This window comes from Schistocerca cancellata, unplaced genomic scaffold (assembly GCF_023864275.1).
Source record: "Schistocerca cancellata isolate TAMUIC-IGC-003103 unplaced genomic scaffold, iqSchCanc2.1 HiC_scaffold_1114, whole genome shotgun sequence".
NCBI lineage: Eukaryota > Metazoa > Arthropoda > Insecta > Orthoptera > Acrididae > Schistocerca > Schistocerca cancellata.
The window spans coordinates 3,555,412-3,627,500 of NW_026047113.1; positions in this window are offsets into that span (position 1 = coordinate 3,555,412).

The following is a 72,089-nucleotide window of genomic DNA, read 5'->3' on the forward strand; positions in this document are numbered from 1 at the left end:
GTATTGAATCGGGACGCAATTTGAGTGATCCATCGTCATTAGGTGGCCCTGAACGTTACAATTCACTATCAGTTTTTCATCCCATTCGATAATCTAGACTCACAGCAGAACGGCCATCAGGTGCCCGAGGCAGCAATAGTGCCATGGAGTCAACTCGGCTGGAGGACGATGTATTGAATCGGGACGCAATTTGCGTGGTCCATCGTCATTAGGTGGCCCTGAATGTTACAATTCAATATCAGTTTTTCGTCCGATTCGAAAGTGTTTGACTCACAGCAGAACGGCCATTAGGTGCCCGAGGCAGCAATAGACCAATGGAGACAAGTCCGCTGGAGGACGATGTATTGAATCGGGACGATATTTCAGTGTTCCATCGTCATTAGGAGGCCCTCAACGTTCCAATTTACTATCAGTTTTTCGTCCGATTCGAAATTCTTTGACTCACAGCAGAACGGCCATAAGGTGCCCGAGGCAGCAATAGACCCATGGAGACAAGTCGGCTGGAGGACGATGTATTGAATCGGGACGCAATTTGAGTGATCCATCGTCATTAGGTTGCCCTGAAAGTTACAATTCACTATCAGTTTTTCGTCCGATTCGAAAATCTTTGACTCACAGCAGCACGGCCATAAGGTGCCCGAGGCAACAATAGACCCATGGAAACAAGTCTGCTGGAGGACGATATATTGAATCGGGACGCAATTTGAGTGATCCATCGTCATTAGGTGGCCCTGAACGTTACAATTCACTATCAGTTTTTCGTCCCATTCGATAATCTAGACTCACAGCAGAACGGCCATAAGGTGCCCGAGGCAACAATAGACCCATGGAAACAAGTCTGCTGGAGGACGATATATTGAATCGGGACGCAATTTGAGTGATCCATCGTCATTAGGTGGCCCTGAACGTTACAATTCACTATCAGTTTTTCGTCCCATTCGATAATCTAGACTCACAGCAGAACGGCCATAATGTGCCCGAGGCAGCAATAGACCCATGGAGACAAGTCGGCTGGAGGACGATGTATTGAATCGGGACGCAATTTGAGTGATCCATCGTCATTAGGTTGCCCTGAAAGTTACAATTCACTATCAGTTTTTCGTCCGATTCGAAAATCTTTGACTCACAGCAGAACGGCCATAAGGTGCCCGAGGCAACACTAGACCCATGGAAACAAGTCTGCTGGAGGACGATATATTGAATCGGGACGCAATTTGAGTGATCCATCGTCATTAGGTGGACCTGAACGTTACAATTCACTATCAATTTTTCGTCCCATTCGATAATCTAGACTCACAGCAGAACGGCCATAAGGTGCCTGAGGCAGCAATAGACCCATGGAGTCAGGTCGGCTGGAGGACGATGTACTGAATCGGGACGCAATTTGTGTGGTCCATCGTCATTAGGTGGCCCTGAATGTTACAATTCACTATCAGTTTTTCGTCCGATTCGAAAATCTTTGACTCACAGCAGAACGGCCATAAGGTGCCCGAGGCAGCAATAGACCCATGGAGACAAGTCTGCTGGAGGACGATGTATTGAATCGGGACGCAATTTGAGTGTTCCATCGTCATTAGGAGGCCCTGAACGTTACAATTCACTATCAGTTTTTCGTCCGATTCGAAAATCTTTGGGTCACAGCAGGCCTGCCATAAGGTGCCCGAGGCAGCAATAGACCCATGGAGACAAGTCTGCTGGAAGACGATGTATTAAATCGGGACGCAATTTGAGTGATCCATCGTCATTAGGTGGCCCTGAACGTTACAATTCACTATCAGTTTTTCATCCCATTCTATAATCTAGACTCACAGCAGAACGGCCATAAGGTGCCCGAGGCAGCAATAGACCGATGGAATCAACTCGGCTGGAGGACGATGTATTGAATCGGGACGCAATTTGCGTGGTCCATCGTCATTAGGTGGCCCTGAATGTTACAATTCACTATCAGTTTTTCGTCCGATTCGAAAATCTTTGACTCACAGCAGAACGGCCATTAGGTGCCCGAGGCAGCATTCGACCCATGGAGTCAAGTCGGCTGGAGGACGATGTATTGAATCGGGACGCAATTTGAGTGATCCATCGTCATTAGGAGGCCCTGAACGTTACAATTCACTATCAGTTTTTTGTCCCATTCGATAATCTAGACTCACAGCAGAACGGCCATAAGGTGCCCGAGGCAGCAATAGACCCATGGAGTCAAGTCGGCTGGAGGACGATGTATTGAATCGGGACGCAATTTGAGTGATCCATCGTCATTAGGTGGCCCTGAACGTTACAATTCACTATCAGTTCTTCATCCCATTCGATAATCTAGACTCACAGCAGAACGGCCATAAGGTGCCCGAGGCAGCAATAGTCCCATGGAGTCAAGTCGGCTAGTGGACGATGTACTGATTCGGGACGCAATTTGTGTGGTCCATCGTCATTAGGTGGCCCTGAATGTTACAAATCACTATCAGGTTTTTCGTCCGATTCGAAAATCTTTGACTCACAGCAGAACGGCCAAAAGGTGCCCGAGGCTGCAATAGACCCATGGAGACAGTCTGCTGGAGGACAATGTATTGAATCGGGACGCAATTTGAGTGATCCATCGTCATTAGGTGGCCCTGAACGTTACAATTCACTACCAGTTTTTCGTCCCATTCGATAATCTAGATTCACAGCAGAACGGCCATAAGGTGCCCGAGGCAGCAATAGACCCATGGAGTCAACTCGGCTGGAGGACGATGTATTGAATCGGGACGCAATTTGCGTGGTCCATCGTCATTAGGTGGCCCTGAACGTTACAATTCACTATCAGTTTTTCATCCCATTCGATAATCTAGACTCACAGCAGAACGGCCATAAGGTGCCCGAGGCAGCAATAGTCCCATGGAGTCAAGTCGGCTAGTGGACGATGTACTGATTCGGGACGCAATTTGTGTGGTCCATCGTCATTAGGTGGCCCTGAATGTTACAAATCACTATCAGGTTTTTCGTCCGATTCGAAAATCTTTGACTCACAGCAGAACGGCCAAAAGGTGCCCGAGGCTGCAATAGACCCATGGAGACAGTCTGCTGGAGGACAATGTATTGAATTGGGACGCAATTTGAGTGATCCATCGTCATTAGGTGGCCCTGAACGCTACAATTCACTACCAGTTTTTCGTCCCATTCGATAATCTAGATTCACAGCAGAACGGCCATAAGGTGCCCGAGGCAGCAATAGACCCATGGAGTCAACTCGGCTGGAGGGCGATGTATTGAATCGGGACGCAATTTGCGTGGTCCATCGTCATTAGGTGGCCCTGAATGTTACAATTCACTATCAGTTTTTCGTCCGATTCGAAAGTGTTTGACTCACAGCAGAACGGCCATTAGGTGCCCGAGGCAGCAATAGACCAATGGAGACAAGTCCGCTGGAGGACGATGTATTGAATCGGGACGCAATTTGAGTGTTCCATCGTCATTAGGAGGCCCTCAACGTTCCAATTTACTATCAGTTTTTCGTCCGATTCGAAAATCTTTGACTCACAGCAGAACATCCATAAGGTGCCCGAGGCAGCAATAGACCCATGGAGACAAGTCGGCTGGAGGACGATGTATTGAATCGGGACGCAATTTGAGTGTTCCATCGTCATTAGGAGGCCCTGAACGTTACAATTCACTATCAGTTTTTCGTCCGATTCGAAAATCTTTGGGTCACAGCAGGCCTGCCATAAGGTGCCCGAGGCAGCAATAGACCCATGGAGACAAGTCTGCTGGGGACGATGTATTGAATCGGGACGCAATTTGAGTGATCCATCGTCATTAGGTGGCCCTGAACGTTACAATTCACTATCAGTTTTTCGTCCCATTCGATAATCTAGACTCACAGCAGAACGGCCATAAGGTGCCCGAGGCAGCAATAGACCCATGGAGACAAGTCGGCTGGGGACGATGTATTGAATCGGGACGCAATTTGAGTGATCCATCGTCATTAGGTGGCCCTGAACGTTACAAATCACTATCAGTTTTTTGTCCCATTTGATAATCTAGACTCACAGCAGAACGGCCATAAGGTGCCCGAGGCAGCAATAGACCCATGGAGTCAAGTCGGCTGGAGGACGATGTATTGAATCGGGACGCAATTTGAGTGATCCATCGTCATTAGGTGGCCCTGAACGTTACAATTCACTATCAGTTTTTCATCCCATTCGATAATCTAGACTCACAGCAGAACGGCCATAAGGTGCCCGAGGCAGCAATAGTCCCATGGAGTCAAGTCGGCTAGTGGACGATGTACTGATTCGGGACGCAATTTGTGTGGTCCATCGTCATTAGGTGGCCCTGAATGTTACAAATCACTATCAGGTTTTTCGTCCGATTCGAAAATCTTTGACTCACAGCAGAACGGCCAAAAGGTGCCCGAGGCTGCAATAGACCCATGGAGACAGTCTGCTGGAGGACAATGTATTAAATCGGGACGCAATTTGAGTGATCCATCGTCATTAGGAGGCCCTGAACGTTACAATTCACTATCAGGTTTTTGTCCCATTCGATAATCTAGACTCACAGCAGAACGGCCATAAGGTGCCCGAGGCAGCAATAGACCCATGGAGCCAAGTCTGCTGGAGGACGATGTATTGAATCGGGACGCAATTTGAGTGTTCCATCGTCATTAGGAGGCCCTGAACGCTACAATTCACTATCAGTTTTTCGTCCGATTCGAAAATCTTTGGGTCACAGCAGGCCTGCCATAAGGTGCCCGAGGCAGCAATAGACCCATGGAGACAAGTCTGCTGGAGGACGATGTATTGAATCGGGACGCAATTTGAGTGATCCATCGTCATTAGGTGGCCCTGAACGTTACAATTCACTATCAGTTTTTCATCCCATTCTATAATCTAGACTCACAGCAGAACGGCCATAAGGTGCCCGAGGCAGCAATAGACCGATGGAATCAACTCGGCTGGAGGACGATGTATTGAATCGGGACGCAATTTGCGTGGTCCATCGTCATTAGGTGGCCCTGAATGTTACAATTCACTATCAGTTTTCCGTCCGATTCGAAAATCTTTGACTCACAGCAGAACGGCCATTAGGTGCCCGAGGCAGCAATCGACCCATGGAGTCAAGTCTGCTGGAGGTGATGTATTGAATCGGGACGCAATTTGAGTGATCCATCGTCAATAGGAGGTTCTGAACGTTACACTTCACTATCAGTTTTTCGTCCCATTCGATAATCTAGACTCACAGCAGAACGGCCATAAGGTGCCCGAGGCAGCAATAGACCCATGGAGTCAAGTCGGCTGGAGGACGATGTATTTAATCGGGACGCAATTTGAGAGATCCATCGTCATTAGGTGGCCCTGAACGCTACAATTCACTATCAGTTTTTCGTCCCATTCGATAATCTAGACTCACAGCAGAACGGCCATAAGGTGCCCGAGGCAGCAATAGACCCATGGAGACAAGTCTGCTGGAGGACGATGTATTGAATCGGGACGCAATTAGAGTGATCCATCGTCATTAGGAGGCCCTGAACGTTACAATTCACTACCAGTTTTTTGTCCCATTTGATAATCTAGACTCACAGCAGAACGGCCATAAGGTGCCCGAGGCAGCAATAGACCCATGGAGTCAAGTCGGCTGGAGGACGATGTATTGAATCGGGACGCAATTTGAGTGATCCATCGTCATTAGGTGGCCCTGAACGTTACAATTCACTATCAGTTTTTCATCCCATTCGATAATCTAGACTCACAGCAGAACGGCCATAAGGTGCCCGAGGCAGCAATAGTCCCATGGAGTCAAGTCGGCTAGTGGACGATGTACTGATTCGGGACGCAATTTGTGTGGTCCATCGTCATTAGGTGGCCCTGAATGTTACAAATCACTATCAGGTTTTTCGTCCGATTCGAAAATCTTTGACCCACAGCAGAACGGCCAAAAGGTGCCCGAGGCTGCAATAGACCCATGGAGACAGTCTGCTGGAGGACAATGTATTAAATCGGGACGCAATTTGAGTGATCCATCGTCATTAGGAGGCCCTGAACGTTACAATTCACTATCAGGTTTTTGTCCCATTCGATAATCTAGACTCACAGCAGAACGGCCATAAGGTGCCCGAGGCAGCAATAGACCCATGGAGTCAAGTCGGCTGGAGGACGATGTATTGAATCGGGACGCAATTTGAGTGATCCATCGTCATTAGGTGGCCCTGAACGTTACAATTCACTATCAGTTTTTCATCCCATTCGATAATCTAGACTCACAGCAGAACGGCCATAAGGTGCCCGAGGCAGCAATAGTCCCATGGAGTCAAGTCGGCTAGTGGACGATGTACTGATTCGGGACGCAATTTGTGTGGTCCATCGTCATTAGGTGGCCCTGAATGTTACAAATCACTATCAGGTTTTTCGTCCGATTCGAAAATCTTTGACTCACAGCAGAACGGCCAAAAGGTGCCCGAGGCTGCAATAGACCCATGGAGACAGTCTGCTGGAGGACAATGTATTGAATTGGGACGCAATTTGAGTGATCCATCGTCATTAGGTGGCCCTGAACGTTACAATTCACTATCAGTTTTTCGTCCCATTCGATAATCTAGACTCACAGCAGAACGGCCATAAGGTGCCTGAGGCAGCAATAGACCCATGGAGTCAGGTCGGCTGGAGGACGATGTACTGAATCGGGACGCAATTTGTGTGGTCCATCATCATTAGGTGGCCCTGAATGTTACAATTCACTATCAGTTTTTCGTCCGATTCGAAAATCTTTGACTCACAGCAGAACGGCCATAAGGTGCCCGAGGCAATAATAGACCCATGGAGACAAGTCTGCTGGAGGACGATGTATTGAATCGGGACGCAATTTGAGTGTTCCATCGTCATTAGGAGGCCCTGAACGTTACAATTCACTATCAGTTTTTCGTCCGATTCGAAAATCTTTGGGTCACAGCAGGCCTGCCATAAGGTGCCCGAGGCAGCAATAGACCCATGGAGACAAGTCTGCTGGAAGACGATGTATTAAATCGGGACGCAATTTGAGTGATCCATCGTCATTAGGTGGCCCTGAACGTTACAATTCACTATCAGTTTTTCATCCCATTCTATAATCTAGACTCACAGCAGAACGGCCATAAGGTGCCCGAGGCAGCAATAGACCGATGGAATCAACTCGGCTGGAGGACGATGTATTGAATCGGGACGCAATTTGCGTGGTCCATCGTCATTAGGTGGCCCTGAATGTTACAATTCACTATCAGTTTTTCGTCCGATTCGAAAATCTTTGACTCACAGCAGAACGGCCATTAGGTGCCCGAGGCAGCATTCGACCCATGGAGTCAAGTCGGCTGGAGGACGATGTATTGAATCGGGACGCAATTTGAGTGATCCATCGTCATTAGGAGGCCCTGAACGTTACAATTCACTATCAGTTTTTTGTCCCATTCGATAATCTAGACTCACAGCAGAACGGCCATAAGGTGCCCGAGGCAGCAATAGACCCATGGAGTCAAGTCGGCTGGAGGACGATGTATTGAATCGGGACGCAATTTGAGTGATCCATCGTCATTAGGTGGCCCTGAACGTTACAATTCACTATCAGTTCTTCATCCCATTCGATAATCTAGACTCACAGCAGAACGGCCATAAGGTGCCCGAGGCAGCAATAGTCCCATGGAGTCAAGTCGGCTAGTGGACGATGTACTGATTCGGGACGCAATTTGTGTGGTCCATCGTCATTAGGTGGCCCTGAATGTTACAAATCACTATCAGGTTTTTCGTCCGATTCGAAAATCTTTGACTCACAGCAGAACGGCCAAAAGGTGCCCGAGGCTGCAATAGACCCATGGAGACAGTCTGCTGGAGGACAATGTATTGAATCGGGACGCAATTTGAGTGATCCATCGTCATTAGGTGGCCCTGAACGTTACAATTCACTACCAGTTTTTCGTCCCATTCGATAATCTAGATTCACAGCAGAACGGCCATAAGGTGCCCGAGGCAGCAATAGACCCATGGAGTCAACTCGGCTGGAGGACGATGTATTGAATCGGGACGCAATTTGCGTGGTCCATCGTCATTAGGTGGCCCTGAACGTTACAATTCACTATCAGTTTTTCATCCCATTCGATAATCTAGACTCACAGCAGAACGGCCATAAGGTGCCCGAGGCAGCAATAGTCCCATGGAGTCAAGTCGGCTAGTGGACGATGTACTGATTCGGGACGCAATTTGTGTGGTCCATCGTCATTAGGTGGCCCTGAATGTTACAAATCACTATCAGGTTTTTCGTCCGATTCGAAAATCTTTGACTCACAGCAGAACGGCCAAAAGGTGCCCGAGGCTGCAATAGACCCATGGAGACAGTCTGCTGGAGGACAATGTATTGAATTGGGACGCAATTTGAGTGATCCATCGTCATTAGGTGGCCCTGAACGTTACAATTCACTACCAGTTTTTCGTCCCATTCGATAATCTAGATTCACAGCAGAACGGCCATAAGGTGCCCGAGGCAGCAATAGACCCATGGAGTCAACTCGGCTGGAGGGCGATGTATTGAATCGGGACGCAATTTGCGTGGTCCATCGTCATTAGGTGGCCCTGAATGTTACAATTCACTATCAGTTTTTCGTCCGATTCGAAAGTGTTTGACTCACAGCAGAACGGCCATTAGGTGCCCGAGGCAGCAATAGACCAATGGAGACAAGTCCGCTGGAGGACGATGTATTGAATCGGGACGCAATTTGAGTGTTCCATCGTCATTAGGAGGCCCTCAACGTTCCAATTTACTATCAGTTTTTCGTCCGATTCGAAAATCTTTGACTCACAGCAGAACATCCATAAGGTGCCCGAGGCAGCAATAGACCCATGGAGACAAGTCGGCTGGAGGACGATGTATTGAATCGGGACGCAATTTGAGTGTTCCATCGTCATTAGGAGGCCCTGAACGTTACAATTCACTATCAGTTTTTCGTCCGATTCGAAAATCTTTGGGTCACAGCAGGCCTGCCATAAGGTGCCCGAGGCAGCAATAGACCCATGGAGACAAGTCTGCTGGGGACGATGTATTGAATCGGGACGCAATTTGAGTGATCCATCGTCATTAGGTGGCCCTGAACGTTACAATTCACTATCAGTTTTTCGTCCCATTCGATAATCTAGACTCACAGCAGAACGGCCATAAGGTGCCCGAGGCAGCAATAGACCCATGGAGACAAGTCGGCTGGGGACGATGTATTGAATCGGGACGCAATTTGAGTGATCCATCGTCATTAGGTGGCCCTGAACGTTACAAATCACTATCAGTTTTTCGTCCCATTCGATAATCTAGATTCACAGCAGAACGGCCATAAGGTGCCCGAGGCATCATTAGACCCATGGAGTCAACTCGGCTGGAGGACGATATATTGAATCGGGACGCAATTTGGGTGGTCCATCGTCATTAGGTGGCCCTGAATGTTACAATTCACTATGAGTTTTTCGTCCGATTCGAAAATCTTTGACTCACAGCAGAACGGCCATTAGGTGCCCGAGGCAGCAATAGACCCATGGAGACAAGTCTGCTGGAGGACGATGTATTGAATCGGGACGCAATTTGAGTGATCCATCGTCATTAGGAGGCCGTGAACGTTACAATTCACTATCGGTTTTTTGTCCCATTCGATAATCTAGACTCACAGCAGAACGGCCATAATGTGCCCGAGGCAGCAATAGACCCATGGAGTCAAGTCGGCTTGAGGACGATGTATTGAATCGGGACGCAATTTGAGTGATCCATCGTCATTAGGTGGCCCTGAACGTTACAATTCACTATCAGTTTTTCATCCCATTCGATAATCTAGACTCACAGCAGAACGGCCATCAGGTGCCCGAGGCAGCAATAGTGCCATGGAGTCAACTCGGCTGGAGGACGATGTATTGAATCGGGACGCAATTTGCGTGGTCCATCGTCATTAGGTGGCCCTGAATGTTACAATTCAATATCAGTTTTTCGTCCGATTCGAAAGTGTTTGACTCACAGCAGAACGGCCATTAGGTGCCCGAGGCAGCAATAGACCAATGGAGACAAGTCCGCTGGAGGACGATGTATTGAATCGGGACGATATTTCAGTGTTCCATCGTCATTAGGAGGCCCTGAACGTTCCAATTTACTATCAGTTTTTCGTCCGATTCGATAATCTAGACTCACAGCAGAACGGCCATAAGGTGCCCGAGGCAACAATAGACCCATGGAAACAAGTCTGCTGGAGGACGATATATTGAATCGGGACGCAATTTGAGTGATCCATCGTCATTAGGTGGCCCTGAACGTTACAATTCACTATCAGTTTTTCGTCCCATTCGATAATCTAGACTCACAGCAGAACGGCCATAATGTGCCCGAGGCAGCAATAGACCCATGGAGACAAGTCGGCTGGAGGACGATGTATTGAATCGGGACGCAATTTGAGTGATCCATCGTCATTAGGTTGCCCTGAAAGTTACAATTCACTATCAGTTTTTCGTCCGATTCGAAAATCTTTGACTCACAGCAGAACGGCCATAAGCTGCCCGAGGCAACACTAGACCCATGGAAACAAGTCTGCTGGAGGACGATATATTGAATCGGGACGCAATTTGAGTGATCCATCGTCATTAGGTGGCCCTGAACGTTACAATTCACTATCAGTTTTTCGTCCCATTCGATAATCTAGACTCACAGCAGAACGGCCATAAGGTGCCTGAGGCAGCAATAGACCCATGGAGTCAGGTCGGCTGGAGGACGATGTACTGAATCGGGACGCAATTTGTGTGGTCCATCGTCATTAGGTGGCCCTGAATGTTACAATTCACTATCAGTTTTTCGTCCGATTCGAAAATCTTTGACTCACAGCAGAACGGCCATAAGGTGCCCGAGGCAGCAATAGACCCATGGAGACAAGTCTGCTGGAGGACGATGTATTGAATCGGGACGCAATTTGAGTGTTCCATCGTCATTAGGAGGCCCTGAACGTTACAATTCACTATCAGTTTTTCGTCCGATTCGAAAATCTTTGGGTCACAGCAGGCCTGCCATAAGGTGCCCGAGGCAGCAATAGACCCATGGAGACAAGTCTGCTGGAAGACGATGTATTAAATCGGGACGCAATTTGAGTGATCCATCGTCATTAGGTGGCCCTGAACGTTACAATTCACTATCAGTTTTTCATCCCATTCTATAATCTAGACTCACAGCAGAACGGCCATAAGGTGCCCGAGGCAGCAATAGACCGATGGAATCAACTCGGCTGGAGGACGATGTATTGAATCGGGACGCAATTTGCGTGGTCCATCGTCATTAGGTGGCCCTGAATGTTACAATTCACTATCAGTTTTTCGTCCGATTCGAAAATCTTTGACTCACAGCAGAACGGCCATTAGGTGCCCGAGGCAGCATTCGACCCATGGAGTCAAGTCGGCTGGAGGACGATGTATTGAATCGGGACGCAATTTGAGTGATCCATCGTCATTAGGAGGCCCTGAACGTTACAATTCACTATCAGTTTTTTGTCCCATTCGATAATCTAGACTCACAGCAGAACGGCCATAAGGTGCCCGAGGCAGCAATAGACCCATGGAGTCAAGTCGGCTGGAGGACGATGTATTGAATCGGGACGCAATTTGAGTGATCCATCGTCATTAGGTGGCCCTGAACGTTACAATTCACTATCAGTTCTTCATCCCATTCGATAATCTAGACTCACAGCAGAACGGCCATAAGGTGCCCGAGGCAGCAATAGTCCCATGGAGTCAAGTCGGCTAGTGGACGATGTACTGATTCGGGACGCAATTTGTGTGGTCCATCGTCATTAGGTGGCCCTGAATGTTACAAATCACTATCAGGTTTTTCGTCCGATTCGAAAATCTTTGACTCACAGCAGAACGGCCAAAAGGTGCCCGAGGCTGCAATAGACCCATGGAGACAGTCTGCTGGAGGACAATGTATTGAATCGGGACGCAATTTGAGTGATCCATCGTCATTAGGTGGCCCTGAACGTTACAATTCACTACCAGTTTTTCGTCCCATTCGATAATCTAGATTCACAGCAGAACGGCCATAAGGTGCCCGAGGCAGCAATAGACCCATGGAGTCAACTCGGCTGGAGGACGATGTATTGAATCGGGACGCAATTTGCGTGGTCCATCGTCATTAGGTGGCCCTGAACGTTACAATTCACTATCAGTTTTTCATCCCATTCGATAATCTAGACTCACAGCAGAACGGCCATAAGGTGCCCGAGGCAGCAATAGTCCCATGGAGTCAAGTCGGCTAGTGGACGATGTACTGATTCGGGACGCAATTTGTGTGGTCCATCGTCATTAGGTGGCCCTGAATGTTACAAATCACTATCAGGTTTTTCGTCCGATTCGAAAATCTTTGACTCACAGCAGAACGGCCAAAAGGTGCCCGAGGCTGCAATAGACCCATGGAGACAGTCTGCTGGAGGACAATGTATTGAATTGGGACGCAATTTGAGTGATCCATCGTCATTAGGTGGCCCTGAACGTTACAATTCACTACCAGTTTTTCGTCCCATTCGATAATCTAGATTCACAGCAGAACGGCCATAAGGTGCCCGAGGCAGCAATAGACCCATGGAGTCAACTCGGCTGGAGGGCGATGTATTGAATCGGGACGCAATTTGCGTGGTCCATCGTCATTAGGTGGCCCTGAATGTTACAATTCACTATCAGTTTTTCGTCCGATTCGAAAGTGTTTGACTCACAGCAGAACGGCCATTAGGTGCCCGAGGCAGCAATAGACCAATGGAGACAAGTCCGCTGGAGGACGATGTATTGAATCGGGACGCAATTTGAGTGTTCCATCGTCATTAGGAGGCCCTCAACGTTCCAATTTACTATCAGTTTTTCGTCCGATTCGAAAATCTTTGACTCACAGCAGAACATCCATAAGGTGCCCGAGGCAGCAATAGACCCATGGAGACAAGTCGGCTGGAGGACGATGTATTGAATCGGGACGCAATTTGAGTGTTCCATCGTCATTAGGAGGCCCTGAACGTTACAATTCACTATCAGTTTTTCGTCCGATTCGAAAATCTTTGGGTCACAGCAGGCCTGCCATAAGGTGCCCGAGGCAGCAATAGACCCATGGAGACAAGTCTGCTGGGGACGATGTATTGAATCGGGACGCAATTTGAGTGATCCATCGTCATTAGGTGGCCCTGAACGTTACAATTCACTATCAGTTTTTCGTCCCATTCGATAATCTAGACTCACAGCAGAACGGCCATAAGGTGCCCGAGGCAGCAATAGACCCATGGAGACAAGTCGGCTGGGGACGATGTATTGAATCGGGACGCAATTTGAGTGATCCATCGTCATTAGGTGGCCCTGAACGTTACAAATCACTATCAGTTTTTCGTCCCATTCGATAATCTAGATTCACAGCAGAACGGCCATAAGGTGCCCGAGGCATCATTAGACCCATGGAGTCAACTCGGCTGGAGGACGATATATTGAATCGGGACGCAATTTGGGTGGTCCATCGTCATTAGGTGGCCCTGAATGTTACAATTCACTATGAGTTTTTCGTCCGATTCGAAAATCTTTGACTCACAGCAGAACATCCATAAGGTGCCCGAGGCAGCAATAGACCCATGGAGACAAGTCGGCTGGAGGACGATGTATTGAATCGGGACGCAATTTGAGTGATCCATCGTCATTAGGTTGCCCTGAAAGTTACAATTCACTATCAGTTTTTCGTCCGATTCGAAAATATTTGACTCACAGCAGAACGGCCATAAGGTGCCCGAGGCAACAATAGACCCATGGAAACAAGTCTGCTGGAGGTCGATATATTGAATCGGGACGCAATTTGTGTGATCCATCGTCATTAGGTGGCCCTGAACGTTACAATTCACTATCAGTTTTTCGTCCTATTCGATAATCTAGACTCACAGCAGAACGGCCATAAGGTGCCTGAGGCAGCAATAGACCCATGGAGTCAGTTCGGCTGGAGGACGATGTACTGAATCGGGACGCAATTTGTGTGGTCCATCGTCATTAGGTGGCCCTGAATGTTACAATTCACTATCAGTTTTTCTTGCGATTCGAAAATCTTTGACTCACAGCAGAACGGCCATAAGGTGCCCGAGGCAGCAATAGACCCATGGAGACAAGTCTGCTGGAGGACGATGTATTGAATCGGGACGCAATTTGAGTGTTCCATCGTCATTAGGAGGCCGTGAACGTTACAATTCACTATCAGTTTTTCATCCCATTCGATAATCTAGACTCACAGCAGAACGGCCATCAGGTGCCCGAGGCAGCAATAGTGCCATGGAGTCAACTCGGCTGGAGGACGATGTATTGAATCGGGACGCAATTTGCGTGGTCCATCGTCATTAGGTGGCCCTGAATGTTACAATTCAATATCAGTTTTTCGTCCGATTCGAAAGTGTTTGACTCACAGCAGAACGGCCATTAGGTGCCCGAGGCAGCAATAGACCAATGGAGACAAGTCCGCTGGAGGACGATGTATTGAATCGGGACGATATTTCAGTGTTCCATCGTCATTAGGAGGCCCTGAACGTTCCAATTTACTATCAGTTTTTCGTCCGATTCGATAATCTAGACTCACAGCAGAACGGCCATAAGGTGCCCGAGGCAACAATAGACCCATGGAAACAAGTCTGCTGGAGGACGATATATTGAATCGGGACGCAATTTGAGTGATCCATCGTCATTAGGTGGCCCTGAACGTTACAATTCACTATCAGTTTTTCGTCCCATTCGATAATCTAGACTCACAGCAGAACGGCCATAATGTGCCCGAGGCAGCAATAGACCCATGGAGACAAGTCGGCTGGAGGACGATGTATTGAATCGGGACGCAATTTGAGTGATCCATCGTCATTAGGTTGCCCTGAAAGTTACAATTCACTATCAGTTTTTCGTCCGATTCGAAAATCTTTGACTCACAGCAGAACGGCCATAAGCTGCCCGAGGCAACACTAGACCCATGGAAACAAGTCTGCTGGAGGACGATATATTGAATCGGGACGCAATTTGAGTGATCCATCGTCATTAGGTGGCCCTGAACGTTACAATTCACTATCAGTTTTTCGTCCCATTCGATAATCTAGACTCACAGCAGAACGGCCATAAGGTGCCTGAGGCAGCAATAGACCCATGGAGTCAGGTCGGCTGGAGGACGATGTACTGAATCGGGACGCAATTTGTGTGGTCCATCGTCATTAGGTGGCCCTGAATGTTACAATTCACTATCAGTTTTTCGTCCGATTCGAAAATCTTTGACTCACAGCAGAACGGCCATAAGGTGCCCGAGGCAGCAATAGACCCATGGAGACAAGTCTGCTGGAGGACGATGTATTGAATCGGGACGCAATTTGAGTGTTCCATCGTCATTAGGAGGCCCTGAACGTTACAATTCACTATCAGTTTTTCGTCCGATTCGAAAATCTTTGGGTCACAGCAGGCCTGCCATAAGGTGCCCGAGGCAGCAATAGACCCATGGAGACAAGTCTGCTGGAAGACGATGTATTAAATCGGGACGCAATTTGAGTGATCCATCGTCATTAGGTGGCCCTGAACGTTACAATTCACTATCAGTTTTTCATCCCATTCTATAATCTAGACTCACAGCAGAACGGCCATAAGGTGCCCGAGGCAGCAATAGACCGATGGAATCAACTCGGCTGGAGGACGATGTATTGAATCGGGACGCAATTTGCGTGGTCCATCGTCATTAGGTGGCCCTGAATGTTACAATTCACTATCAGTTTTTCGTCCGATTCGAAAATCTTTGACTCACAGCAGAACGGCCATTAGGTGCCCGAGGCAGCATTCGACCCATGGAGTCAAGTCGGCTGGAGGACGATGTATTGAATCGGGACGCAATTTGAGTGATCCATCGTCATTAGGAGGCCCTGAACGTTACAATTCACTATCAGTTTTTTGTCCCATTCGATAATCTAGACTCACAGCAGAACGGCCATAAGGTGCCCGAGGCAGCAATAGACCCATGGAGTCAAGTCGGCTGGAGGACGATGTATTGAATCGGGACGCAATTTGAGTGATCCATCGTCATTAGGTGGCCCTGAACGTTACAATTCACTATCAGTTCTTCATCCCATTCGATAATCTAGACTCACAGCAGAACGGCCATAAGGTGCCCGAGGCAGCAATAGTCCCATGGAGTCAAGTCGGCTAGTGGACGATGTACTGATTCGGGACGCAATTTGTGTGGTCCATCGTCATTAGGTGGCCCTGAATGTTACAAATCACTATCAGGTTTTTCGTCCGATTCGAAAATCTTTGACTCACAGCAGAACGGCCAAAAGGTGCCCGAGGCTGCAATAGACCCATGGAGACAGTCTGCTGGAGGACAATGTATTGAATCGGGACGCAATTTGAGTGATCCATCGTCATTAGGTGGCCCTGAACGTTACAATTCACTACCAGTTTTTCGTCCCATTCGATAATCTAGATTCACAGCAGAACGGCCATAAGGTGCCCGAGGCAGCAATAGACCCATGGAGTCAACTCGGCTGGAGGACGATGTATTGAATCGGGACGCAATTTGCGTGGTCCATCGTCATTAGGTGGCCCTGAACGTTACAATTCACTATCAGTTTTTCATCCCATTCGATAATCTAGACTCACAGCAGAACGGCCATAAGGTGCCCGAGGCAGCAATAGTCCCATGGAGTCAAGTCGGCTAGTGGACGATGTACTGATTCGGGACGCAATTTGTGTGGTCCATCGTCATTAGGTGGCCCTGAATGTTACAAATCACTATCAGGTTTTTCGTCCGATTCGAAAATCTTTGACTCACAGCAGAACGGCCAAAAGGTGCCCGAGGCTGCAATAGACCCATGGAGACAGTCTGCTGGAGGACAATGTATTGAATTGGGACGCAATTTGAGTGATCCATCGTCATTAGGTGGCCCTGAACGTTACAATTCACTACCAGTTTTTCGTCCCATTCGATAATCTAGATTCACAGCAGAACGGCCATAAGGTGCCCGAGGCAGCAATAGACCCATGGAGTCAACTCGGCTGGAGGGCGATGTATTGAATCGGGACGCAATTTGCGTGGTCCATCGTCATTAGGTGGCCCTGAATGTTACAATTCACTATCAGTTTTTCGTCCGATTCGAAAGTGTTTGACTCACAGCAGAACGGCCATTAGGTGCCCGAGGCAGCAATAGACCAATGGAGACAAGTCCGCTGGAGGACGATGTATTGAATCGGGACGCAATTTGAGTGTTCCATCGTCATTAGGAGGCCCTCAACGTTCCAATTTACTATCAGTTTTTCGTCCGATTCGAAAATCTTTGACTCACAGCAGAACATCCATAAGGTGCCCGAGGCAGCAATAGACCCATGGAGACAAGTCGGCTGGAGGACGATGTATTGAATCGGGACGCAATTTGAGTGTTCCATCGTCATTAGGAGGCCCTGAACGTTACAATTCACTATCAGTTTTTCGTCCGATTCGAAAATCTTTGGGTCACAGCAGGCCTGCCATAAGGTGCCCGAGGCAGCAATAGACCCATGGAGACAAGTCTGCTGGGGACGATGTATTGAATCGGGACGCAATTTGAGTGATCCATCGTCATTAGGTGGCCCTGAACGTTACAATTCACTATCAGTTTTTCGTCCCATTCGATAATCTAGACTCACAGCAGAACGGCCATAAGGTGCCCGAGGCAGCAATAGACCCATGGAGACAAGTCGGCTGGGGACGATGTATTGAATCGGGACGCAATTTGAGTGATCCATCGTCATTAGGTGGCCCTGAACGTTACAAATCACTATCAGTTTTTCGTCCCATTCGATAATCTAGATTCACAGCAGAACGGCCATAAGGTGCCCGAGGCATCATTAGACCCATGGAGTCAACTCGGCTGGAGGACGATATATTGAATCGGGACGCAATTTGGGTGGTCCATCGTCATTAGGTGGCCCTGAATGTTACAATTCACTATGAGTTTTTCGTCCGATTCGAAAATCTTTGACTCACAGCAGAACATCCATAAGGTGCCCGAGGCAGCAATAGACCCATGGAGACAAGTCGGCTGGAGGACGATGTATTGAATCGGGACGCAATTTGAGTGATCCATCGTCATTAGGTTGCCCTGAAAGTTACAATTCACTATCAGTTTTTCGTCCGATTCGAAAATATTTGACTCACAGCAGAACGGCCATAAGGTGCCCGAGGCAACAATAGACCCATGGAAACAAGTCTGCTGGAGGTCGATATATTGAATCGGGACGCAATTTGTGTGATCCATCGTCATTAGGTGGCCCTGAACGTTACAATTCACTATCAGTTTTTCGTCCTATTCGATAATCTAGACTCACAGCAGAACGGCCATAAGGTGCCTGAGGCAGCAATAGACCCATGGAGTCAGTTCGGCTGGAGGACGATGTACTGAATCGGGACGCAATTTGTGTGGTCCATCGTCATTAGGTGGCCCTGAATGTTACAATTCACTATCAGTTTTTCTTGCGATTCGAAAATCTTTGACTCACAGCAGAACGGCCATAAGGTGCCCGAGGCAGCAATAGACCCATGGAGACAAGTCTGCTGGAGGACGATGTATTGAATCGGGACGCAATTTGAGTGTTCCATCGTCATTAGGAGGCCGTGAACGTTACAATTCACTATCAGTTTTTCGTCCGATTCGAAAATCTTTGGGTCACAGCAGGCCTGCCATAAGGTGCCCGAGGCAGCAATAGACCCATGGAGACAAGTCTGCTGGAGGACGATGTATTGAATCGGGACGCAATTTGAGTGATCCATCGTCATTAGGTGGCCCTGAACGTTACAATTCACTATCAGTTTTTCATCCCATTCTATAATCTAGACTCACAGCAGAACGGCCATAGGGTGCCCGAGGCAGCAATAGACCGATGGAATCAACTCGGCTGGAGGAGGATGTATTGAATCGGGACGCAATTTGCGTGGTCCATCGTCATTAGGTGGCCCTGATTGTTACAATTCACTATCAGTTTTTCGTCCGATTCGAAAATCTTTGACTCACAGCAGAACGGCCATTAGGTGCCCGAGGCAGCAATCGACCCATGGAGTCAAGTCTGCTGGAGGACGATGTATTGAATCGGGACGCAATTTGAGTGTTCCATCGTCATTAGGAGGCCCTGAACGTTACAATTCACTATCAGTTTTCGTGAGATTCGAAAATTTTTGAGTCACAGCAGGCCTGCCATAAGGTGCCCGAGGCAGCAATTGTACCATGAAGTCAAGTCTGCTGGAGGACGATGAATTGAATCAGGACGCAATTTGAGTTATCCATCGTCATTAGGTGGCCCTGAACGTTACAATTCACTATCAGTTTTTCGTCCCATTCGATAATCTAGACTCACAGCAGAACGGCCATAAGGTGCCCGAGGCAGTAATAGACCCATGGAGACAAGTCGGCTGGGGACGATGTATTGAATCGGGACGCAATTTGAGTGATCCATCGTCATTAGGTGGCCCTGAACGTTACAAATCACTATCAGTTTTTCGTCCCATTCGATAATCTAGATTCACAGCAGAACGGCCATAAGGTGCCCGAGGCATCATTAGACCCATGGAGTCAACTCGGCTGGAGGACGATATATTGAATCGGGACGCAATTTGGGTGGTCCATCGTCATTAGGTGGCCCTGAATGTTACAATTCACTATGAGTTTTTCGTCCGATTCGAAAATCTTTGACTCACAGCAGAACGGCCATTAGGTGCCCGAGGCAGCAATCGACCCATGGAGACAAGTCTGCTGGAGGACGATGTATTGAATCGGGACGCAATTTGAGTGATCCATCGTCATTAGGAGGCCGTGAACGTTACAATTCACTATCGGTTTTTTGTCCCATTCGATAATCTAGACTCACAGCAGAACGGCCATAATGTGTCCGAGGCAGCAATAGACCCATGGAGTCAAGTCGGCTTGAGGACGATGTATTGAACCGGGACGCAATTTGAGTGATCCATCGTCATTAGGTGGCCCTGAACGTTACAATTCACTATCAGTTTTTCATCCCATTCGATAATCTAGACTCACAGCAGAACGGCCATCAGGTGCCCGAGGCAGCAATAGTGCCATGGAGTCAACTCGGCTGGAGGACGATGTATTGAATCGGGACGCAATTTGCGTGGTCCATCGTCATTAGGTGGCCCTGAATGTTACAATTCAATATCAGTTTTTCGTCCGATTCGAAAGTGTTTGACTCACAGCAGAACGGCCATTAGGTGCCCGAGGCAGCAATAGACCAATGGAGACAAGTCCGCTGGAGGACGATGTATTGAATCGGGACGATATTTCAGTGTTCCATCGTCATTAGGAGGCCCTCAACGTTCCAATTTACTATCAGTTTTTCGTCCGATTCGAAAATCTTTGACTCACAGCAGAACGGCCATAAGGTGCCCGAGGCAGCAATAGACCCATGGAGACAAGTCGGCTGGAGGACGATGTATTGAATCGGGACGCAATTTGAGTGTTCCATCGTCATTAGGAGGCCCTGAAAGTTACAATTCACTATCAGTTTTTCGTCCGATTCGAAAATCTTTGGGTCACAGCAGGCCTGCCATAAGGTGCCCGAGGCAGCAATAGACCCATGGAGACAAGTCTGCTGGAGGACGATGTATTGAATCGGGACGCAATTTGAGTGATCCATCGTCATTAGGTGGCCCTGAACGTTACAATTCACTATCAGTTTTTCATCCCATTCTATAATCTAGACTCACAGCAGAACGGCCATAAGGTGCCCGAGGCAGCAATAGACCGATGGAATCAACTCGGCTGGAGGACGATGTATTGAATCGGGACGCAATTTGCGTGGTCTATCGTCATTAGGTGGCCCTGAATGTTACAATTCACTATCAGTTTTTCGTCCGATTCGAAAATCTTTGACTCACAGCAGAAAGGCCATTAGGTGCCCGAGGCAGCAATCGACCCATGGAGTCAAGTCTGCTGGAGGTGATGTATTGAATCGGGACGCAATTTGAGTGATCCAACGTCAATAGGAGGCCCTGAACGTAACAATTCACTATCAGTTTTTCGTCCCATTCGATAATCTAGACTCACAGCAGAACGGCCATAAGGTGCCCGAGGCAGCAATAGACCCATGGAGTCAAGTCGGCTGGAGGACGATGTATTTAATCGGGACGCAATTTGAGAGATCCATCGTCATTAGGAGGCCCTGAACGTTACAATTCACTACCAGTTTTTTGTCCCATTTGATAATCTAGACTCACAGCAGAACGGCCATAAGGTGCCCGAGGCAGCAATAGACCCATGGAGTCAAGTCGGCTGGAGGACGATGTATTGAATCGGGACGCAATTTGAGTGATCCATCGTCATTAGGTGGCCCTGAAAGTTACAATTCACTATCAGTTTTTCATCCCATTCGATAATCTAGACTCACAGCAGAACGGCCATAAGGTGCCCGAGGCAGCAATAGTCCCATGGAGTCAAGTCGGCTAGTGGACGATGTACTGATTCGGGACGCAATTTGTGTGGTCCATCGTCATTAGGTGGCCCTGAATGTTACAAATCACTATCAGGTTTTTCGTCCGATTCGAAAATCTTTGACTCACAGCAGAACGGCCAAAAGGTGCCCGAGGCTGCAATAGACCCATGGAGACAGTCTGCTGGAGGACAATGTATTGAATCGGGACGCAATTTGAGTGATCCATCGTCATTAGGTGGCCCTGAACGTTACAATTCACTACCAGTTTTTCGTCCCATTCGATAATCTAGATTCACAGCAGAACGGCCATAAGGTGCCCGAGGCAGCAATAGACCCATGGAGTCAACTCGGCTGGAGGACGATGTATTGAATCGGGACGCAATTTGCGTGGTCCATCGTCATTAGGTGGCCCTGAATGTTACAATTCACTATCAGTTTTTCGTCCGATTCGAAAGTGTTTGACTCACAGCAGAACGGCCATTAGGTGCCCGAGGCAGCAATAGACCAATGGAGACAAGTCCGCTGGAGGACGATGTATTGAATCGGGACGCAATTTGAGTGTTCCATCGTCATTAGGAGGCCCTCAACGTTCCAATTTACTATCAGTTTTTCGTCCGATTCGAAAATCTTTGACTCACAGCAGAACATCCATAAGGTGCCCGAGGCAGCAATAGACCCATGGAGACAAGTCGGCTGGAGGACGATGTATTGAATCGGGACGCAATTTGAGTGATCCATCGTCATTAGGTTGCCCTGAAAGTTACAATTCACTATCAGTTTTTCGTCCGATTCGAAAATCTTTGACTCACAGCAGAACGGCCATAAGGTGCCCGAGGCAACAATAGACCCATGGAAACAAGTCTGCTGGAGGACGATATATTGAATCGGGACGTAATTTGAGTGATCCATCGTCATTAGGTGGCCCTGAACGTTACAATTCACTATCAGTTTTTCGTCCTATACGATAATCTAGACTCACAGCAGAACGGCCATAAGGTGCCTGAGGCAGCAATAGACCCATGGAGTCAGGTCGGCTGGAGGACGATGTACTGAATCGGGACGCAATTTGTGTGGTCCATCGTCATTAGGTGGCCCTGAATGTTACAATTCACTATCAGTTTTTCTTGCGATTCGAAAATCTTTGACTCACAGCAGAACGGCCATAAGGTGCCCGAGGCAGCAATAGACCCATGGAGACAAGTCTGCTGGAGGACGATGTATTGAATCGGGACGCAATTTGAGTGTTCCATCGTCATTAGGAGGCCCTGAACGTTACAATTCACTATCAGTTTTTCGTCCGATTCGAAAATCTTTGGGTCACAGCAGGCCTGCCATAAGGTACCCGAGGCAGCAATAGACCCATGGAGACAAGTCTGCTGGAGGACGATGTATTGAATCGGGACGCAATTTGAGTGATCCATCGTCATTAGGTGGCCCTGAACGTTACAATTCACTATCAGTTTTTCATCCCATTCTATAATCTAGACTCACAGCAGAACGGCCATAAGGTGCCTGAGGCAGCAATAGACCGATGGAATCAACTCGGCTGGAGGAGGATGTATTGAATCGGGACGCAATTTGCGTGGTCCATCGTCATTAGGTGGCCCTGATTGTTACAATTCCTATCAGTTTTTCGTCCGATTCGAAAATCTTTGACTCACAGCAGAACGGCCATTAGGTGCCCGAGGCAGCAATCGACCCATGGAGTCAAGTCTGCTGGAGGTGATGTATTGAATCGGGACGCAATTTGAGTGATCCATCGTCAATAGGAGGCCCTGAACGTTACAATTCACTATCAGTTTTTCGTCCCATTCGATAATCTAGACTCACAGCAGAACGGCCATAAGGTGCCCGAGGCAGCAATAGACCCATGGAGTCAAGTCGGCTGGAGGACGATGTATTAAATCGGGACGCAATTTGAGAGATCCATCGTCATTAGGTGGCCCTGAACGCTACAATTCACTATCAGTTTTTCGTCCCATTCGATAATCTAGACTCACAGCAGAACGGCCATAAGGTGCCCGAGGCAGCAATAGACGCATGGAGACAAGTCTGCTGGAGGACGATGTATTGAATCGGGACGCAATTTGAGTGTTCCATCGTCATTAGGAGGCCCTGTACGTTGCAATTCACAATCAGTTTTTCGTCCGATTCGAAAATCTTTGAGTCACAGCAGGCCTGCCATAAGGTGCCCGAGGCAGTAATAGACCCATGGAGACAAGTCTGCTGGAGGACGATGTATTGAATCGGGACGCAATTTGAGTGATCCATCGTCATTAGGTGGCCCTGAACGTTACAATTCACTATCAGTTTTTCATCCCATTCTATAATCTAGACTCACAGCACAACGGCCATAAGGTGCCCGAGGCAGCAATAGTCCCATGGAGTCAAGTCGGCTGGGGACGATGTATTGAATCGGGACGCAATTTGAGTGATCCATCGTCATTAGGTGGCCCTGAACGTTACAATTCACTATCAGTTTTTCGTCCCATTCGATAATCTAGATTCACAGCAGAACGGCCATAAGGTGCCCGAGGCATCATTAGACCCATGGAGTCAACTCGGCTGGAGGACGATATATTGAATCGGGACGCAATTTGGGTGGTCCATCGTCATTAGGTGGCCCTGAATGTTACAATTCACTATGAGTTTTTCGTCCGATTCGAAAATCTTTGACTCACAGCAGAACGGCCATTAGGTGCCCGAGGCAGCAATCGACCCATGGAGACAAGTCTGCTGGAGGACGATGTATTGAATCGGGACGCAATTTGAGTGATCCATCGTCATTAGGTTGCCCTGAAAGTTACAATTCACTATCAGTTTTTCGTCCGATTCGAAAATATTTGACTCACAGCAGAACGGCCATAAGGTGCCCGAGGCAACAATAGACCCATGGAAACAAGTCTGCTGGAGGTCGATATATTGAATCGGGACGCAATTTGTGTGATCCATCGTCATTAGGTGGCCCTGAACGTTACAATTCACTATCAGTTTTTCGTCCTATTCGATAATCTAGACTCACAGCAGAACGGCCATAAGGTGCCTGAGGCAGCAATAGACCCATGGAGTCAGGTCGGCTGGAGGACGATGTACTGAATCGGGACGCAATTTGTGTGGTCCATCGTCATTAGGTGGTCCTGAATGTTACAATTCACTATCAGTTTTTCTTGCGATTCGAAAATCTTTGACTCACAGCAGAACGGCCATAAGGTGCCCGAGGCAGCAATAGACCCATGGAGACAAGTCTGCTGGAGGACGATGTATTGAATCGGGACGCAATTTGAGTGTTCCATCGTCATTAGGAGGCCCTGAACGTTACAATTCACTATCAGTTTTTCGTCCGATTCGAAAATCTTTGGGTCACAGCAGGCCTGCCATAAGGTGCCCGAGGCAGCAATAGACCCATGGAGACAAGTCTGCTGGAGGACGATGTATTGAATCGGGACGCAATTTGAGTGATCCATCGTCATTAGGTGGCCCTGAACGTTACAATTCACTATCAGTTTTTCATCCCATTCTATAATCTAGACTCACAGCAGAACGGCCATAAGGTGCCCGAGGCAGCAATAGACCGATGGAATCAACTCGGCTGGAGGAGGATGTATTGAATCGGGACGCAATTTGCGTGGTCCATCGTCATTAGGTGGCCCTGATTGTTACAATTCACTATCAGTTTTTCGTCCGATTCGAAAATCTTTGACTCACAGCAGAACGGCCATTAGGTGCCCGAGGCAGCAATCGACCCATGGAGTCAAGTCTGCTGGAGGTGATGTATTGAATCGGGACGCAATTTGAGTGATCCATCGTCAATAGGAGGCCCTGAACGTTACAATTCGCTATCAGTTTTTCGTCCCATTCGATAATCTAGACTCACAGCAGAACGGCCATAAGGTGCCTGAGGCAGCAATAGACCCATGGAGTCAGGTCGGCTGGAGGACGATGTACTGAATCGGGACGCAATTTGTGTGGTCCATCGTCATTAGGTGGCCCTGAATGTTACAATTCACTATCAGTTTTTCTTGCGATTCGAAAATCTTTGACTCACAGCAGAACGGCCATAAGGTGCCCGAGGCAGCAATAGACCCATGGAGACAAGTCTGCTGGAGGACGATGTATTGAATCGGGACGCAATTTGAGTGTTCCATCGTCATTAGGAGGCCCTGAACGTTACAATTCACTATCAGTTTTTCGTCCGATTCGAAAATCTTTGGGTCACAGCAGGCCTGCCATAAGGTGCCCGAGGCAGCAATAGACCCATGGAGACAAGTCTGCTGGAGGACGATGTATTGAATCGGGACGCAATTTGAGTGATCCATCGTCATTAGGTGGCCCTGAACGTTACAATTCACTATCAGTTTTTCATCCCATTCTATAATCTAGACTCACAGCAGAACGGCCATAAGGTGCCCGAGGCAGCAATAGACCGATGGAATCAACTCGGCTGGAGGAGGATGTATTGAATCGGGACGCAATTTGCGTGGTCCATCGTCATTAGGTGGCCCTGATTGTTACAATTCACTATCAGTTTTTGTCCGATTCGAAAATCTTTGACTCACAGCAGAACGGCCATTAGGTGCCCGAGGCAGCAATCGACCCATGGAGTCAAGTCTGCTGGAGGTGATGTATTGAATCGGGACGCAATTTGAGTGATCCATCGTCAATAGGAGGCCCTGAACGTTACAATTCGCTATCAGTTTTTCGTCCCATTCGATAATCTAGACTCACAGCAGAACGGCCATAAGGTGCCTGAGGCAGCAATAGACCCATGGAGTCAGGTCGGCTGGAGGACGATGTACTGAATCGGGACGCAATTTGTGTGGTCCATCGTCATTAGGTGGCCCTGAATGTTACAATTCACTATCAGTTTTTCTTGCGATTCGAAAATCTTTGACTCACAGCAGAACGGCCATAAGGTGCCCGAGGCAGCAATAGACCCATGGAGACAAGTCTGCTGGAGGACGATGTATTGAATCGGGACGCAATTTGAGTGTTCCATCGTCATTAGGAGGCCCTGAACGTTACAATTCACTATCAGTTTTTCGTCCGATTCGAAAATCTTTGGGTCACAGCAGGCCTGCCATAAGGTGCCCGAGGCAGCAATAGACCCATGGAGACAAGTCTGCTGGAGGACGATGTATTGAATCGGGACGCAATTTGAGTGATCCATCGTCATTAGGTGGCCCTGAACGTTACAATTCACTATCAGTTTTTCATCCCATTCTATAATCTAGACTCACAGCAGAACGGCCATAAGGTGCCCGAGGCAGCAATAGACCGATGGAATCAACTCGGCTGGAGGAGGATGTATTGAATCGGGACGCAATTTGCGTGGTCCATCGTCATTAGGTGGCCCTGATTGTTACAATTCACTATCAGTTTTTGTCCGATTCGAAAATCTTTGACTCACAGCAGAACGGCCATTAGGTGCCCGAGGCAGCAATCGACCCATGGAGTCAAGTCTGCTGGAGGTGATGTATTGAATCGGGACGCAATTTGAGTGATCCATCGTCAATAGGAGGCCCTGAACGTTACAATTCGCTATCAGTTTTTCGTCCCATTCGATAATCTAGACTCACAGCAGAACGGCCATAAGGTGCCTGAGGCAGCAATAGACCCATGGAGTCAGGTCGGCTGGAGGACGATGTACTGAATCGGGACGCAATTTGTGTGGTCCATCGTCATTAGGTGGCCCTGAATGTTACAATTCACTATCAGTTTTTCTTGCGATTCGAAAATCTTTGACTCACAGCAGAACGGCCATAAGGTGCCCGAGGCAGCAATAGACCCATGGAGACAAGTCTGCTGGAGGACGATGTATTGAATCGGGACGCAATTTGAGTGTTCCATCGTCATTAGGAGGCCCTGAACGTTACAATTCACTATCAGTTTTTCGTCCGATTCGAAAATCTTTGGGTCACAGCAGGCCTGCCATAAGGTGCCCGAGGCAGCAATAGACCCATGGAGACAAGTCTGCTGGAGGACGATGTATTGAATCGGGACGCAATTTGAGTGATCCATCGTCATTAGGTGGCCCTGAACGTTACAATTCACTATCAGTTTTTCATCCCATTCTATAATCTAGACTCACAGCAGAACGGCCATAAGGTGCCCGAGGCAGCAATAGACCGATGGAATCAACTCGGCTGGAGGAGGATGTATTGAATCGGGACGCAATTTGCGTGGTCCATCGTCATTAGGTGGCCCTGATTGTTACAATTCACTATCAGTTTTTGTCCGATTCGAAAATCTTTGACTCACAGCAGAACGGCCATTAGGTGCCCGAGGCAGCAATCGACCCATGGAGTCAAGTCTGCTGGAGGTGATGTATTGAATCGGGACGCAATTTGAGTGATCCATCGTCAATAGGAGGCCCTGAACGTTACAATTCGCTATCAGTTTTTCGTCCCATTCGATAATCTAGACTCACAGCAGAACGGCCATAAGGTGCCCGAGGCAGCAATAGACCCATGGAGACAAGTCTGCATGAGGACGATGTATTGAATCGGGACGCAATTTGAGTGATCCATCGTCATTAGTAGGCCCTGAACGTTACAATTCACTATCAGTTTTTTGTCCCATTCGATAATCTAGACTCACAGCAGAACGCCCATAAGGTGCCCGAGGCAGCAATAGACCCATGGAGTCAAGTCGGCTGGAGGACGATGTATTGAATCGGGACGCAATTTGAGTGATCCATCTTCATTAGGTGGCCCTGAAAGTTACAATTCACTATCAGTTTTTCGTCCGATTTGAAAATCTTTGACTCACAGCAGAACGGCCATAAGGTGCCCGAGGCAGCAATAGACGCATGGAGACAAGTCTGCTGGAGGACGATGTATTGAATCGGGACGCAATTTGAGTGTTCCATCGTCATTAGGAGGCCCTGAACGTTACAATTCACTATCAGTTTTCGTGAGATTCGAAAATTTTTGAGTCACAGCAGGCCTGCCATAAGGTGCCCGAGGCAGCAATTGTACCATGAAGTCAAGTCTGCTGGAGGACGATGAATTGAATCAGGACGCAATTTGAGTTATCCATCGTCATTAGGTGGCCCTGAACGTTACAATTCACTATCAGTTTTTCGTCCCATTCGATAATCTAGACTCACAGCAGAACGGCCATAAGGTGCCCGAGGCAGTAATAGACCCATGGAGACAAGTCGGCTGGGGACGATGTATTGAATCGGGACGCAATTTGAGTGATCCATCGTCATTAGGTGGCCCTGAACGTTACAAATCACTATCAGTTTTTCGTCCCATTCGATAATCTAGATTCACAGCAGAACGGCCATAAGGTGCCCGAGGCATTATTAGACCCATGGAGTCAACTCGGCTGGAGGACGATATATTGAATCGGGACGCAATTTGGGTGGTCCATCGTCATTAGGTGGCCCTGAATGTTACAATTCACTATGAGTTTTTCGTCCGATTCGAAAATCTTTGACTCACAGCAGAACGGCCATTAGGTGCCCGAGGCAGCAATCGACCCATGGAGACAAGTCTGCTGGAGGACGATGTATTGAATCGGGACGCAATTTGAGTGATCCATCGTCATTAGGAGGCCGTGAACGTTACAATTCACTATCGGTTTTTTGTCCCATTCGATAATCTAGACTCACAGCAGAACGGCCATAATGTGTCCGAGGCAGCAATAGACCCATGGAGTCAAGTCGGCTTGAGGACGATGTATTGAACCGGGACGCAATTTGAGTGATCCATCGTCATTAGGTGGCCCTGAACGTTACAATTCACTATCAGTTTTTCATCCCATTCGATAATCTAGACTCACAGCAGAACGGCCATCAGGTGCCCGAGGCAGCAATAGTGCCATGGAGTCAACTCGGCTGGAGGACGATGTATTGAATCGGGACGCAATTTGCGTGGTCCATCGTCATTAGGTGGCCCTGAATGTTACAATTCAATATCAGTTTTTCGTCCGATTCGAAAGTGTTTGACTCACAGCAGAACGGCCATTAGGTGCCCGAGGCAGCAATAGACCAATGGAGACAAGTCCGCTGGAGGACGATGTATTGAATCGGGACGATATTTCAGTGTTCCATCGTCATTAGGAGGCCCTCAACGTTCCAATTTACTATCAGTTTTTCGTCCGATTCGAAAATCTTTGACTCACAGCAGAACGGCCATAAGGTGCCCGAGGCAGCAATAGACCCATGGAGACAAGTCGGCTGGAGGACGATGTATTGAATCGGGACGCAATTTGAGTGATCCATCGTCATTAGGTTGCCCTGAAAGTTACAATTCACTATCAGTTTTTCGTCCGATTCGAAAATCTTTGACTCACAGCAGCACGGCCATAAGGTGCCCGAGGCAACAATAGACCCATGGAAACAAGTCTGCTGGAGGACGATATATTGAATCGGGACGCAATTTGAGTGATCCATCGTCATTAGGTGGCCCTGAACGTTACAATTCACTATCAGTTTTTCGTCCCATTCGATAATCTAGACTCACAGCAGAACGGCCATAAGGTGCCCGAGGCAACAATAGACCCATGGAAACAAGTCTGCTGGAGGACGATATATTGAATCGGGACGCAATTTGAGTGATCCATCGTCATTAGGTGGCCCTGAACGTTACAATTCACTATCAGTTTTTCGTCCCATTCGATAATCTAGACTCACAGCAGAACGGCCATAAGGTGCCTGAGGCAGCAATAGACCCATGGAGTCAGGTCGGCTGGAGGACGATGTACTGAATCGGGACGCAATTTGTGTGGTCCATCGTCATTAGGTGGCCCTGAATGTTACAATTCATTATCAGTTTTTCTTGCGATTCGAAAATCTTTGACTCACAGCAGAACGGCCATAAGGTGCCCGAGGCAGCAATAGACCCATGGAGACAAGTCTGCTGGAGGACGATGTATTGAATCGGGACGCAATTTGAGTGTTCCATCGTCATTAGGAGGCCCTGAAAGTTACAATTCACTATCAGTTTTTCGTCCGATTCGAAAATCTTTGGGTCACAGCAGGCCTGCCATAAGGTGCCCGAGGCAGCAATAGACCCATGGAGACAAGTCTGCTGGAGGACGATGTATTGAATCGGGACGCAATTTGAGTGATCCATCGTCATTAGGTGGCCCTGAACGTTACAATTCACTATCAGTTTTTCATCCCATTCTATAATCTAGACTCACAGCAGAACGGCCATAAGGTGCCCGAGGCAGCAATAGACCGATGGAATCAACTCGGCTGGAGGACGATGTATTGAATCGGGACGCAATTTGCGTGGTCTATCGTCATTAGGTGGCCCTGAATGTTACAATTCACTATCAGTTTTTCGTCCGATTCGAAAATCTTTGACTCACAGCAGAAAGGCCATTAGGTGCCTGAGGCAGCAATAGACCCATGGAGACAAGTCTGCTGGAGGACGATGTATTGAATCGGGACGCAATTTGAGTGATCCATCGTCATTAGGAGGCCCTGAACGTTACAATTCACTACCAGTTTTTTGTCCCATTTGATAATCTAGACTCACAGCAGAACGGCCATAAGGTGCCCGAGGCAGCAATAGACCCATGGAGTCAAGTCGGCTGGAGGACGATGTATTGAATCGGGACGCAATTTGAGTGATCCATCGTCATTAGGTGGCCCTGAACGTTACAATTCACTATCAGTTTTTCATCCCATTCGATAATCTAGACTCACAGCAGAACGGCCATAAGGTGCCCGAGGCAGCAATAGTCCCATGGAGTCAAGTCGGCTAGTGGACGATGTACTGATTCGGGACGCAATTTGTGTGGTCCATCGTCATTAGGTGGCCCTGAATGTTACAAATCACTATCAGGTTTTTCGTCCGATTCGAAAATCTTTGACTCACAGCAGAACGGCCAAAAGGTGCCCGAGGCTGCAATAGACCCATGGAGACAGTCTGCTGGAGGACAATGTATTGAATCGGGACGCAATTTGAGTGATCCATCGTCATTAGGAGGCCCTGAACGTTACAATTCACTATCAGTTTTTTGTCCCATTCGATAATCTAGACTCACAGCAGAACGGCCATAAGGTGCCCGAGGCAGCAATAGACCCATGGAGTCAAGTCGGCTGGAGGACGATGTATTGAATCGGGACGCAATTTGAGTGATCCATCGTCATTAGGTGGCCCTGAAAGTTACAATTCACTATCAGTTTTTCATCCCATTCGATAATCTAGACTCACAGCAGAACGGCCATAAGGTGCCCGAGGCAGCAATAGTCCCATGGAGTCAAGTCGGCTAGTGGACGATGTACTGATTCGGGACGCAATTTGTGTGGTACATCGTCATTAGGTGGCCCTGAATGTTACAAATCACTATCAGGTTTTTCGTCCGATTCGAAAATCTTTGACTCACAGCAGAACGGCCAAAAGGTGCCCGAGGCTGCAATAGACCCATGGAGACAGTCTGCTGGAGGACAATGTATTGAATCGGGACGCAATTTGAGTGATCCATCGTCATTAGGTGGCCCTGAACGTTACAATTCACTACCAGTTTTTCGTCCCATTCGATAATCTAGATTCACAGCAGAACGGCCATAAGGTGCCCGAGGCAGCAATAGACCCATGGAGTCAACTCGGCTGGAGGACGATGTATTGAATCGGGACGCAATTTGCGTGGTCCATCGTCATTAGGTGGCCCTGAATGTTACAATTCACTATCAGTTTTTCGTCCGATTCGAAAGTGTTTGACTCACAGCAGAACGGCCATTAGGTGCCCGAGGCAGCAATAGACCAATGGAGACAAGTCCGCTGGAGGACGATGTATTGAATCGGGACGCAATTTGAGTGTTCCATCGTCATTAGGAGGCCCTCAACGTTCCAATTTACTATCAGTTTTTCGTCCGATTCGAAAATCTTTGACTCACAGCAGAACATCCATAAGGTGCCCGAGGCAGCAATAGACCCATGGAGACAAGTCGGCTGGAGGACGATGTATTGAATCGGGACGCAATTTGAGTGATCCATCGTCATTAGGTTGCCCTGAAAGTTACAATTCACTATCAGTTTTTCGTCCGATTCGAAAATCTTTGACTCACAGCAGAACGGCCATAAGGTGCCCGAGGCAACAATAGACCCATGGAAACAAGTCTGCTGGAGGACGATATATTGAATCGGGACGTAATTTGAGTGATCCATCGTCATTAGGTGGCCCTGAACGTTACAATTCACTATCAGTTTTTCGTCCTATACGATAATCTAGACTCACAGCAGAACGGCCATAAGGTGCCTGAGGCAGCAATAGACCCATGGAGTCAGGTCGGCTGGAGGACGATGTACTGAATCGGGACGCAATTTGTGTGGTCCATCGTCATTAGGTGGCCCTGAATGTTACAATTCACTATCAGTTTTTCTTGCGATTCGAAAATCTTTGACTCACAGCAGAACGGCCATAAGGTGCCCGAGGCAGCAATAGACCCATGGAGACAAGTCTGCTGGAGGACGATGTATTGAATCGGGACGCAATTTGAGTGTTCCATCGTCATTAGGAGGCCCTGAACGTTACAATTCACTATCAGTTTTTCGTCCGATTCGAAAATCTTTGGGTCACAGCAGGCCTGCCATAAGGTACCCGAGGCAGCAATAGACCCATGGAGACAAGTCTGCTGGAGGACGATGTATTGAATCGGGACGCAATTTGAGTGATCCATCGTCATTAGGTGGCCCTGAACGTTACAATTCACTATCAGTTTTTCATCCCATTCTATAATCTAGACTCACAGCAGAACGGCCATAAGGTGCCTGAGGCAGCAATAGACCGATGGAATCAACTCGGCTGGAGGAGGATGTATTGAATCGGGACGCAATTTGCGTGGTCCATCGTCATTAGGTGGCCCTGATTGTTACAATTCCTATCAGTTTTTCGTCCGATTCGAAAATCTTTGACTCACAGCAGAACGGCCATTAGGTGCCCGAGGCAGCAATCGACCCATGGAGTCAAGTCTGCTGGAGGTGATGTATTGAATCGGGACGCAATTTGAGTGATCCATCGTCAATAGGAGGCCCTGAACGTTACAATTCACTATCAGTTTTTCGTCCCATTCGATAATCTAGACTCACAGCAGAACGGCCATAAGGTGCCCGAGGCAGCAATAGACCCATGGAGTCAAGTCGGCTGGAGGACGATGTATTAAATCGGGACGCAATTTGAGAGATCCATCGTCATTAGGTGGCCCTGAACGCTACAATTCACTATCAGTTTTTCGTCCCATTCGATAATCTAGACTCACAGCAGAACGGCCATAAGGTGCCCGAGGCAGCAATAGACGCATGGAGACAAGTCTGCTGGAGGACGATGTATTGAATCGGGACGCAATTTGAGTGTTCCATCGTCATTAGGAGGCCCTGTACGTTGCAATTCACAATCAGTTTTTCGTCCGATTCGAAAATCTTTGAGTCACAGCAGGCCTGCCATAAGGTGCCCGAGGCAGTAATAGACCCATGGAGACAAGTCTGCTGGAGGACGATGTATTGAATCGGGACGCAATTTGAGTGATCCATCGTCATTAGGTGGCCCTGAACGTTACAATTCACTATCAGTTTTTCATCCCATTCTATAATCTAGACTCACAGCACAACGGCCATAAGGTGCCCGAGGCAGCAATAGTCCCATGGAGTCAAGTCGGCTGGGGACGATGTATTGAATCGGGACGCAATTTGAGTGATCCATCGTCATTAGGTGGCCCTGAACGTTACAATTCACTATCAGTTTTTCGTCCCATTCGATAATCTAGATTCACAGCAGAACGGCCATAAGGTGCCCGAGGCATCATTAGACCCATGGAGTCAACTCGGCTGGAGGACGATATATTGAATCGGGACGCAATTTGGGTGGTCCATCGTAATTAGGTGGCCCTGAATGTTACAATTCACTATGAGTTTTTCGTCCGATTCGAAAATCTTTGACTCACAGCAGAACGGCCATTAGGTGCCCGAGGCAGCAATCGACCCATGGAGACAAGTCTGCTGGAGGACGATGTATTGAATCGGGACGCAATTTGAGTGATCCATCGTCATTAGGAGGCCCTGAACGTTACAATTCACTATCACTTTTTCGTCCCATTCGATAATCTAGACTCACAGCAGAACGGCCATAAGGTGCCCGAGGCAGCAATAGACCCATGGAGTCAAGTCGGCTGGAGGACGATGTATTGAATCGGGACGCAATTTGAGTGATCCATCGTCATTAGGAGGCCCTGAACGTTACAATTCACTATCAGTTTTTCGTCCATTCGATAATCTAGACTCACAGCAGAACGGCCATAAGGTGCCCGAGGCAGCAATAGACCCATGGAGTCAAGTCGGCTGGAGGACGATGTATTGAATCGGGACGCAATTTGAGAGATCCATCGTCATTAGGTGGCCCTGAACGTTACAATTCACTATCAGTTTTTCGTCCCATTCGATAACCTAGACTCACAGCAGAACGGCCATAAGGTGCCCGAGGCAGCAATAGACCCATGGAGACAAGTCTGCTGGAGGACGATGTATTGAATCGGGACGCAATTTGAGTGATCCATCGTCATTAGGAGGCCCTGAACGTTACAATTCACTATCAGTTTTTTGTCCCATTCGATAATCTAGACTCACAGCAGAACGGCCATAAGGTGCCCGAGGCAGCAATAGACCCATGGAGTCAAGTCGGCTGGAGGACGATGTATTGAATGGGGACGCAATTTGAGTGATCCATCTTCATTAGGTGGCCCTGAAAGTTACAATTCACTATCAGTTTTTCGTCCGATTTGAAAATCTTTGACTCACAGTAGAACGGCCATAAGGTGCCCGAGGCAGCAATAGACGCATGGAGACAAGTCTGCTGGAGGACGATGTATTGAATCGGGACGCAATTTGAGTGTTCCATCGTCATTAGGAGGCCCTGAACGTTACAATTCACTATCAGTTTTCGTCAGATTCGAAAATTTTTGAGTCACAGCAGGCCTGCCATAAGGTGCCCGAGGCAGCAATAGTACCATGAAGTCAAGTCTGCTGGAGGACGATGAATTGAATCAGGACGCAATTTGAGTGATCCATCGTCATTAGGTGGCCCTGAATGTTACAATTCACTATCAGTTTTTCGTCCCATTCGATAATCTAGACTCACAGCAGAACGGCCATAAGGTGCCCGAGGCAGCAATAGACCCATGGAGTCAAGTCGGCTAGTGGACGATGTACTGATTCGGGACGCAATTTGTTTGGTCCATCGTCATTAGGTGGCCCTGAATGTTACAAATCACTATCAGGTTTTTCGTCCGATTCGAAAATCTTTGACTCACAGCAGAACGGCCAAAAGGTGCCCGAGGCTGCAATAGACCCATGGAGACAGTCTGCTGGAGGACAATGTATTGAATCGGGACGCAATTTGAGTGATCCATCGTCATTAGGAGGCCCTGAACGTTACAATTCACTATCAGTTTTTTGTCCCATTCGATAATCTAGACTCACAGCAGAACGGCCATAAGGTGCCCGAGGCAGCAATAGACCCATGGAGTCAAGTCGGCTGGAGGACGATGTATTGAATCGGGACGCAATTTGAGTGATCCATCGTCATTAGGTGGCCCTGAAAGTTACAATTCACTATCAGTTTTTCATCCCATTCGATAATCTAGACTCACAGCAGAACGGCCATAAGGTGCCCGAGGCAGCAATAGTCCCATGGAGTCAAGTCGGCTAGTGGACGATGTACTGATTCGGGACGCAATTTGTGTGGTCCATCGTCATTAGGTGGCCCTGAATGTTACAAATCACTATCAGGTTTTTCGTCCGATTCGAAAATCTTTGACTCACAGCAGAACGGCCAAAAGGTGCCCGAGGCTGCAATAGACCCATGGAGACAGTCTGCTGGAGGACAATGTATTGAATCGGGACGCAATTTGAGTGATCCATCGTCATTAGGTGGCCCTGAACGTTACAATTCACTACCACTTTTTCGTCCCATTCGATAATCTAGATTCACAGCAGAACGGCCATAAGGTGCCCGAGGCAGCAATAGACCCATGGAGTCAACTCGGCTGGAGGACGATGTATTGAATCGGGACGAAATTTGCGTGGTCCATCGTCATTAGGTGGCCCTGAATGTTACAATTCACTATCAGTTTTTCGTCCGATTCGAAAGTGTTTGACTCACAGCAGAACGGCCATTAGGTGCCCGAGGCAGCAATAGACCAATGGAGACAAGTCCGCTGGAGGACGATGTATTGAATCGGGACGCAATTTGAGTGTTCCATCGTCATTAGGAGGCCCTCAACGTTCCAATTTACTATCAGTTTTTCGTCCGATTCGAAAATCTTTGACTCACAGCAGAACATCCATAAGGTGCCCGAGGCAGCAATAGACCCATGGAGACAAGTCGGCTGGAGGACGATGTATTGAATCTGGACGCAATTTGAGTGATCCATCGTCATTAGGTTGCCCTGAAAGTTACAATTCACTATCAGTTTTTCGTCCGATTCGAAAATCTTTGACTCACAGCAGAACGGCCATAAGGTGCCCGAGGCAACAATAGACCCATGGAGACAAGTCTGCTGGAGGACGATGTATTGAATCGGGACGCAATTTGAGTGTTCCATCGTCATTAGGAGGCCCTGAACGTTACAATTCACTATCAGTTTTTCGTCCGATTCGAAAATCTTTGGGTCACAGCAGGCCTGCCATAAGGTACCCGAGGCAGCAATAGACCCATGGAGACAAGTCTGCTGGAGGACGATGTATTGAATCGGGACGCAATTTGAGTGATCCATCGTCATTAGGTGGCCCTGAACGTTACAATTCACTATCAGTTTTTCATCCCATTCTATAATCTAGACTCACAGCAGAACGGCCATAAGGTGCCTGAGGCAGCAATAGACCGATGGAATCAACTCGGCTGGAGGAGGATGTATTGAATCGGGACGCAATTTGCGTGGTCCATCGTCATTAGGTGGCCCTGATTGTTACAATTCCTATCAGTTTTTCGTCCGATTCGAAAATCTTTGACTCACAGCAGAACGGCCATTAGGTGCCCGAGGCAGCAATCGACCCATGGAGTCAAGTCTGCTGGAGGTGATGTATTGAATCGGGACGCAATTTGAGTGATCCATCGTCAATAGGAGGCCCTGAACGTTACAATTCACTATCAGTTTTTCGTCCCATTCGATAATCTAGACTCACAGCAGAACGGCCATAAGGTGCCCGAGGCAGCAATAGACCCATGGAGTCAAGTCGGCTGGAGGACGATGTATTAAATCGGGACGCAATTTGAGAGATCCATCGTCATTAGGTGGCCCTGAACGCTACAATTCACTATCAGTTTTTCGTCCCATTCGATAATCTAGACTCACAGCAGAACGGCCATAAGGTGCCCGAGGCAGCAATAGACGCATGGAGACAAGTCTGCTGGAGGACGATGTATTGAATCGGGACGCAATTTGAGTGTTCCATCGTCATTAGGAGGCCCTGTACGTTGCAATTCACAATCAGTTTTTCGTCCGATTCGAAAATCTTTGAGTCACAGCAGGCCTGCCATAAGGTGCCCGAGGCAGTAATAGACCCATGGAGACAAGTCTGCTGGAGGACGATGTATTGAATCGGGACGCAATTTGAGTGATCCATCGTCATTAGCTGGCCCTGAACGTTACAATTCACTATCAGTTTTTCATCCCATTCTATAATCTAGACTCACAGCACAACGGCCATAAGGTGCCCGAGGCAGCAATAGTCCCATGGAGTCAAGTCGGCTGGGGACGATGTATTGAATCGGGACGCAATTTGAGTGATCCATCGTCATTAGGTGGCCCTGAACGTTACAATTCACTATCAGTTTTTCGTCCCATTCGATAATCTAGATTCACAGCAGAACGGCCATAAGGTGCCCGAGGCATCATTAGACCCATGGAGTCAACTCGGCTGGAGGACGATATATTGAATCGGGACGCAATTTGGGTGGTCCATCGTAATTAGGTGGCCCTGAATGTTACAATTCACTATGAGTTTTTCGTCCGATTCGAAAATCTTTGACTCACAGCAGAACGGCCATTAGGTGCCCGAGGCAGCAATCGACCCATGGAGACAAGTCTGCTGGAGGACGATGTATTGAATCGGGACGCAATTTGAGTGATCCATCGTCATTAGGAGGCCCTGAACGTTACAATTCACTATCACTTTTTCGTCCCATTCGATAATCTAGACTCACAGCAGAACGGCCATAAGGTGCCCGAGGCAGCAATAGACCAATGGAGTCAAGTCGGCTGGAGGACGATGTATTGAATCGGGACGCAATTTGAGTGATCCATCGTCATTAGGAGGCCCTGAACGTTACAATTCACTATCAGTTTTTCGTCCATTCGATAATCTAGACTCACAGCAGAACGGCCATAAGGTGCCCGAGGCAGCAATAGACCCATGGAGTCAAGTCGGCTGGAGGACGATGTATTGAATCGGGACGCAATTTGAGAGATCCATCGTCATTAGGTGGCCCTGAACGTTACAATTCACTATCAGTTTTTCGTCCCATTCGATAACCTAGACTCACAGCAGAACGGCCATAAGGTGCCCGAGGCAGCAATAGACCCATGGAGACAAGTCTGCTGGAGGACGATGTATTGAATCGGGACGCAATTTGAGTGATCCATCGTCATTAGGAGGCCCTGAACGTTACAATTCACTATCAGTTTTTTGTCCCATTCGATAATCTAGACTCACAGCAGAACGGCCATAAGGTGCCCGAGGCAGCAATAGACCCATGGAGTCAAGTCGGCTGGAGGACGATGTATTGAATGGGGACGCAATTTGAGTGACCCATCTTCATTAGGTGGCCCTGAAAGTTACAATTCACTATCAGTTTTTCGTCCGATTTGAAAATCTTTGACTCACAGTAGAACGGCCATAAGGTGCCCGAGGCAGCAATAGACGCATGGAGACAAGTCTGCTGGAGGACGATGTATTGAATCGGGACGCAATTTGAGTGTTCCATCGTCATTAGGAGGCCCTGAACGTTACAATTCACTATCAGTTTTCGTCAGATTCGAAAATTTTTGAGTCACAGCAGGCCTGCCATAAGGTGCCCGAGGCAGCAATAGTACCATGAAGTCAAGTCTGCTGGAGGACGATGAATTGAATCAGGACGCAATTTGAGTGATCCATCGTCATTAGGTGGCCCTGAATGTTACAATTCACTATCAGTTTTTCGTCCCATTCGATAATCTAGACTCACAGCAGAACGGCCATAAGGTTCCCGAGGCAGCAATAGACCCATGGAGACAAGTCGGCTGGGGACGATGTATTGAATCGGGACGCAATTTGAGTGATCCATCGTCATTAGGTGGCCCTGAACGTTACAAATCACTATCAGTTTTTCGTCCCATTCGATAATCTAGATTCACAGCAGAACGGCCATAAGGTGCCCGAGGCATCATTAGACCCATGGAGTCAACTCGGCTGGAGGACGATATATTGAATCGGGACGCAATTTGGGTGGTCCATCGTCATTAGGTGGCCCTGAATGTTACAATTCACTATGAGTTTTTCGTCCGATTCGAAATTCTTTGACTCACAGCAGAACGGCCATTAGGTGCCCGAGGCAGCAATAGACCCATGGAGACAAGTCTGCTGGAGGACGATGTATTGAATCGGGACGCAATTTGAGTGATCCATCGTCATTAGGAGGCCGTGAACGTTACAATTCACTATCAGTTGTTTGTCCCATTCGATAATCTAGACTCACAGCAGAACGGCCATAAGGTGCCCGAGGCAGCAATAGACCCATGGAGTCAAGTCGGCTTGAGGACGATGTATTGAATCGGGACGCAATTTGAGTGATCCATCGTCATTAGGTGGCCCTGAACGTTACAATTCACTATCAGTTTTTCATCCCATTCGATAATCTAGACTCACAGCAGAACGGCCATAAGGTGCCCGAGGCAGCAATAGTCCCATGGAGTCAAGTCGGCTAGTGGACGATGTACTGATTCGGGACGCAATTTGTGTGGTCCATCGTCATTAGGTGGCCCTGAATGTTACAAATCACTCTCAGGTTTTTCGTCCGATTCGAAAATCTTTGACTCACAGCAGAACGGCCAAAAGGTGCCCGAGGCTGCAATAGACCCATGGAGACAGTCTGCTGGAGGACAATGTATTGAATCGGGACGCAATTTGAGTGATCCATCGTCATTACCAGTTTTTCGTCCCATTCGATAATCTAGATTCACAGCAGAACGGCCATAAGGTGCCCGAGGCAGCAATAGTCCCATGGAGTCAACTCGGCTGGAGGACGATGTATTGAATCGGGACGCAATTTGCGTGGTCCATCGTCATTAGGTGGCCCTGAATGTTACAATTCAATATCAGTTTTTCGTCCGATTCGAAAGTGTTTGACTCACAGCAGAACGGCCATTAGGTGCCCGAGGCAGCAATAGACCAATGGAGACAAGTCCGCTGGAGGACGATGTATTGAATCGGGACGCAATTTCAGTGTTCCATCGTCATTAGGAGGCCCTCAACGTTCCAATTTACTATCAGTTTTTCGTCCGATTCGAAAATCTTTGACTCACAGCAGAACGGCCATAAGGTGCCCGAGGCAGCAATAGACCCATGGAGACAAGTCGGCTGGAGGACGATGTACTGAATCGGGACGCAATTTGTGTGGTCCATCGTCATTAGGTGGCCCTGAATGTTACAATTCATTATCAGTTTTTCTTGCGATTCGAAAATCTTTGACTCACAGCAGAACGGCCATAAGGTGCCCGAGGCAGCAATAGACCCATGGAGACAAGTCTGCTGGAGGACGATGTATTGAATCGGGACGCAATTTGAGTGTTCCATCGTCATTAGGAGGCCCTGAAAGTTACAATTCACTATCAGTTTTTCGTCCGATTCGAAAATCTTTGGGTCACAGCAGGCCTGCCATAAGGTGCCCGAGGCAGCAATAGACCCATGGAGACAAGTCTGCTGGAGGACGATGTATTGAATCGGGACGCAATTTGAGTGATCCATCGTCATTAGGTGGCCCTGAACGTTACAATTCACTATCAGTTTTTCATCCCATTCTATAATCTAGACTCACAGCAGAACGGCCATAAGGTGCCCGAGGCAGCAATAGACCGATGGAATCAACTCGGCTGGAGGACGATGTATTGAATCGGGACGCAATTTGCGTGGTCTATCGTCATTAGGTGGCCCTGAATGTTACAATTCACTATCAGTTTTTCGTCCGATTCGAAAATCTTTGACTCACAGCAGAAAGGCCATTAGGTGCCCGAGGCAGCAATCGACCCATGGAGTCAAGTCTGCTGGAGGTGATGTATTGAATCGGGACGCAATTTGAGTGATCCAACGTCAATAGGAGGCCCTGAACGTAACAATTCACTATCAGTTTTTCGTCCCATTCGATAATCTAGACTCACAGCAGAACGGCCATAAGGTGCCCGAGGCAGCAATAGACCCATGGAGTCAAGTCGGCTGGAGGACGATGTATTTAATCGGGACGCAATTTGAGAGATCCATCGTCATTAGGTGGCCCTGAACGCTACAATTCACTATCAGTTTTTCGTCCCATTCGATAATCTAGACTCACAGCAGAACGGCCATAAGGTGCCCGAGGCAGCAATAGACCCATGGAGACAAGTCTGCTGGAGGACGATGTATTGAATCGGGACGCAATTTGAGTGATCCATCGTCATTAGGAGGCCCTGAACGTTACAATTCACTACCAGTTTTTTGTCCCATTTGATAATCTAGACTCACAGCAGAACGGCCATAAGGTGCCCGAGGCAGCAATAGACCCATGGAGTCAAGTCGGCTGGAGGACGATGTATTGAATCGGGACGCAATTTGAGTGATCCATCGTCATTAGGTGGCCCTGAACGTTACAATTCACTATCAGTTTTTCATCCCATTCGATAATCTAGACTCACAGCAGAACGGCCATAAGGTGCCCGAGGCAGCAATAGTCCCATGGAGTCAAGTCGGCTAGTGGACGATGTACTGATTCGGGACGCAATTTGTGTGGTCCATCGTCATTAGGTGGCCCTGAATGTTACAAATCACTATCAGGTTTTTCGTCCGATTCGAAAATCTTTGACTCACAGCAGAACGGCCAAAAGGTGCCCGAGGCTGCAATAGACCCATGGAGACAGTCTGCTGGAGGACAATGTATTGAATCGGGACGCAATTTGAGTGATCCATCGTCATTAGGAGGCCCTGAACGTTACAATTCACTATCAGTTTTTTGTCCCATTCGATAATCTAGACTCACAGCAGAACGGCCATAAGGTGCCCGAGGCAGCAATAGACCCATGGAGTCAAGTCGGCTGGAGGACGATGTATTGAATCGGGACGCAATTTGAGTGATCCATCGTCATTAGGTGGCCCTGAAAGTTACAATTCACTATCAGTTTTTCATCCCATTCGATAATCTAGACTCACAGCAGAACGGCCATAAGGTGCCCGAGGCAGCAATAGTCCCATGGAGTCAAGTCGGCTAGTGGACGATGTACTGATTCGGGACGCAATTTGTGTGGTCCATCGTCATTAGGTGGCCCTGAATGTTACAAATCACTATCAGGTTTTTCGTCCGATTCGAAAATCTTTGACTCACAGCAGAACGGCCAAAAGGTGCCCGAGGCTGCAATAGACCCATGGAGACAGTCTGCTGGAGGACAATGTATTGAATCGGGACGCAATTTGAGTGATCCATCGTCATTAGGTGGCCCTGAACGTTACAATTCACTACCAGTTTTTCGTCCCATTCGATAATCTAGATTCACAGCAGAACGGCCATAAGGTGCCCGAGGCAGCAATAGACCCATGGAGTCAACTCGGCTGGAGGACGATGTATTGAATCGGGACGCAATTTGCGTGGTCCATCGTCATTAGGTGGCCCTGAATGTTACAATTCACTATCAGTTTTTCGTCCGATTCGAAAGTGTTTGACTCACAGCAGAACGGCCATTAGGTGCCCGAGGCAGCAATAGACCAATGGAGACAAGTCCGCTGGAGGACGATGTATTGAATCGGGACGCAATTTGAGTGTTCCATCGTCATTAGGAGGCCCTCAACGATCCAATTTACTATCAGTTTTTCGTCCGATTCGAAAATCTTTGACTCACAGCAGAACATCCATAAGGTGCCCGAGGCAGCAATAGACCCATGGAGACAAGTCGGCTGGAGGACGATGTATTGAATCGGGACGCAATTTGAGTGATCCATCGTCATTAGGTTGCCCTGAAAGTTACAATTCACTATCAGTTTTTCGTCCGATTCGAAAATCTTTGACTCACAGCAGAACGGCCATAAGGTGCCCGAGGCAACAATAGACCCATGGAAACAAGTCTGCTGGAGGACGATATATTGAATCGGGACGTAATTTGAGTGATCCATCGTCATTAGGTGGCCCTGAACGTTACAATTCACTATCAGTTTTTCGTCCTATACGATAATCTAGACTCACAGCAGAACGGCCATAAGGTGCCTGAGGCAGCAATAGACCCATGGAGTCAGGTCGGCTGGAGGACGATGTACTGAATCGGGACGCAATTTGTGTGGTCCATCGTCATTAGGTGGCCCTGAATGTTACAATTCACTATCAGTTTTTCTTGCGATTCGAAAATCTTTGACTCACAGCAGAACGGCCATAAGGTGCCCGAGGCAGCAATAGACCCATGGAGACAAGTCTGCTGGAGGACGATGTATTGAATCGGGACGCAATTTGAGTGTTCCATCGTCATTAGGAGGCCCTGAACGTTACAATTCACTATCAGTTTTTCGTCCGATTCGAAAATCTTTGGGTCACAGCAGGCCTGCCATAAGGTACCCGTGGCAGCAATAGACCCATGGAGACAAGTCTGCTGGAGGACGATGTATTGAATCGGGAAGCAATTTGAGTGATCCATCGTCATTAGGTGGCCCTGAACGTTACAATTCACTATCAGTTTTTCATCCCATTCTATAATCTAGACTCACAGCAGAACGGCCATAAGGTGCCTGAGGCAGCAATAGACCGATGGAATCAACTCGGCTGGAGGAGGATGTATTGAATCGGGACGCAATTTGCGTGGTCCATCGTCATTAGGTGGCCCTGATTGTTACAATTCCTATCAGTTTTTCGTCCGATTCGAAAATCTTTGACTCACAGCAGAACGGCCATTAGGTGCCCGAGGCAGCAATCGACCCATGGAGTCAAGTCTGCTGGAGGTGATGTATTGAATCGGGACGCAATTTGAGTGATCCATCGTCAATAGGAGGCCCTGAACGTTACAATTCACTATCAGTTTTTCGTCCCATTCGATAATCTAGACTCACAGCAGAACGGCCATAAGGTGCCCGAGGCAGCAATAGACCCATGGAGTCAAGTCGGCTGGAGGACGATGTATTAAATCGGGACGCAATTTGAGAGATCCATCGTCATTAGGTGGCCCTGAACGCTACAATTCACTATCAGTTTTTCGTCCCATTCGATAATCTAGACTCACAGCAGAACGGCCATAAGGTGCCCGAGGCAGCAATAGACGCATGGAGACAAGTCTGCTGGAGGACGATGTATTGAATCGGGACGCAATTTGAGTGTTCCATCGTCATTAGGAGGCCCTGTACGTTGCAATTCACAATCAGTTTTTCGTCCGATTCGAAAATCTTTGAGTCACAGCAGGCCTGCCATAAGGTGCCCGAGGCAGTAATAGACCCATGGAGACAAGTCTGCTGGAGGACGATGTATTGAATCGGGACGCAATTTGAGTGATCCATCGTCATTAGGTGGCCCTGAACGTTACAATTCACTATCAGTTTTTCATCCCATTCTATAATCTAGACTCACAGCACAACGGCCATAAGGTGCCCGAGGCAGCAATAGTCCCATGGAGTCAAGTCGGCTGGGGACGATGTATTGAATCGGGACGCAATTTGAGTGATCCATCGTCATTAGGTGGCCCTGAACGTTACAATTCACTATCAGTTTTTCGTCCCATTCGATAATCTAGATTCACAGCAGAACGGCCATAAGGTGCCCGAGGCATCATTAGACCCATGGAGTCAACTCGGCTGGAGGACGATATATTGAATCGGGACGCAATTTGGGTGGTCCATCGTAATTAGGTGGCCCTGAATGTTACAATTCACTATGAGTTTTTCGTCCGATTCGAAAATCTTTGACTCACAGCAGAACGGCCATTAGGTGCCCGAGGCAGCAATCGACCCATGGAGACAAGTCTGCTGGAGGACGATGTATTGAATCGGGACGCAATTTGAGTGATCCATCGTCATTAGGAGGCCCTGAACGTTACAATTCACTATCACTTTTTCGTCCCATTCGATAATCTAGACTCACAGCAGAACGGCCATAAGGTGCCCGAGGCAGCAATAGACCCATGGAGTCAAGTCGGCTGGAGGACGATGTATTGAATCGGGACGCAATTTGAGTGATCCATCGTCATTAGGAGGCCCTGAACGTTACAATTCACTATCAGTTTTTCGTCCCATTCGATAATCTAGACTCACAGCAGAACGGCCATAAGGTGCCCGAGGCAGCAATAGACCCATGGAGTCAAGTCGGCTGGAGGACGATGTATTGAATCGGGACGCAATTTGAGAGATCCATCGTCATTAGGTGGCCCTGAACGTTACAATTCACTATCAGTTTTTCGTCCCATTCGATAACCTAGACTCACAGCAGAACGGCCATAAGGTGCCCGAGGCAGCAATAGACCCATGGAGACAAGTCTGCTGGAGGACGATGTATTGAATCGGGACGCAATTTGAGTGATCCATCGTCATTAGGAGGCCCTGAACGTTACAATTCACTATCAGTTTTTTGTCCCATTCGATAATCTAGACTCACAGCAGAACGGCCATAAGGTGCCCGAGGCAGCAATAGACCCATGGAGTCAAGTCGGCTGGAGGACGATGTATTGAATCGGGACGCAATTTGAGTGATCCATCTTCATTAGGTGGCCCTGAAAGTTACAATTCACTATCAGTTTTTCGTCCCATTCGATAATCTAGATTCACAGCAGAACGGCCATAAGGTGCCCGAGGCATCATTAGACCCATGGAGTCAACTCGGCTGGAGGACGATATATTGAATCGGGACGCAATTTGGGTGGTCCATCGTCATTAGGTGGCCCTGAATGTTACAATTCACTATGAGTTTTTCGTCCGATTCGAAATTCTTTGACTCACAGCAGAACGGCCATTAGGTGCCCGAGGCAGCAATAGACCCATGGAGACAAGTCTGCTGGAGGACGATGTATTGAATCGGGACGCAATTTGAGTGATCCATCGTCATTAGGAGGCCGTGAACGTTACAATTCACTATCAGTTGTTTGTCCCATTCGATAATCTAGACTCACAGCAGAACGGCCATAAGGTGCCCGAGGCAGCAATAGTCCCATGGAGTCAAGTCGGCTAGTGGACGATGTACTGATTCGGGACGCAATTTGTGTGGTCCATCGTCATTAGGTGGCCCTGAATGTTACAAATCACTCTCAGGTTTTTCGTCCGATTCGAAAATCTTTGACTCACAGCAGAACGGCCAAAAGGTGCCCGAGGCTGCAATAGACCCATGGAGACAGTCTGCTGGAGGACAATGTATTGAATCGGGACGCAATTTGAGTGATCCATCGTCATTACCAGTTTTTCGTCCCATTCGATAATCTAGATTCACAGCAGAACGGCCATAAGGTGCCCGAGGCAGCAATAGACCCATGGAGACAAGTCTGCTGGAGGACGATGTATTGAATCGGGACGCAATTTGAGTGTTCCATCGTCATTAGGAGGCCCTGAACGTTACAATTCACTATCAGTTTTTCGTCCGATTCGAAAATCTTTGGGTCACAGCAGGCCTTCCATAAGGTGCCCGAGGCAGCAATAGACCCATGGAGACAAGTCTGCTGGAGGACGATGTATTAAATCGGGACGCAATTTGAGTGATCCATCGTCATTAGGTGGCCCTGAACGTTACAATTCACTATCAGTTTTTCATCCCATTCTATAATCTAGACTCACAGCAGAACGGCCATAAGGTGCCCGAGGCAGCAATAGACCGATGGAATCAACTCGGCTGGAGGACGATGTATTGAATCGGGACGCAATTTGAGTGATCCATCGTCAATAGGAGGCCCTGAACGTTACAATTCACTATCAGTTTTTCGTCCCATTCGATAATCTAGACTCACAGCAGAACGGCCATAAGGTGCCCGAGGCAGCAATAGTCCCATGGAGTCAAGTCGGCTAGTGGACGTTGTACTGATTCGGGACGCAATTTGTGTGGTCCATCGTCATTAGGTGGCCCTGAATGTTACAAATCACTATCAGGTTTTTCGTCCGATTCGAAAATCTTTGACTCACAGCAGAACGGCCAAAAGGTGCCCGAGGCTGCAATAGACCCATGGAGACAGTCTGCTGGAGGACAATGTATTGTATCGGGACGCAATTTGAGTGTTCCATCGTCATTAGGAGGCCCAGAACGTTACAATTCACTATCAGGTTTTCGTCCGATTCGAAAATCTTTGACTCACAGCAGAACGGCCATAGGGTGCGCGAGGCATCAATAGACCCATGGAGACAAGTCGGCTGGTGGACGATGTATTGAAACGGGACGCAATTTGAGTGATCCATCGTCATTAGGTGGCCCTGAAAGTTACAATTCACTATCAGTTTTTCGTCCGATTCGAAAATCTTTGACTCACCGGAGAACGGCCATAAGGTGCCCGAGGCAGTAATAGACCCATGGAGACAAGTCTGCTGGAGGACGATGTATTGAATCGGGACGCAATTTGAGTAATCCATCGTCATTAGGTGGCCCTGAACGTTACAATTCACTATCAGTTTTTCGTCCCATTCGATAATCTAGACTCACAGCAGAACGGCCATAAGGTGCCCGAGACAGCAATAGACCCATGGAGTCAGGTCGGCTGGAGGACGATGTACTGAATCGGGACGCAATTTGTGTGGTCCATCGTCATTAGGTGGCCCTGAATGTTACAATTCACTATCAGTTTTTCGTCCGATTCGAAAATCTTTGACTCACAGCAGAACTGCCATAAGGTGCCCGAGGCAGCAATAGACCCATGGAGACAAGTCTGCTGGAGGACGATGTATTGAATCGGGACGCAATTTGAGTGATCCATCGTCATTAGGAGGCCGTGAACGTTACAATTCACTATCAGTTTTTTGTCCCATTCGATAATCTAGACTCACAGCAGAACGGCCATAAGGTGCCCGAGGCAGCAATAGACCCATGGAGTCAAGTCGGCTGGAGGACGATGTATTGAATCGGGACGCAATTTGAGTGATCCATCGTCATTAGGTGGCCCTGAAAGTTACAATTCACTATCAGTTTTTCATCCCATTCGATAAACTAGACTCACAGCAGAACGGCCATAAGGTGCCCGAGGCAGCAATAGTCCCATGGATTCAAGTCGGCTAGTGGACGATGTACTGATTCGGGACGAAATTTGTGTGGTCCATCGTCATTAGGTGGCCCTGAATGTTACAAATCACTATCAGGTTTTTCGTCCGATTCGAAAATCTTTGACTCACAGCAGAACGGCCAAAAGGTGCCCGAGGCTGCAATAGACCCATGGAGACAGTCTGCTGGAGGACAATGTATTGAATCGGGACGCAATTTGAGTGATCCATCGTCATTAGGTGGCCCTGAACGTTACAATTCACTACCAGTTTTTCGTCCCATTCGATAATCTAGATTCACAGCAGAACGGCCATAAGGTGCCCGAGGCAGCAATAGACCCATGGAGTCAACTCGGCTGGAGGACGATGTATTGAATCGGGACGCAATTTGCGTGGTCCATCGTCATTAGGTGGCCCTGGATGTTACAATTCACTATCAGTTTTTCGTCCGATTCGAAAGTGTTTGACTCACAGCAGAACGGCCATTAGGTGCCCGAGGCAGCAATAGACCAATGGAGACAAGTCCGCTGGAGGACGATGTATTGAATCGGGACGCAATTTGAGTGATCCATCGTCATTAGGAGGCCCTGAACGTTACAATTCACTATCAGTTTTTTGTCCCATTCGATAATCTAGACTCACAGCAGAACGGCCATAAGGTGCCCGAGGCAGCAATAGTCCCATGGAGTCAAGTCGGCTGGAGGACGATGTATTGAATCGGGACGCAATTTGAGTGATCCATCGTCATTAGGTGGCCCTGAACGTTACAATTCACTATCAGTTCTTCATCCCATTCGATAATCTAGACTCACAGCAGAACGGCCATAAGGTGCCCGAGGCAGCAATAGTCCCATGGAGTCAAGTCGGCTAGTGGACGATGTACTGATTCGGGACGCAATTTGTGTGGTCCATCGTCATTAGGTGGCCCTGAATGTTACAAATCACTATCAGGTTTTTCTTCCGATTCGAAAATCTTTGACTCACAGCAGAACGGCCAAAAGGTGCCCGAGGCTGCAATAGACCCATGGAGTCTGCTGGAGGACAATGTATTGAATCGGGACGCAATTTGAGTGATCCATCGTCATTAGGTGGCCCTGAACGTTACAATTCACTACCAGTTTTTTGTCCCATTTGATAATCTAGACTCACAGCAGAATGGCCATAAGGTGCCCGAGGCAGCAATAGACCCATGGAGTCAAGTCGGCTGGAGGACGATGTATTGAATCGGGACGCAATTTGAGTGATCCATCGTCATTAGGTGGCCCTGAACGATACAATTCACTATCAGTTTTTTATCCCATTCGATAATCTAGACTCACAGCAGAACGGCCATTAGGTGCCCGAGGCAGCAATAGTCCCATGGAGTCAAGTCGGCTAGTGGACGATGTACTGATTCGGGACGCAATTTGTGTGGTCCATCGTCATTAGGTGGCCCTGAATGTTACAAATCACTATCAGGTTTTTCGTCCGATTCGAAAATCTTTGACTCACAGCAAAACGGCCAAAAGGTGCCCGAGGCTGCAATAGACCCATGGAGACAGTCTGCTGGAGGACAATGTATTGAATCGGGACGCAATTTGAGTGATCCATCGTCATTAGGAGGCCCTGAACGTTACAATTCACTATCAGTTTTTTGTCCCATTCGATAATCTAGACTCACAGCAGAACGGCCATAAGGTGCCCGAGGCAGCAATAGACCCATGGAGTCAAGTCGGCTGGAGGACGATGTATTGAATCGGGACGCAATTTGAGTGATCCATCGTCATTAGGTGGCCCTGAACGTTACAATTCACTATCAGTTTTTCATCCCATTCGATAATCTAGACTCACAGCAGAACGGCCATAAGGTGCCCGAGGCAGCAATAGTCCCATGGAGTCAAGTCGGCTAGTGGACGATGTACTGATTCGGGACGCAATTTGTGTGGTCCATCGTCATTAGGTGGCCCTGAATGTTACAAATCACTATCAGGTTTTTCGTCCGATTCGAAAATCTTTGACTCACAGCAGAACGGCCAAAAGGTGCCCGATGCTGCAATAGACCCATGGAGACAGTCTGCTGGAGGACAATGTATTGAATCGGGACGCAATTTGAGTGATCCATCGTCATTAGGTGGCCCTGAACGTTACAATTCACTACCAGTTTTTCGTCCCATTCGATAATCTAGATTCACAGCAGAACGGCCATAAGGTGCCCGAGGCAGCAATAGACCCATGGAGTCAACTCGGCTGGAGGACGATGTATTGAATCGGGACGCAATTTGCGTGGTCCATCGTCATTAGGTGGCCCTGAATGTTACAATTCACTATCAGTTTTTCGTCCGATTCGAAAGTGTTTGACTCACAGCAGAACGGCCATTAGGTGCCCGAGGCAGCAATAGACCAATGGAGACAAGTCCGCTGGAGGACGATGTATTGAATCGGGACGCAATTTGAGTGTTCCATCGTCATTAGGAGGCCTTCAACGTTCCAATTTACTATCAGTTTTTCGTCCGATTCGAAAATCTTTGACTCACAGCAGAACGGCCATAAGGTGCCCGAGGCAGCATTAGACCCATGGAGACAAGTCGGCTGGAGGACGATGTATTGAATCGGGACGCAATTTGAGTGATCCATCGTTATTAGGTTGCCCTGAAAGTTACAATTCACTATCAGTTTTTCGTCCGATTCGAAAATCTTTGACTCACAGCAGAACGGCCATAAGGTGCCCGAGGCAACAATAGACCCATGGAAACAAGTCTGCTGGAGGACGATATATTGAATCGGGACGCAATTTGAGTGATCCATCGTCATTAGGTGGCCCTGAACGTTACAATTCACTATCAGTTTTTCGTCCCATTCGATAATCTAGACTCACAGCAGAACGGCCATAAGGTGCCTGAGGCAGCAATAGACCCATGGAGTCTGGTCGGCTGGAGGACGATGTACTGAATCGGGACGCAATTTGTGTGGTCCATCGTCATTAGGTGGCCCTGAATGTTACAATTCACTATCAGTTTTTCTTCCGATTCGAAAATCTTTGACTCACAGCAGAACGGCCATAAGGTGCCCGAGGCAGCAATAGACCCATGGAGACAAGTCTGCTGGAGGACGATGTATTGAATCGGGACGCAATTTGAGTGTTCCATCGTCATTAGGAGGCCCTGAACGTTACAATTCACTATCAGTTTTTCGTCCGATTCGAAAATCTTTGGGTCACAGCAGGCCTGCCATAAGGTGCCCGAGGCAGCAATAGACCCATGGAGACAAGTCTGCTGGAGGACGATGTATTGAATCGGGACGCAATTTGAGTGATCCATCGTCATTAGGTGGCCCTGAACGTTACAATTCACTATCAGTTTTTCATCCCATTCTATAATCTAGACTCACAGCAGAACGGTCATAAGGTGCCCGAGGCAGCAATAGACCGATGGAATCAACTCGGCTGGAGGACGATGTATTGAATCGGGACGCAATTTGCGTGGTCCATCGTCATTAGGTGGCCCTGAATGTTACAATTCACTATCAGTTTTTCGTCCGATTCGATAATCTTTGACTCACAGCAGAACGGCCATTAGGTGCCCGAGGCAGCAATCGACCCATGGAGTCAAGTCTGCTGCAGGTGATGTATTGAATCGGGACGCAATTTGAGTGATCCATCGTCAATAGGAGGCCCTGAACGTTACAATTCACTATCAGTTTTTCGTCCCATTCGATAATCTAGACTCACAGCAGAACGGCCATAAGGTGCCCGAGGCAGCAATAGACCCATGGAGTCAAGTCGGCTGGAGGACGATGTATTTAATCGGGACGCAATTTGAGAGATCCATCGTCATTAGGTGGCCCTGAACGCTACAATTCACTATCAGTTTTTCGTCCCATTCGATAATCTAGACTCACAGCAGAACGGCCATAAGGTGCCCGAGGCAGCAATAGTCCCATGGAGTTGTTGTCGGCTAGTGGACGATGTACTGATTCGGGACGCAATTTGTGTGGTCCATCGTCATTAGGTGGCCCTGAATGTTACAAATCACTATCAGGTTTTTCGTCCGATTCGAAAATCTTTGAGTCACAGCAGAACGGCCAAAAGGTGCCCGAGGCTGCAATAGACCCATGGAGACAGTCTGCTGGAGGACAATGTATTGAATCGGGACGCAATTTGAGTGATCCATCGTCATTAGGTGGCCCTGAACGTTACAATTCACTTCCAGTTTTTCGTCCCATTCGATAATCTAGATTCACAGCAGAACGGCCATAAGGTGCCCGAGGCAGCAATAGACCCATGGAGTCAACTTGGCTGGAGGACGATGTATTGAATCGGGACGCAATTTGCGTGGTCCATCGTCATTAGGTGGCCCTGAATGTTACAATTCACTATCAGTTTTTCGTCCGATTCGAAAGTGTTTGACTCACAGCAGAACGGCCAGTAGGTGCCCGAGGCAGCAATAGACCAATGAGACAAGTCCGCTGGAGGACGATGTATTGAATCAGGACGCAATTTGAGTGTTCCATCGTCATTAGGAGGCCCTCAACGTTCCAATTTACTATCAGTTTTTCGTCCGATTCGAAAATCTTTGACTCACAGCAGAACGGCCATAAGGTGCCCGAGGCAGCAATAGACCCATGGAGACAAGTCGGCTGGAGGACGATGTATTGAATCGGGACGCAATTTGAGTGATCCATCGTCATTAGGTTGCCCTGAAAGTTACAATTCACTATCAGTTTTTCGTCCGATTCGAAAATCTTTGACTCACAGCAGAACGGCCATAAGGTGCCCGAGGCAACAATAGACCCATGGAAACAAGTCTGCTGGTGGACGATATATTGAATCGGGACGCAATTTGAGTGATCCATCGTCATTAGGTGGCCCTGAACGTTACAATTCACTATCAGTTTTTCGTCCCATTCGATAATCTAGACTCACAGCAGAACGGCCATAAGGTGCCTGAGGCAGCAATAGACCCATGGAGTCAGGTCGGCTGGAGGACGATGTACTGAATCGGGACGCAATTTGTGTGGTCCATCGTCATTAGGTTGCCCTGAAAGTTACAATTCACTATCAGTTTTTCGTCCGATTCGAAAATCTTTGACTCACAGCAGAACGGCCATTAGGTGCCCGAGGCAGCAACCGACCCATGGAGTCAAGTCTGCTGGAGGTGATGTATTGAATCGGGACGCAATTTGAGTGATCCATCGTCAATAGGAGGCCCTGAACGTTACAATTCACTATCAGTTTTTCGTCCCATTCGATAATCTAGACTCACAGCAGAACGGCCATAAGGTGCCCGAGGCAGCAATAGACCCATGGAGTCAAGTCGGCTGGAGGACGATGTATTTAATCGGGACGCAATTTGAGAGATCCATCGTCATTAGGTGGCCCTGAACGCTACAATTCACTATCAGTTTTTCGTCCCATTCGATAATCTAGACTCACAGCAGAACGGCCATAAGGTGCCCGAGGCAGCAACAGACGCATGGAGACAAGTTTGCTGGAGGACGATGTATTGAATCGGGACGCCATTTGAGTGTTCCATCGTCATTAGGAGACCCTGTACGTTGCAATTCACAATCAGTTTTTCGTCCGATTCGAAAATCTTTGAGTCACAGCAGGCCTGCCATAAGGTGCCCGAGGCAGTAATAGACCCATGGAGACAAGTCTGCTGGAGGACGATGTATTGAATCGGGACGCAATTTGAGTGATCCATCGTCATTAGGTGGCCCTGAACGTTACAATTCACTATCAGTTTTTCGTCCCATTCGATAATCTAGATTCACAGCAGAACGGCCATAAGGCGCCCGAGGCATCATTAGACCCATGGAGTCAACTCGGCTGGAGGACGATATATTGAATCGGGACACAATTTGGGTGGTCCATCGTCATTAGGTGGCCCTGAATGTTACAATTCACTATGAGTTTTTCGTCCGATTCGAAAATCTTTGACTCACAGCAGAACGGCCATTAGGTGCCCGAGGCAGCAATCGACCCATGGAGACAAGTCTGCTGGAGGACGATGTATTGAATCGGGACGCAATTTGAGTGATCCATCGTCATTAGGAGGCCCTGAACGTTATAATTCACTATCACTTTTTCGTCCCATTCGATAATCTAGACTCACAGCAGAACGGCCATAAGGTGCCCGAGGCAGCAATAGACCCATGGAGTCAAGTCGGCTGGAGGACGATGTATTGAATCGGGACGCAATTTGAGTGATCCATCGTCATTAGGAGGCCCTGAACGTTACAATTCACTATCAGTTTTTCGTCCCATTCGATAATCTAGACTCACAGCACAACGGCCATAAGGTGCCCGAGGTAGCAATAGACAAATGGAGTCAAGTCGGCTGGAGGACGATGTATTGAATCGGGACGCAATTTGAGAGATCCATCGTCATTAGGTGGCCCTGAACGTTACAATTCACTATCAGTTTTTCGTCCCATTCGATAACCTAGACTCACAGCAGAACGGCCATAAGGTGCCCGAGGCAGCAATAGACCCATGGAGACAAGTCTGCTGGAGGACGATGTATTGAATCGGGACGCAATTTGAGTGATCCATCGTCATTAGGTGGCCCTGAAAGTTACAATTCACTATCAGTTTTTCGTCCGATTTGAAAATCTTTGACTCACAGCAGAACGGCCATAAGGTGCCCGAGGCAGCAATAGACGCATGGAGACAAGTCTGCTGGAGGACGATGTATTGAATCGGGACGCATTTTGAGTGTTCCATCGTCATTAGGAGGCCCTGAACGTTACAATTCACTATCAGTTTTCGTCAGATTCGAAAATTTGTGAGTCACAGCAGGCCTGCCATAAGGTGCCCGAGGCAGCAATAGACCCATGGAGTCAGGTCGGCTGGAGGACGATGTATTGAATCGGGACGCAATTTGAGTAATCCATCGTCATTAGGAGGCCCTGAACGTTACAATTCACTATCAGTTTTTCGTCCCATTCAATAATCTAGATTCACAGCAGAACGGCCATAAGGTGCCAAGGCAGCAACTCGGCTGGAGGACGATGTATTGATTCGGGACGCAATTTGCGTGGTCCATCGTCATTAGGTGGCCCTGAATGTTGCAATTCACTATCAGTTTTTCGTCCCATTCGATAATCTAGACTCACAGCAGAACGGCCATAAGGTGCCCGAGGCAGCAATAGACCCATGGAGTCAAGTCTGCTGGAGGACGATGTATTGAATCGGGACGCAATTTGAGTGATCCATCGTCATTAGGAGGCCCTGAACGTTACAATTCACTATCAGTTTTTCGTCCCATTCAATAAACTAGACTCACAGCAGAACGGCCATAAGGTGCCCGAGGCAGCAATAGGCCCATGGAGTCAAGTCGGCTGGTGGTCGATGTATTGAATCGGGACGCAATTTGAGAGATCCATCGTCATTAGGTGGCCCAGAAACTTTCCAATTCACTATCAGTTTTTCGTCCCATTCGATAACCTAGACTCACAGCAGAACGGCCATAAGGTGCCCGAGGCAGCAATAGACCCATGGAGACAAGTCTGCTGGAAGACGATGTATTGAATCGGGACGCAATTTGAGTGATCCATCGTCATTAGGTGGCCCTGAAAGTTACAATTCACTATCAGTTTTTCGTCCGATTCGAAAATCTTTGACTCACAGCAGAACGGCCATAAGGTGCCCGAGGCAGCAATAGACGCATGGAGACAAGTCTGCTGGAGGACGATGTATTGAATCGGGACGCAATTTGAGTGATCCATCGTCATTAGGTGGCCCTGAATGTTACAATTCACTATCAGTTTTTCGTCCCATTCGATAATCTAGACTCACAGCAGAACGGCCATCAGGTGCCTGAGGCAGCAATAGACCCATGGAGTCAGGTCGGCTGGAGGACGATGTACCGAATCGGGACGCAATTTGTGTGGTCCATCGTCATTAGGTGGCCCTGAATGTTACAATTCACTATCAGTTTTTCGTCCGATTCGAAAATCTTTGACTCACAGCAGAACGGCCATAAGGTGCCCGAGGCAGCAATAGACCCATGGAGACAAGTCTGCTGGAGGACGATGTATTGAATCGGGACGCAATTTGAGTGTTCCATCGTCATTAGGAGGCCCTGAAGGTTACAATTCACTATCAGTTTTTCGTCCGATTCGAAAATCTTTGGGTCACAGCAGGCCTGCCATAAGGTGCCCGAGGCAGCAATAGACCCATGGAGACAAGTCTGCTGGAGGACGATGTATTGAAAAGGGACGCAATTTGAGTGATCCATCGTCATTAGGTGGCCCTGAACGTTACAATTCACTATCAGTTTTTCATCCCATTCTATAATCTAGACTCACAGCAGAACGGCCATAAGGTGCCCGAGGCAGCTATAATCCCATGGAGTCAAGTCGGCTAGTGGACGATGTACTGAATCGGGACGCAATTTGTGTGGTCCATCGTCTTTAGGTGGCCCTGAATGTTACAAATCACTATCAGTTTTTCGTCCGATTCGAAAATCTTTGACTCACAGCAGAACGGCCATAAGGTGCCCGAGGCAGCAATCGACCCATGGAGACAAGTCTGCTGGAGGACGATGTATTGAATCGGGACGCAATTTGCGTGGTCCATCGTCATTAGGTGGCCCTGAATGTTGCAATTCACTATCAGTTTTTCGTCCGATTCGAAAATCTTTGACTCACAGCAGAACGGCCATTAGGTGCCCGAGGCAGCAATCGACCCATGGAGACAAGTCTGCTGGAGGACGATGTATTGAATCGGGACGCAATTTGAGTGATCCATCGTCATTAGGAGGCCCTGAACGTTACAATTCACTATCACTTTTTCGTCCCATTCGATAATCTAGACTCACAGCAGAACGGCCATAAGGTGCCTGAGGCAGCAATAGACCCATGGAATCAACTCGGCTGGAGGACGATGTATTGAATCGGGACGCAATTTGCGTGGTCCATCGTCATTAGGTGGCCCTGAATGTTACAATTCACTATCAGTTTTTCGTCCGATTCGAAAATCTTTGACTCACAGCAGAACGACCATAAGGTGCCCGAGGCAGCAATAGACCCATGGAGTCAAGTCGGCTGGTGGACGATGTATTGAATCGGGCCGCAATTTGAGAGCTCCATCGTCATTAGGTGGCCCTGAACGTTACAATTCACTATCAGTTTTTCGTCCCATTCGATAACCTAGACTCACAGCAGAACGGCCATAAGGTGCCCGAGGCAGCAATAGACCCATGGAGACAAGTCTGCTGGAAGACGATGTACTGATTCGGGACGCAATTTGTGTGGTCCATCGTCATTAGGTGGCCCTGAAAGTTACAATTCACTATCAGTTTTTCGTCCGATTCGAAAATCTTTGACTCACAGAAGAACGGCCATAAGGTGCCCGAGGCAGCAATAGACGCATGGAGACAAGTCTGCTGGAGGACGATGTATTGAATCGGGACGCAATTTGAGTCATCCATCGTCATTAGGAGGCCCTGAACGTTACAATTCACTATCAGTTTTTTGTCCCATTCGATAATCTAGACTCACAGCAGAACGGCCATAAGGTGCCCGAGGCAGCAATAGACCCTTGGAGTCAAGTCGGCTGCAGGACGATGTATTGAATCGGGACGCAATTTGAGTGATCCATCGTCATTAGGTGGCCCTGAACGTTACAATTCACTATCAGTTTTTCATCCCATTCGATAATCTAGACTCACAGCAGAACGGCCATAAGGTGCCCGAGGCAGCAATAGTCCCATGGAGTCAAGTCGGCTAGTGGACGATGTACTGATTCGGGACGCAATTTGTGTGGTCCATCGTCATTAGGTGGCCCTGAATGTTACAATTCACTATCAGTTTTTCGTCCGATTCGAAAGTGTTTGACTCACAGCAGAACGGCCATTAGGTGCCCGAGGCAGCAATAGACCCATGGAGACAGTCTGCTGGAGGACAATGTATTGAATCGGGACGCAATTTGAGTGATCCATCGACATTAGGTGGCCCTGAACGTTACAATTCACTATCAGTTTTTCGTCCCATTCGATAATCTAGATTCACAGCAGAACGGCCATAAGGAGCCCGAGGCAGCAATAGACCCCTTGGAGTCAACTCGGCTGGATGACGATGTATTGAATCGGGACGCAATTTGCGTGGTCCATCGTCATTAGGTGGCCCTGAATAGTTTTTCGTCCGATTCGAAAGTGTTTGACTCACAGCAGAACGGCCATTAGGTGCCCGAGGCAGCAATAGAACCAATGGAGACAAGTCCGCTGGAGGACGATGTATTGAATCGGGACGCAATTTGAGTGTTCCATCGTCATTAGGAGGCCCTCAACGTTCCAATTTTACTATCAGTTTTTCGTCCGATTCGAAAATCTTTGACTCACAGCACGAAACGGCCATAAGGTGCCCGAGGCAGCAATAGACCCATGGAGACAAGTCGGCTGGAGGACGATGTATTGAATCGGGACGCAATTTGAGTGATCCATCGTCATTAGGTTGCCCTGAAAGTTACAATTCACTATCAGTTTTTCGTCCGATTCGAAAATCTTTGACTCACAGCAGAACGGCCATAAGGTGCCCGAGGCAACAATAGACCCATGGAAACAAGTCTGCTGGAGGACGATATATTTAATCGGGACGCAGTTTGAGTGTTCCATCGTCATTAGGTGGCCTGAACGTTACAATTCCACTATCAGTTTTTCGTCCCATTCGATAATCTAGACTCACAGCAGAACGGCCATAAGGTGCCTGAGGCAGCAATAGACCCATGGAGTCAGGTCGGCTTGGAGGACGATGTACTGAATCGGGACGCAATTTGTGTGGTCCATCGTCATTAGGTGGCCCTGAATGTTACAATTCACTATCAGTTTTTCGTCCGATTCGAAATCTTTGACTCACAGCAGAACGGCCATAAGGTGGCCCGATGGCAGCAATAGACCCATGGAGACAAGTCTGCTGGAGGACGATGTAATTGAATCGGGACGCCAATTTGAGTGTTCCATCGTCATTAGGAGGCCCTGAACGTTACAATTCAACTATCAGTTTTCGTCCGATTCGAAAATCTTTGGGTCACAGCAGGCCTGCCATAAGGTGCCCGAGGCAGCAATAGACCCATGGAGACAAGTCTGCTGGAGGATGATGTATTGAATCGGGACGCAATTTGGCGTGGTCCATCGTCATTAGGTGGCCCTGAATGTTACAATTCACTATCAGTTTTTTCGTCCCATTCGATAATCTAGACTCACAGCAGAACGGCCATAAGGTGCCTGAGGCAGCAATAGACCCATGGAATCAACTCGGCTGGAGGGACGATGTATTGAATCGGGACGCAATTTGCGTGGTCCATCGTCATTAGGTGGCCTGAATGTTACAATTCACTATCAGTTTTTCGGTCCGATTCGAAAATCGTTTGACTCACAGCAGAACGACCATAAGTTGCCGAGGCAGCAATAGACGCATGGAGACAAGTCTGCTGGAGGACGATGTATTGAATCGGGGACGCAATTTGAGTGTTCCATCGTCATTAGGAGGCCCTGAACGTTACAATTCATCTATCAGTTTTTCGTCCCATTCGATAATCTAGACTCACAGCAGAACGGCCATAAGGTGCCCGAGGCAGCAATAGACCCATGGAGTCAAGTCGGCCTGGAGGACGATGTATTGAATCGGGACGCAATTTGAGTGATCATCGTCATTAGAGGCCCTGAACGTTACAATTCACTATCAGTTTTTTCTCGTCCCATTCAATAATCTAGACTCACAGCAGAACGGCGATAAGGTGCCCGAGGCAGCAATAGACCCATGGAGTCAAGTCGGCTGGTGGTCGATGTATTGAATCGGGACGCAATTTGAGAGATCCATCGTCATTAGGTGGACCTGAACGTTACAATTCACTATCAGTTTTTCGTCCCATTCGATAACCTAGACTCACAGCAGAACGGCCATTAGGTGCCCGAGGCAGCAATAGACCCATGGAGACAAGCCTGCTGGAAGACGATGTATTGAATCGGGACGCAATTTGAGTGATCCATCGTCATTAGGAGGCCCTGAACGTTACAATTCACTATCAGTTTTTTGTCCCATTCGATAATCTAGACTCACAGCAGAACGGCCATAAGGTGCCCGAGGCAAAAATAGACCCATGGAGTCAAGTCGCTGGAGGACGATGTATTGAATCGGGACGCAATTTGAGTGATCCATCGTCATTAGGTGGCCCTGAAAGTTACAATTCACTATCAGTTTTTCGTCCGATTCGAAAATCTTTGCTCACAGCGGAACGGCCATAAGGTGCCCGAGGCAGCAATAGACGCATGGAGACAAGTCTGCTTGGAGGACGATGTATTGAATCGGGACGCAATTTGAGTGTTCCATCGTCATTAGGAGGCCCTGAACGTTACAATTCACTATCAGTTTTTCGTCCGATTCGAAAATTTTTGAGTCACAGCAGGCCTGCCATAAGGTGCCCGAGGCAGCAATAGTACCATGAAGTCAAGTCTGCTGGAGGACGATGAATTGAATCAGGACGCAATTTGAGTGATCCATCGTCATTAGGTGGCCCTGAACGTTACAATTCACTATCAGTTTTTCGTCCCATTCGATAATCTAGACTCACAGCAGAACGGCCATAAGGTGCCCGAGGCAGCAATAGACCCATGGAGACAAGTCGGCTGGGGACGATGTATTGAATCGGGACGCAATTTGAGTGATCCATCGTCATTAGGTGGCCCTGAACGTTACAAATCACTATCAGTTTTTCGTCCCATTCGATAATCTAGATTCACAGCAGAACGGCCATAAGGTGCCAAGGCAGCAACTCGGCTGGAGGACGATGTATTGAATCGGGACGCAATTTGCGTGGTCCACTGTCATTAGGTGGCCCTGAATGTTGCAATTCACTATCAGTTTTTCGTCCGATTCGAAAATCTTTGACTCACAGCAGAACGGCCATTAGGTGCCCGAGGCAGCAATCGACCCATGGAGACAAGTCTGCTGGAGGACGATGTATTGAATCGGGACGCAATTTGAGTGATCCATCGTCATTAGGAGGCCCTGAACGTTACAATTCACTATCAGTTTTTCGTCCCATTCGATAATCTAGACTCACAGCAGAACGGCCATAAGGTGCCCGAGGCAGCAATAGACCCATGGAGTCAAGTCGGCTGGAGGACGATGTATTGAATCGGGACGCAATTTGAGTGATCCATCGTCATTAGGAGGCCCTGAACGTTACAATTCACTATTAGTTTTTCGTCCCATTCAATAATCTAGACTCACAGCAGAACGGCCATAAGGTGCCCGAGGCAGCAATAGACCCATGGAGACAGTCTGCTGGAGGACAATGTATTGAATTGGGACGCAATTTGAGTGATCCATCGTCATTAGGTGGCCCTGAACGTTACAATTCACTATCAGTTTTTCGTCCCATTCGATAATCTAGATTCACAGCAGAACGGCCATAAGGTGCCCGAGGCAGCAATAGACCCCTTGGAGTCAACTCGGCTGGATGACGATGTATTGAATCGGGACGCAATTTGCGTGGTCCATCGTCATTAGGTGGCCCTGAATGTTTCAATTCACTATCAGTTTTTCGTCCGATTCGAAAGTGTTTGACTCACAGCAGAACGGCCATTAGGTGCCCGAGGCAGCAATAGACCAATGGAGACAAGTCCGCTGGAGGACGATGTATTGAATCGGGACGCAATTTGAGTGTTCCATCGTCATTAGGAGGCCCTCAACGTTCCAATTTACTATCAGTTTTTCGTCCGATTCGAAAATCTTTGACTCACAGCAGAACGGCCATAAGGTGCCCGAGGCAGCAATAGACCCATGGAGACAAGTCGGCTGGAGGACGATGTATTGAATCGGGACGCAATTTGAGTGATCCATCGTCATTAGGTTGCCCTGAAAGTTACAATTCACTATCAGTTTTTCGTCCGATTCGAAAATCTTTGACTCACAGCAGAACGGCCATAAGGTGCCCGAGGCAACAATAGACCCATGGAAACAAGTCTGCTGGAGGACGATATATTGAATCGGGACGCAATTTGAGTGATCCATCGTCATTAGGTGGCCCTGAACGTTACAATTCACTATCAGTTTTTCGTCCCATTCGATAATCTAGACTCACAGCAGAACGGCCATAAGGTGCCTGAGGCAGCAATAGACCCATGGAGTCAGGTCGGCTGGAGGACGATGTACTGAATCGGGACGCAATTTGTGTGGTCCATCGTCATTAGGTGGCCCTGAATGTTACAATTCACTATCAGTTTTTCGTCCGATTCGAAAATCTTTGACTCACAGCAGAACGGCCATAAGGTGCCCGAGGCAGCAATAGACCCATGGAGACAAGTCTGCTGGAGGACGATGTATTGAATCGGGACGCAATTTGAGTGTTCCATCGTCATTAGGAGGCCCTGAACGTTACAATTCACTATCAGTTTTTCGTCCGATTCGAAAATCTTTGGGTCACAGCAGGCCTGCCATAAGGTGCCCGAGGCAGCAATAGACCCATGGAGACAAGTCTGCTGGAGGACGATGTATTGAATCGGGACGCAATTTGCGTGGTCCATCGTCATTAGGTGGCCCTGAATGTTACAATTCACTATCAGTTTTTCGTCCCATTCGATAATCTAGACTCACAGCAGAACGGCCATAAGGTGCCTGAGGCAGCAATAGACCCATGGAATCAACTCGGCTGGAGGACGATGTATTGAATCGGGACGCAATTTGCGTGGTCCATCGTCATTAGGTGGCCCTGAATGTTACAATTCACTATCAGTTTTTCGTCCGATTCGAAAATCTTTGACTCACAGCAGAACGGCCATAAGGTGCCCGAGGCAGCAATAGACGCATGGAGACAAGTCTGCTGGAGGACGATGTATTGAATCGGGACGCAATTTGAGTGATCCATCGTCATTAGGTGGCCCTGAATGTTACAATTCACTATCAGTTTTTCGTCCCATTCGATAATCTAGACTCACAGCAGAACGGCCATCAGGTGCCTGAGGCAGCAATAGACCCATGGAGTCAGGTCGGCTGGAGGACGATGTACCGAATCGGGACGCAATTTGTGTGGTCCATCGTCATTAGGTGGCCCTGAATGTTACAATTCACTATCAGTTTTTCGTCCGATTCGAAAATCTTTGACTCACAGCAGAACGGCCATAAGGTGCCCGAGGCAGCAATAGACCCATGGAGACAAGTCTGCTGGAGGACGATGTATTGAATCGGGACGCAATTTGAGTGTTCCATCGTCATTAGGAGGCCCTGAACGTTACAATTCACTATCAGTTTTTCGTCCGATTCGAAAATCTTTGGGTCACAGCAGGCCTGCCATAAGGTGCCCGAGGCAGCAATAGACCCATGGGGACAAGTCTGCTGGAGGACGATGTATTGAAAAGGGACGCAATTTGAGTGATCCATCGTCATTAGGTGGCCCTGAACGTTACAATTCACTATCAGTTTTTCATCCCATTCTATAATCTAGACTCACAGCAGAACGGCCATAAGGTGCCCGAGGCAGCTATAATCCCATGGAGTCAAGTCGGCTAGTGGACGATGTACTGAATCGGGACGCAATTTGTGTGGTCCATCGTCTTTAGGTGGCCCTGAATGTTACAAATCACTATCAGTTTTTCGTCCGATTCGAAAATCTTTGACTCACAGCAGAACGGCCATAAGGTGCCCGAGGCAGCAATCGACCCATGGAGACAAGTCTGCTGGAGGACGATGTATTGAATCGGGACGCAATTTGCGTGGTCCATCGTCATTAGGTGGCCCTGAATGTTGCAATTCACTATCAGTTTTTCGTCCGATTCGAAAATCTTTGACTCACAGCAGAACGGCCATTAGGTGCCCGAGGCAGCAATCGACCCATGGAGACAAGTCTGCTGGAGGACGATGTATTGAATCGGGACGCAATTTGAGTGATCCATCGTCATTAGGAGGCCCTGAACGTTACAATTCACTATCACTTTTTCGTCCCATTCGATAATCTAGACTCACAGCAGAACGGCCATAAGGTGCCTGAGGCAGCAATAGACCCATGGAATCAACTCGGCTGGAGGACGATGTATTGAATCGGGACGCAATTTGCGTGGTCCATCGTCATTAGGTGGCCCTGAATGTTACAATTCACTATCAGTTTTTTGTCCGATTCGAAAATCTTTGACTCACAGCAGGACGACCATAAGGTGCCCGAGGCAGCAATAGACCCATGGAGTCAAGTCGGCTGGTGGACGATGTATTGAATCGGGCCGCAATTTGAGAGCTCCATCGTCATTAGGTGGCCCTGAACGTTACAATTCACTATCAGTTTTTCGTCCCATTCGATAACCTAGACTCACAGCAGAACGGCCATAAGGTGCCCGAGGCAGCAATAGACCCATGGAGACAAGTCTGCTGGAAGACGATGTACTGATTCGGGACGCAATTTGTGTGGTCCATCGTCATTAGGTGGCCCTGAAAGTTACAATTCACTATCAGTTTTTCGTCCGATTCGAAAATCTTTGACTCACAGAAGAACGGCCATAAGGTGCCCGAGGCAGCAATAGACGCATGGAGACAAGTCTGCTGGAGGACGATGTATTGAATCGGGACGCAATTTGAGTCATCCATCGTCATTAGGTGGCCTGAACGTTACAATTCACTATCAGTTTTTCATCCCATTCGATAATCTAGACTCACAGCAGAACGGCCATAAGGTGCCCGAGGCAGCAATAGTCCCATGGAGTCAAGTCGGCTAGTGGACGATGTACTGATTCGGGACGCAATTTGTGTGGTCCATCGTCATTAGGTGGCCCTGAATGTTACAATTCACTATCAGTTTTTCGTCCGATTCGAAAGTGTTTGACTCACAGCAGAACGGCCATTAGGTGCCCGAGGCAGCAATAGACCCATGGAGACAGTCTGCTGGAGGACAATGTATTGAATCGGGACGCAATTTGAGTGATCCATCGACATTAGGTGGCCCTGAACGTTACAATTCACTATCAGTTTTTCGTCCCATTCGATAATCTAGATTCACAGCAGAACGGCCATAAGGAGCCCGAGGCAGCAATAGACCCCTTGGAGTCAACTCGGCTGGATGACGATGTATTGAATCGGGACGCAATTTGCGTGGTCCATCGTCATTAGGTGGCCCTGAATGTTACAATTCACTATCAGTTTTTCGTCCGATTCGAAAGTGTTTGACTCACAGCAGAACGGCCATTAGGTGCCCGAGGCAGCAATAGACCAATGGAGACAAGTCCGCTGGAGGACGATGTATTGAATCGGGACGCAATTTGAGTGTTCCATCGTCATTAGGAGGCCCTCAACGTTCCAATTTACTATCAGTTTTTCGTCCGATTCGAAAATCTTTGACTCACAGCAGAACGGCCATAAGGTGCCCGAGGCAGCAATAGACCCATGGAGACAAGTCGGCTGGAGGACGATGTATTGAATCGGGACGCAATTTGAGTGATCCATCGTCATTAGGTTGCCCTGAAAGTTACAATTCACTATCAGTTTTTCGTCCGATTCGAAAATCTTTGACTCACAGCAGAACGGCCATAAGGTGCCCGAGGCAACAATAGACCCATGGAAACAAGTCTGCTGGAGGACGATATATTTAATCGGGACGCAGTTTGAGTGTTCCATCGTCATTAGGTGGCCTGAACGTTACAATTCACTATCAGTTTTTCGTCCCATTCGATAATCTAGACTCACAGCAGAACGGCCATAAGGTACCTGAGGCAGCAATAGACCCATGGAGTCAGGTCGGCTGGAGGACGATGTACTGAATCGGGACGCAATTTGTGTGGTCCATCGTCATTAGGTGGCCCTGAATGTTACAATTCACTATCAGTTTTTCGTCCGATTCGAAAATCTTTGACTCACAGCAGAACGGCCATAAGGTGCCCGAGGCAGCAATAGACCCATGGAGACAAGTCTGCTGGAGGACGATGTATTGAATCGGGACGCAATTTGAGTGTTCCATCGTCATTAGGAGGCCCTGAACGTTACAATTCACTATCAGTTTTTCGTCCGATTCGAAAATCTTTGGGTCACAGCAGGCCTGCCATAAGGTGCCCGAGGCAGCAATAGACCCATGGAGACAAGTCTGCTGGAGGATGATGTATTGAATCGGGACGCAATTTGCGTGGTCCATCGTCATTAGGTGGCCCTGAATGTTACAATTCACTATCAGTTTTTCGTCCCATTCGATAATCTAGACTCACAGCAGAACGGCCATAAGGTGCCTGAGGCAGCAATAGACCCATGGAATCAACTCGGCTGGAGGACGATGTATTGAATCGGGACGCAATTTGCGTGGTCCATCGTCATTAGGTGGCCCTGAATGTTACAATTCACTATCAGTTTTTCGTCCGATTCGAAAATCTTTGACTCACAGCAGAACGACCATAAGTTGCCCGAGGCAGCAATAGACGCATGGAGACAAGTCTGCTGGAGGACGATGTATTGAATCGGGACGCAATTTGAGTGTTCCATCGTCATTAGGAGGCCCTGAACGTTACAATTCACTATCAGTTTTTCGTCCCATTCGATAATCTAGACTCACAGCAGAACGGCCATAAGGTGCCCGAGGCAGCAATAGACCCATGGAGTCAAGTCGGCTGGAGGACGATGTATTGAATCGGGACGCAATTTGAGTGATCCATCGTCATTAGGAGGCCCTGAACGTTACAATTCACTATCAGTTTTTCGTCCCATTCAATAATCTAGACTCACAGCAGAACGGCGATAAGGTGCCCGAGGCAGCAATAGACCCATGGAGTCAAGTCGGCTGGTGGTCGATGTATTGAATCGGGACGCAATTTGAGAGATCCATCGTCATTAGGTGGACCTGAACGTTACAATTCACTATCAGTTTTTCGTCCCATTCGATAACCTAGACTCACAGCAGAACGGCCATTAGGTGCCCGAGGCAGCAATAGACCCATGGAGACAAGCCTGCTGGAAGACGATGTATTGAATCGGGACGCAATTTGAGTGATCCATCGTCATTAGGAGGCCCTGAACGTTACAATTCACTATCAGTTTTTTGTCCCATTCGATAATCTAGACTCACAGCAGAACGGCCATAAGGTGCCCGAGGCAAAAATAGACCCATGGAGTCAAGTCGGCTGGAGGACGATGTATTGAATCGGGACGCAATTTGAGTGATCCATCGTCATTAGGTGGCCCTGAAAGTTACAATTCACTATCAGTTTTTCGTCCGATTCGAAAATCTTTGCTCACAGCGGAACGGCCATAAGGTGCCCGAGGCAGCAATAGACGCATGGAGACAAGTCTGCTGGAGGACGATGTATTGAATCGGGACGCAATTTGAGTGTTCCATCGTCATTAGGAGGCCCTGAACGTTACAATTCACTATCAGTTTTCGTCCGATTCGAAAATTTTTGAGTCACAGCAGGCCTGCCATAAGGTGCCCGAGGCAGCAATAGTACCATGAAGTCAAGTCTGCTGGAGGACGATGAATTGAATCAGGACGCAATTTGAGTGATCCATCGTCATTAGGTGGCCCTGAACGTTACAATTCACTATCAGTTTTTCGTCCCATTCGATAATCTAGACTCACAGCAGAACGGCCATAAGGTGCCCGAGGCAGCAATAGACCCATGGAGACAAGTCGGCTGGGGACGATGTATTGAATCGGGACGCAATTTGAGTGATCCATCGTCATTAGGTGGCCCTGAACGTTACAAATCACTATCAGTTTTTCGTCCCATTCGATAATCTAGATTCACAGCAGAACGGCCATAAGGTGCCAAGGCAGCAACTCGGCTGGAGGACGATGTATTGAATCGGGACGCAATTTGCGTGGTCCACTGTCATTAGGTGGCCCTGAATGTTGCAATTCACTATCAGTTTTTCGTCCGATTCGAAAATCTTTGACTCACAGCAGAACGGCCATTAGGTGCCCGAGGCAGCAATCGACCCATGGAGACAAGTCTGCTGGAGGACGATGTATTGAATCGGGACGCAATTTGAGTGATCCATCGTCATTAGGAGGCCCTGAACGTTACAATTCACTATCAGTTTTTCGTCCCATTCGATAATCTAGACTCACAGCAGAACGGCCATAAGGTGCCCGAGGCAGCAATAGACCCATGGAGTCAAGTCGGCTGGAGGACGATGTATTGAATCGGGACGCAATTTGAGTGATCCATCGTCATTAGGAGGCCCTGAACGTTACAATTCACTATTAGTTTTTCGTCCCATTCAATAATCTAGACTCACAGCAGAACGGCCATAAGGTGCCCGAGGCAGCAATAGACCCATGGAGACAGTCTGCTGGAGGACAATGTATTGAATTGGGACGCAATTTGAGTGATCCATCGTCATTAGGTGGCCCTGAACGTTACAATTCACTATCAGTTTTTCGTCCCATTCGATAATCTAGATTCACAGCAGAACGGCCATAAGGTGCCCGAGGCAGCAATAGACCCCTTGGAGTCAACTCGGCTGGATGACGATGTATTGAATCGGGACGCAATTTGCGTGGTCCATCGTCATTAGGTGGCCCTGAATGTTTCAATTCACTATCAGTTTTTCGTCCGATTCGAAAGTGTTTGACTCACAGCAGAACGGCCATTAGGTGCCCGAGGCAGCAATAGACCAATGGAGACAAGTCCGCTGGAGGACGATGTATTGAATCGGGACGCAATTTGAGTGTTCCATCGTCATTAGGAGGCCCTCAACGTTCCAATTTACTATCAGTTTTTCGTCCGATTCGAAAATCTTTGACTCACAGCAGAACGGCCATAAGGTGCCCGAGGCAGCAATAGACCCATGGAGACAAGTCGGCTGGAGGACGATGTATTGAATCGGGACGCAATTTGAGTGATCCATCGTCATTAGGTTGCCCTGAAAGTTACAATTCACTATCAGTTTTTCGTCCGATTCGAAAATCTTTGACTCACAGCAGAACGGCCATAAGGTGCCCGAGGCAACAATAGACCCATGGAAACAAGTCTGCTGGAGGACGATATATTGAATCGGGACGCAATTTGAGTGATCCATCGTCATTAGGTGGCCCTGAACGTTACAATTCACTATCAGTTTTTCGTCCCATTCGATAATCTAGACTCACAGCAGAACGGCCATAAGGTGCCTGAGGCAGCAATAGACCCATGGAGTCAGGTCGGCTGGAGGACGATGTACTGAATCGGGACGCAATTTGTGTGGTCCATCGTCATTAGGTGGCCCTGAATGTTACAATTCACTATCAGTTTTTCGTCCGATTCGAAAATCTTTGACTCACAGCAGAACGGCCATAAGGTGCCCGAGGCAGCAATAGACCCATGGAGACAAGTCTGCTGGAGGACGATGTATTGAATCGGGACGCAATTTGAGTGTTCCATCGTCATTAGGAGGCCCTGAACGTTACAATTCACTATCAGTTTTTCGTCCGATTCGAAAATCTTTGGGTCACAGCAGGCCTGCCATAAGGTGCCCGAGGCAGCAATAGACCCATGGAGACAAGTCTGCTGGAGGACGATGTATTGAATCGGGACGCAATTTGCGTGGTCCATCGTCATTAGGTGGCCCTGAATGTTACAATTCACTATCAGTTTTTCGTCCCATTCGATAATCTAGACTCACAGCAGAACGGCCATAAGGTGCCTGAGGCAGCAATAGACCCATGGAATCAACTCGGCTGGAGGACGATGTATTGAATCGGGACGCAATTTGCGTGGTCCATCGTCATTAGGTGGCCCTGAATGTTACAATTCACTATCAGTTTTTCGTCCGATTCGAAAATCTTTGACTCACAGCAGAACGGCCATAAGGTGCCCGAGGCAGCAATAGACGCATGGAGACAAGTCTGCTGGAGGACGATGTATTGAATCGGGACGCAATTTGAGTGATCCATCGTCATTAGGTGGCCCTGAATGTTACAATTCACTATCAGTTTTTCGTCCAATTCGATAATCTAGACTCACAGCAGAACGGCCATCAGGTGCCTGAGGCAGCAATAGACCCATGGAGACAAGTCTGCTGGAGGACGATGTATTGAATCGGGACGCAATTTGAGTGATCCATCGTCATTAGGAGGCCCTGAACGTTACAATTCACTATCACTTTTTCGTCCCATTCGATAATCTAGACTCACAGCAGAACGGCCATAAGGTGCCTGAGGCAGCAATAGACCCATGGAATCAACTCGGCTGGAGGACGATGTATTGAATCGGGACGCAATTTGCGTGGTCCATCGTCATTAGGTGGCCCTGAATGTTACAATTCACTATCAGTTTTTTGTCCGATTCGAAAATCTTTGACTCACAGCAGAACGACCATAAGGTGCCCGAGGCAGCAATAGACCCATGGAGTCAAGTCGGCTGGTGGACGATGTATTGAATCGGGCCGCAATTTGAGAGCTCCATCGTCATTAGGTGGCCCTGAACGTTACAATTCACTATCAGTTTTTCGTCCCATTCGATAACCTAGACTCACAGCAGAACGGCCATAAGGTGCCCGAGGCAGCAATAGACCCATGGAGACAAGTCTGCTGGAAGACGATGTACTGATTCGGGACGCAATTTGTGTGGTCCATCGTCATTAGGTGGCCCTGAAAGTTACAATTCACTATCAGTTTTTCGTCCGATTCGAAAATCTTTGACTCACAGAAGAACGGCCATAAGGTGCCCGAGGCAGCAATAGACGCATGGAGACAAGTCTGCTGGAGGACGATGTATTGAATCGGGACGCAATTTGAGTCATCCATCGTCATTAGGTGGCCCTGAACGTTACAATTCACTATCAGTTTTTCATCCCATTCGATAATCTAGACTCACAGCAGAACGGCCATAAGGTGCCCGAGGCAGCAATAGTCCCATGGAGTCAAGTCGGCTAGTGGACGATGTACTGATTCGGGACGCAATTTGTGTGGTCCATCGTCATTAGGTGGCCCTGAATGTTACAATTCACTATCAGTTTTTCGTCCGATTCGAAAGTGTTTGACTCACAGCAGAACGGCCATTAGGTGCCCGAGGCAGCAATAGACCCATGGAGACAGTCTGCTGGAGGACAATGTATTGAATCGGGACGCAATTTGAGTGATCCATCGACATTAGGTGGCCCTGAACGTTACAATTCACTATCAGTTTTTCGTCCCATTCGATAATCTAGATTCACAGCAGAACGGCCATAAGGAGCCCGAGGCAGCAATAGACCCCTTGGAGTCAACTCGGCTGGATGACGATGTATTGAATCGGGACGCAATTTGCGTGGTCCATCGTCATTAGGTGGCCCTGAATGTTACAATTCACTATCAGTTTTTCGTCCGATTCGAAAGTGTTTGACTCACAGCAGAACGGCCATTAGGTGCCCGAGGCAG